The following is a 72,089-nucleotide window of genomic DNA, read 5'->3' on the forward strand; positions in this document are numbered from 1 at the left end:
CATTCGTATTAATCTACCGAATAGCGAAACCCTAGTTATCTATGGCGACAAACCAGGCAGGAACCTTCGAATCATTTTGAGTATTCAAGCCCAGAAGTATTTACGAAAGGAATATCATGCGTTCCTTGCTCATGTGGTTGATATGAGCCAAGATGTAAAAGACATAAAGAACATCCCAGAAGTACGCGACTTTCCCGACATCTTTCCCGAAGATCTTCCAGGATTACCACTACAACGTCATATTGAGTTCATAGTCGACTTAATCACAGGAGCTACCCCTATAGCCAAATCGTCTTATCGTCTAGCACCAGCTGAGATGCAGGAACTATCCAGTCAAATGAACGAACTGATAAGCAAGGGATTCATTAGACCAAGCTTCTCATCCTGGGGACCACCGATCTTGTTCGTGAAGAAGAAGGATGGATCGTTCCGTATGTGCATCGACTACCGCGAGCTAAACAAACTAACCATTAAGAACTGATACCATCTACCATGGATAGACGACTTGTTCGACCAACTCCAAGGAGCGAGCTACTTTTCAAAGATTGACTTAAGATCCGGGTATCACCAGTTATGAGTGTTAGCAGAAGATGTTCCCAAAACAGCCTTCCGAACTCGTTATGGTCACTACGAGTTTGTAGTGATGCCCTTCGGATTAACCAATGCGCCCACAGTGTTCATGGACTTAATGAACTGGGTGTGCCGTCCTTACTTAGATAAATTTGTGATCGTATTCATTGATGACATACTCATCTACTCACTCAGTAAGGAGGAACATAGTCGACACTTACGACAGATCCTAGAAACACTACGAACAGAGAAGCTTTATGCGAAGTTCTCTAAGTGCGAATTTTGGATTCGAAGAGTCGAATTCTTGCGTCACGTGGTTAGCAAAGAGGGAATTCACGTGGACCCTTCCAAAATAAAGTCCATTGAGAACTGGTCAGCACCAAAGACGCCTACAAAAATTCGTTAATTTCTAGGCCTCGCTGGCTACTATCGCAGGTTCATTCATAACTTTTCAAAGATTGTGAAACCACTTACCACCTTGACCCAGAAAGGTGTGACCTTTGACTGGGAAGAGAAACAAGAGAAGGCCTTCCAAACACTGAAGCAAGCCTTATGCAGCACACCGATATTATCCATCCCAGAAGGGATAGAAGATTTTGTGGTTTACTGCGATGCATCCAATCAAGGGCTTGGCTGTGTTCTTATGCAACGAGGAAAGGTTATCACCTATGCCTCAAGACAACTTAAGACACATGACGTCAACTACACTACACACGATCTTGAGTTAGGAGCAGTGGTATTTGCTCTGAAGATCTGGAGACACTACCTATATGGTACGCAAAGCACTATCTTTACAGACCACAAAAGCCTTCTGTAACATCCCAAAAATCATGACCAAAAAATATCTTTAAAACATTACCAAACCATAGCATTAAATCATTTCAAACATATGAAAAAGGGTTATAAGACCGATCAGAGTATTTTCCCAAAACACTAATTCATTTTATCAAAGTAAACATCCCATGCTAAACTTCTTGGTGTGTGTCATGCGATCATCCCGAGCTCTTCCCTCCGTTACCGGAAGTACCTGAAACCAAAACTGAAAACCGTAAGCACGAAGCATAGTGAGTTCCCCAACCTACCACATACCATACATATCTACAGATCCATACATGCCATACATAACCCTGAGCACATAACAACATACTGGGCCCCCGCCCGCTGCATTGGGGCTTGCCCGCCATCGAACCCCATCCGTCATCAGGCCCCGCCTGGCATCGGGTCCCACCTGGCATCGGGTCCCACCTGGCATCGAGCCCTGCTCGGTATACAGATCTGTTTCCCTTAGGCCCCGCCTGTCTCTGGGCCTCGCCAGCCATACACATACATACGATCAAATAACATACTGAAACATACACAAACATTCCCTAACCATACCATGATCTAAGGCCTCGCCTAGCTTGGGCGCCGCCCCTGGTCTGCTGCTGAAGTAGTGGAACCCCGTCCACACTCCTACTAGTACTGAGATACGGGCCCTCACCCACACTCACATCCTTCCTATCACGGGCCTCACCCATTTTTTGCTAATATCAAGATATGGAACCCCATCCATACTCAGCTAATGATGAGATACGGGACCTCGCCCACACTCACCTCCCTACCAGGCACATACGAGTATCACGAAGACAACAAGTATAACCTAACGCACTACATAAGAATCTTCCTCGGGAATACCCCGGCATCGGACCCCCGGCCCAGAAACATACTATTATCTAACGTACTTTGGGCTTACCCCGACATCGGACCCTCGGTCCGGATCCTATCATACCGACACATGCAAGAATTACAAAGACCTCTAGCATCCTAACATTCCTCGGGCCTCGCCCGGCATCAGGTCGTAACCCGGAACATATATCAATAAGTGCCTAGGGCTAACCCCCGGGTCTTCCTTCTATACATAAGCATAAACATGAACATGAACATAATGGGCCGACATTGTGGCCGTAGACCCATGCACACAGTGAGGAGACTCACCTCGCACTGCTGAAAACTCGTTGAACACTTCTGACTGCTAACCAGCAACTTCTGAACCGCTGACCCTTCGGCTTCTCGAACTATCAATACCCAAAATAACATTTAGACCATAATAATCCAAAAGTCAACCCTGGTCAAACTTGGTCAAAGTCAACATCCAGTTGACCTGACTCGCCGAGTTGGTCTACCAACTCATCGAGTCCATACTCCTCCAATCCCAAAACAACCCCGAATCTTCCCGTCGAGCCTAGCAAGAACTCGACGGGTTCTCCTTCAACCATGCCACTGGGACCATCTTCAACTGACTCGTCGAGTTCACCATTGAACTCGTCGAGTTCATCATCCACATATAGATGTGTCTAGTCTGTGACTCGCCGAGTTGTATGAAAAACTCGCCGAGTCCATCTTCATAAACTAAGGAGATTGCCTTAGACTCGCCGAGTTCTTCCTTGAACTCGTCGAGTGCGATGAACTTTATGACCATTATGGACTCAGACTGGCTGAGTCCCTTTCCAATCTCAACTCATACCCTTAACAGAAGGGTTTGGGGCGAGAACTGGCCTGACTCGCCAAGTCTCTCTATGTTCAACACTATTCAGACGATTTCTGAGGGTCTCAAGGCACCCAAAACATAGATCTGGGCCCAACCATCTCCTAACCATGCAAAGGTACCGCCTTTTTCCTCCATTCATGGCCTTTTGAGCTAAAAAGGCCAAAAGAACATTTCATATGCTTGCGTGGGGATTCCTATGGCATAAAGCTTGCACCTTTATGCTATAACAGCCCTTAATAGTGCTAGATCTGAAAACACAAGCTCTTGGGATGTCCATTCCTCTCATGCTAGGGTTCTTGGACTAAAAACCCCCAAAATGAAAAAGAAGAGAGATCTACATGCATAATGATCAAGGTGGAAACTTTCTTACCAGAAAATGGAGAAGAATGCAAGAGGTTTCTGGATCTACTAGTCTCTTCTTGAACCCCCAAGGCGTCACCTTCTTCTTCAAGCTTCACAACACTAAAGAATGTTCACAAAGGCTCACAAACTCATGGGAGGCACTAGGGCTTCGTTCTGGAGTTGAGAGAGCATCAAGGAGTCTGATGAAGGGTTATAATGTTTCTTAAATAGGGTGCAAGGCCCGCATTTAGGGTTTTCCCCAAACCTGGCCAACTCGTCGAGTCAGTCCTCTGACTCGTCGAGTAGGTCACTTAACTCGCGACCCTATCCGCGCTCCTTCTCGTCGAGTCACTCCATCTACTCGACGAGTCCCTTCCTTAATTTGAGGTTTTCTTTCCTTTCTAGACCTCCTGAATTCGGGGTGTTACACCTTCAACATATATTCGAACAGATGGAGCTCAACATGAGACAACGACGGTGGTTCGAGCTACTCAATGACTATGAATGTGAAATTCGTTATCATCCCGGTAAAGCCAACATAGTAGCTGACGCCCTAAGTCGGAAAGAATACTCAGGTCGTAGAGTCAAGGCATTGACTATGTCAATCCATTCACATCTGTTCATGCAGATTAAGAAGGCTCAGCAGGAAGCCTTGAAACCGGGCAATGTGACAGGTGAAACCCTAAGAGGGATGGATAAGAACTTAGTAGTCAAGGGTGACGGAGTCTTATACCTCATGGATCAGATCTGGACACCAAAGTACGGTGGTTTCAGGGACGTTGTCATGAACGAAGCACACAATACTCGATACTCCGTTCATCCAGGTTCCGATAAAATGTATCTAGATCTCAAAAAGTTATATTGGTGGCCTAACATGAAAGCTGATATTGCTACCTTTGTAGGCAAGTGTCTTACTTGCGCCAAAGTTAAAGTAGAATATCAAAAGGTCTCAGGTTTACTACAACAACCGGAGATACCTGAGTGGAAGTGGGAGCGGATTACAATGGACTTCATAACCAAGCTGCCCAAGACAACGGATGGTCTCGATACCATTTGGGTGATCATAGATAGGTTAACCAAGTCCACACACTTCATGCCAGTTAAAGTAACGACAAAATGGAGAAACTGACGAGAACGTACATTAGGGAGATTATACGACTGCATGGAATTCCCATATCTATCATATCAGATAGAGACAGTAGATTCACTTCAAGATTCTGGCAGTCACTACAAAAATTTCTGGGGACTAGGCTGGACATGAGTACAACCTACCACCCACAAACTGACAGACAGAGTGAGAGGAAGATACAAATGTTGGAAGACATGCTGAGAGCTTATGTGATCAACTTTGGTAAAGAATGGGATATCCACTTACCATTGGTCGAGTTTTCATACAACAACAGCTACCATTCTAGTATCAAAGTTGCCCTATTTGAAGCGCTCTATGGCCGTAAGTGCAGATCCCCTCTGTGCTGGGCTGAGGTGGGTGAGACGCAACTAGCTAAAGGAAAAGTTCCTGACAACACTCTCACTGGTTCGGAAATCATCCGGGAAACGACAGAGAAGATTGTTCAGATTCGTGAACGATTGAAAGCCTCTAGAGACCGACAGAAAAGCTACGCTGACAAAAGATGGAAAGTGTTGGAATTTCAGGTTGGTGACCTCGTTCTATTGAAGGTCTCACCCTGGAAGGGTTTGATACGCTTCGGAAAGCGTGGTAAGCTAAATCCAAGGTACATTGGGCCTTTTGAGATTCTCGCTAGAATCGGCCCTGTAGCTTACAAACTCCGATTACCTCAAGAACTTAGTAACGTACACCCTACCCTCCACGTATCGAACCTAAAGAAGTGTCTATCTGATGAGACTCTTGTTATCCCACTCGATGAAATCGAGATCAATGAGAGCCTCAACTTCGTGAAAGAACCCATATAAATCATGGATAGATTAGTCAAACAAACGAAACAAAGTCGTATCCCGATAGTGAAGGTTCGTTGGAATGCGAAGCGAGGACTTGAGTTCACTTAGGAGCGAGAGGATCAAATGAAACATAAGTATCCGCATCTTTTCCCTTAGACCATGTGTATTTCTTAGTTTTAATTTCGGGACGAAATTCCCTTTAACGGGGGATGATGTGACAACCCGTAATTTCTATACTGTAAAAGTCAAACTTGGTCAACTAAAGTCAAACATATCAATCAAGGGTCAAACTTATTTCTTTTATTATCTTAATATAGTTAGATTAAGGAGCTAAAAGTGTATGGAACTTGTTAATATGAGTGATAGGGTTTATGGAGGAAAGTCATTAGGAACCGAGGACCGCAAACAACCCTTCGGGCCGTGAACAAGCCTTCGGGCCGTGAACGAGCCTTCGGGCCGTGAACATGCCTTCGGGCCGTGAACATACCCTCGGACCGTGAACTCTCGGTGTACGGCCGTGAACTCCTCCCCTATATATATATATATATATATATATATATATATATATATATATATATATATATATATATATATATATATATATATATATATATATATATATATATATATATGTCTTGGCTGATTCTTGACTCACTTCTACACTTCTAGCCATGAACTCCAACTTTTCTCCCAAGGATCTTCAACCGAAAACACCTTCCTCTCAACTATCATCCTTTTCCTTTGGATCTTTATAGAGATATTGCTAAGGATCCTCTAGTGTTCTTAAATCATCAAGATCTTTGGGTCGTGAATTCCTTCCAGCCTCCCCTTTTCAACTCTAGCACCCTCTTTTGTAAGTTAAGCTTGCAATTCAATCCATTTCCTTGTTATATGCATGATTATGATCACTAAATGTATACATATATATGTCTTAATATGCTAAATAGGACTCTTTTGTGCTTCGGGACTTCACCCATGAAACTTATCTTCCTATATCAAACATCCAAACGAATCACTCACATAAGGTGAGTTCATACGCCTACAAATTATAGTTTTAAATGCTTTTAAATACTTTTAGGGGGAGAATACAACTAGAACACAATATATTTGCGTTAACCATTTACATGTGAAAACGTCAAACAAAAGGATTCTTGTAACCAAATGCTTGTTAAAACCATTTTAAAACTATTCTTAGATTTCTGTTTTTATCAAAATCATATTCGTATATCTATTTTTGTATAAGTATGCTTTAACGGACTTAGGACTATTGCTAAATACTGTAACTCCTGTTCCTTGTTTGGTTGTGGGCTTAGGGTAGGATCACTAGTCCGACTGTCGGCTAAATCATAGTTATACTTATTGAATACATACATGTATATTAAACCCCATTTTAAGGAACATACTTAACTCAATTGCTTATGTTAAACAATTGAGTCTTTTCTGGATATCAATAACAGTTCAAATAAACATAATAGTAAACTATAATAGGTATAGTTTAGAGGATCAATACATACTAACTCTAGAACAGAGGAACAATACATGAGTCAGTACATACATACTACTACTATTCATTACAAAGTATACTATTCATTTAAGAGAACAAAAAGGAACTTACATACTATAACAAGAACAAGATAACTAAAATGTGAGATACTATTTCATGGCATAGCCATGTACTTGCTATGTTACGTTTTGTAACTAGAGTCTCCTGGAGGGAGAGCGTGAGTTTGTTTATAGATCTATACGGGATTGACAATCCCACACCTTGCTGCTAGCTACAGTGGGACTTGCAGGTCTACACGTGACGAATGTCATATCATTTTTGACGCCTGAAAAACGTCGTGTTTTATACGAGTCAATCAAGTATGGTTATAACATAATCACATTTAACCTAATTAACCAATTTGGTTACAAGGTAGTTAATGCATCAGTAGGTTATTTTACAAAATACTACTGTAAACCTTCATTTTCCATTACATACATACAATGATAAACTCACATAAGAAATGCATACTATTTTTCTAATAAAGATGGTCTTACCAATATGGAAAACTTACACTTTATACTATTTCAAGTACAAACATACTTTTTAAAAGAGAACAAAGTTACTAAATAGTCAGGTCTTGGGTAGAAGACTACATTTCATTTTAGAAGAAAATATAGGATTTTATGGGAAGTATACAAACGTTTTACTAAACAAACACAAACATTTTCATGGGACAAACACAAACATTTGACATTAAATACTTATGAACTCACCAACTTAAATGTTGATACATTCTTTCAATATAACTTGTATTCTGAGGGAACCAGTAGACAGGTATACTGGACCAGGTTCTTGAGAAGACGGAGCATGTTCAAGACTCGTCATTTATTTTGAAATATATATTTTTGGTGTCATACAACTATTCACAGAACACACATATATTAACTATTCTATTAATGCAATGGATGTTGTTGTTTGTTTTACTATTGTGCATTGTTATGATACTGTACATGAAGTCCTCTGCCCCCGAATGTTTCCGCCGTTCTGGTTTGGGGGTATGACAACAACCGCCCCCAACTCCTAATCGTGCGTCGGGTAGTTCGCCTCATGAGGCTTCACCTACCTCGAAGCGTAGGCGATAACATGTCCTCTCTGCATCAATACCGTGCCCAACCTTGAGATGGACGCATCACAATATACCATAAAATCCTCCACGCCCTCTGGCAGGGCGAGGATCGGCGCCTCGCATAGTCTCGGTCTCAATGTCTCAAACGATGCCTGCTGCTCAGGCCCCCAGCGAAAAACAACGACTTTCTTCGTTAGCCGGGTCCGGGGTACGGCTATCTTGGAGAAATCCTAAATGAATCTCCGGTAATAGCCCGCCAATCCCAGGAAACTCCGAATCTCAGATGGAGACTTCAGAACCTCCCATCTCATCACGGCCTCTACTTGATAGGTTTTATACAAACAATCCTATGTGTGCATGCAACCCTAGAGTTGGATCTATGTTTTCACTATTAGTTATACAACTTTATGAACACAATAAAAAGAAACCTGACATGCTACTACTATTTTCGAAATCCACATAGAAGAATAGAATACATACCTTTTGTTGTTATATAGTAATAACAACTAGTTCCTTGAATCTCCTTAGCTTTGAAAGCAAGTACCACAAGTGTAGTACCTCTAATGGAGTCACAAACAGCACTAAGCAACTGGATGAAGAAGAGAAGAAGAGAGGCACCCAAAATTCGTCCAAGAACCCTTAGGAATCAGATCCACACGTTTTTGGGGCTATAGGGGTCCTTTATATACTTGTGTGGGCTGCTAGGGTTTCAGTCAAAACCCTAATGGACAGCTTAAACTCTAAGCAGCCCATGGAACCTTCTGGAATAAGGCAATGGACGAAAATATGATGGGCTCCCATCATAATTTCGTTCACCCCTTGTTCCTTTAGCATTCCCTAGCCCAATAACTCAATTATCCAATAATTGCTGTCCAGTCCCCTATATTTAATTAATCTCTTTTAGCAACTAAATTAATTCTTAACTAATTCTTGACTAATATTAATTAAACAATATGATTTCTCCTTTAATATATTATTCTCATAATATATTAATAAATCATAATTAAACCTTTCTCTTCTTAATTCATCCTATAAATTGCTATGGTGAAGGCAACCCAAAAGGACCATGCTCACAATCGGGTCAAGTACATACCAAAATAGTTATGGACATAGACACTAATCCAACACTACTTTGGCCGAGTCAACCAAAATACCGTTCTGGTTGACAAGGTGCCCAAGAAAATGCACCTTGCGCAACCAGAACTCACACTTGGAGAACTTGGTGTACAAGCTCTTCCTCCTCAAGGTATCCAACACCTGTCGCAAGTGCTCCTGGTGCTGCTCCTGTGTCTTTGAGTAAACCAAGATGTCATCGATGAAAACTATCACAGACCGATCCAACATTGGTCTGCATACGCGGTTCATGAGGTCCATGAACGCGGCAGGAGCATTGGTGAGCCCGAAGGGCATCACCACGAACTCATAGTGGCCATAGCGATTCTGGAACGCAGTCTTCTGTACATCCTCGTCTCTAACCCTCATCTGATGGTAGCCTGAACGTAAATCTATCTTGGAAAACCAAGATGCCCCCTGTAGCTGGTCAAAGAGATCATCAATCCTCGGGAGTGGGTAACGGTTCTTCACCGTTACCTTGTTCAGCTTCCGGTAATCTATACACATCCGATGCGACCCATCCTTCTTCTTCACGAACAGAATCGGGGCTCCCCAGGGTGACCTGATCGGTCTAATGAATCCCTTGTCTAATAGCTTCTGCAGCTGTGTAGACAACTCCTGCATCTCGGGAGGATCCAACCGATACGGTGCCTTGGCTATCGGGGCCGCACCAGGAACCAGACCAATCCTAAACTTCACCTGTCTCTCCGGAGGTATCCCAGGCAACTCCTATGGGAACACATCCGAGTACTCTCGCACCACTGGCACATCACTCACAGTCGCCTTACCCTCCTCCCGCGTATCCATGACATAGGCGACATATCTGGCGCAACCCTGCGGAAGGTAGCGTCTAGCCCTCGCTGCTTAGCATAAAGATGGTCCACGATGTGGCCTCTCGCCCTGAATCACCAGCTCTCCCCCACTTGGGGTCCTGACACGTACCAACTGTTGCACACAGTCACTCACAGCCCCATTAGGACTCAACCAATCCATATCGATGATGACCTTGTTCCTACGCAATGGTATGGGAACCAAGTCTACTGAATAGTGCTCCTGACTGGCTAGCCGCCCAGTCGCTCCTGAACGCCCTGAGGCGATCCTCCATTAGCTCAATAATCCCTTCCTTGATCGACCCGAAAATTACCGGGGTCGACTCAAGGATGCCTCTGGTGATCTCAGAAGCAATGAACTCACGTAGTCCCTCATCAACTGGCTCGACACCTGATCTTGAACCTGATCCTGAGCCTGATCCTGACCCTGAACCTCCTCCTTCTCCATGTCGCGTAATCATCACCATTCTGAAACAAAACATATATTTGTCAGGGTCATACATAACCACGAGGGATCTCACACACTACAAGTTCCCTGGTTCCATCTCGTCCTCCTTGACTAGAGTACGGATCCTCTGCTTTCAGTAGTACGGGCCCATACTACCTTCCACATCTATCCGTACTTTCCTCAAGGATTGCCTTGACTTCACCAAGTCCCCTTCACTACTACTGCTTGCTGCACTAATCTCATCCTAGGCTTACCCTACGGTAACTCTTCGACCTACTCTCCGCCATCAGCTGCATAAGGAACTCCTGCCTTCTTTACCTAACTAGCTTGCGAATACCATTACATATTACTAAGACCAGATAACTCTTCGAATGAGAGGTCCTACCCTACAACGGCTGGACTCAAACAAGAGCTGCGCAATAGGGCTAGACCTAACCTTCTGAAATTATTTCGTCCTTGGAATATGTAAGTTAACATATTCATTTACTAGTTAGCTAAAGATAACTAGAACTCTTAAAAGCACAAAGCAACCAACATTCGAGCATTGAGTAACCATACTAAGCATATCCTATTCCGGCCATCATATTACTGATTAATCAGCTCCAGCATATAATTCAATAGGCACATACAGCAGGCACATAAGGCATCTTCCTAGATCCTTATCCCTAATCTAGCATGCAGTTCTGATACATGGGCAACAAGCATATAAGGCATTATTCCTAGATCCTTAGCCCTAATCTAGCATGCGATTTTCATAATCATATCACATCATATCATAACATGTATGGGTATCTTGGGGAAAACTTACTTGAGCTCGGCCGGTCGCACGCATCACACACCTTGTTTTTTCTCGAAACTTTTTATTTTAAGTTTTAGAAAAACTATTTCTTGTAAAAATATTTCATACCCTCAATTTGAGTTCCGACACCCCCGGAGGTGTGTCCGAATCCCTCAAACCAAGGCTCTGATACCAACTTGTAACATCCCAATTTTCAAGACCAAAAAATTTCATTTTTAAATATAATACTTATAAAACCATGTACTAAAAAACAACATCATCATCATTTCAAGTCATCATATGTCTCAAAATCATAACAGAAAAGTAGTAATAATGTCAGAGTACAAATCCCATGGATCTCAAAATGTGGAAATCATGTGTGTGCGATGCGCTGCTACCGTTCCGACTCCTTCCCCTTTGACGAAGAGGTACCTGCAACCAAAACTGAAAACCGTAAGCACAAAGCTTAGTGAGTTCCCCCATCATACCACATACCACCTAATGCCTATTCCTCAGTATCTTTCAACCGGTATCTGACTGGCATAACTGGGAGCGGGCCCCCTCTTCGGTATCTTTCAACTGGTAACCAGGAACTAACCTCCCCTTCGGTATCTTTCAACCGGTAACCGGGAACTAACCTCCCCTTCGGTATCTTTCAAACGGTAGCCGAGAACTAACCTCCCCTTCGGTATCTTTCAAACGGTAGCCGGGAACTAACCTCCCCTTTGGTATCTTTCAACTGGTAACCGGGAGCTAACCTCCCCTTCGGTATCTTTCAACCGGGAAACTGGGGACTATCTCACCCCTACCACTACCACATAATAACATAACATATAATTTTCACATCATGCTAACACATAACACATATCGGTAATAGCAAACATAGATAATTATCACGAAGAGAATAATCTATCAACCAACTCCTACTAGTGGGCCGGAATTGTGGCCGTAGACCCACTACTACTGAAAGGTAACTCACCTCGATGTCGTGTAGTCTATGAACTATCCTCGGTATGGAAATCAACTCTTCTCAACTCCTCAATCCCTACACAAGGGTCAACTCAAGTCCAAGTCAAAGTCAAGGTCAAAACCCTGGTCAAAGTAAACTTTGGTCAAAGTCAACATCTGGTTGACTAGACTCGCCGAGTTGGTCCATCAACTCTTCGAGTCCCCACGTCCACGAAACGCTACAACCCTGTCCCTACTCGCCGAGTCTAGCAAGAGCTCAACGAGTTCGCCTTCAACAAAATATCGAGACCTTCTTCAACTGACTCGTCGAGTTCATCCTTGAACTCGTCGAGTTCATCTTCATCCGCATGAAGGTGTTTAGTCTATGACTTGCCGAGTTCTCCTTGAACTCGTCGAGTCCGTCTTCATGTGGTTGGGATATTTCCTTGAACTCGCCGAGTTCCTCCTTGCACTCGTCATGTCCTTCGATCTTCAAGTCCATAACAAACTCCAACAGGCTGAGTTTTCCTTCAACTCAACCAAAGACCATTTCCAGAAGATGTTTGGCGGAAACTGTGACCCGAATCGCCGAGTCCCATGAACGACTCGCCGAGTCCGTCTTTGTCCAAAACTATACAGTCGATTTTAGTGGGTCTTAATGCATCCAAATCATATATTTGACCTCCTAGGGTCCATTTTATACGTAAAGCTACGAACTTGATGTCCATGCATGGGGTTTTTGGCTCAAAAGGCTATAAAATGGGGTTTTATAAGATGCATGGGCTTCCCATGACCATAAAGTTGGCACCTTTATGCCATGGGAACCCTCAATGATTCTAGATCCGAAGTGTAACTCCATGATACACACCCAATCCCGGATATGGCCTTACAAGGCTTAGAAAATGGTAGAAATGAGCCCTAACTAGAGATCTAAGAGTTAGATGGTCAAGGTTTCAGCTTTATACCTCAAGTGAGCTGGAAATGGGGCACAACCTCTGGATCTAATAGCTTCCACTCGAACTTCCAAGCTCCTTCTTCCTTCTCAAGCTTCACAATCACCACAAACACAGAAAAATGGCTCAAGAACACTCAAACAAGGTTAGGGTTTCGATTTAGTTTTTCTCTGAGTTGGGTGGGACGATGGAGGCTGGGTTGAGTCAAGATGAGTTGTTTAAATAGGGTGCAAACCCTAACTATTAGGGTTTCATCCAGACAGTCCTACTCGCCGAGTCGGGCTCTTGAATCGTCGAGTAGGTTACTTAAAACCCGCGTCCAAAGTCTTGTCTACTCGACAAGTTGGGCCTCCAACTCGCCGAGTCCAAGGGAAAAAACATAAAATCTTTAAATTTAAAATACGTACCGGGAATCGGGCGTTACGTGATCAATACCAATTAAATAATATGATTTCTCAATTAATATATTATTCTTATAATATATTAATATATCACAAATAACTTCTTTCTCAATTATCCATCCTATCAAATTGCTCCAGTGAATGCAACCCAAATGGACTATGCTACTATCGGGTCAAGTACATACCGATTATAGTTATGGGCTTAGACACCTAATCCAATAGAAGCTTAGTGAGTTCCCCCATCATACCACATAATCACATACTGTCAGGCATATCTTAGTGCCCGGCTTACCCTGTGAGGCATATCTAGGGTGCCCGACCTGCCCATGTCAAGAATATTTGGGTGCTCGACCTACCTTGTCAGGCATATCTGGGGTGCCCAACCTACCCTCCGGTCTATTCCAACCGGTTACGGGGTCTATATCACCCCCGACCACTACCACATAATAATATATTATATACATACTGTCAGGCATATCTGGGTGCCTGGCCTACCCTCTAGTTTATCTCAACCAGCTATGGGGTCTATTCCACCCCTCCTACCACTACCACATAATACATAGCATACAAGCACATAAATCTCTACAGATAGTGGCATACCAGACAATTATCACAAAGACAATCATCTCTACTATAAACAACTACTAGTGGGCCGGCCTTGGTGCCTTAGACCCACTCATACAGGAAGGTAACTCACCTCACAAAGCTGAATGCAGAATACATGGCCCACTATGGCCCGAAATAGCAAAGTCCATGGAAAGGCCCAATCTGAGGGCCAAATGATGGAAACCCTAATTCAATGAGTACGCGGGGTGTACTCCTCTGTACGCTAAGCGTACATGCTGCATGGCTTGTACGCCCAACGTACTACCCTGTTAAGCCATAAACTCGAAAAAGGCTTAATCCCTTGAGACCTTAAGCTCCAAACACAGATCTGAGTCCAATAAAGTGTCTTAACCAATAAAGTCGATTACTTGGTGGCTTGCAAACCCCCAAATGGACCCAAACTTGAAATATGGCAACCTACTTCCATTAAAATGACTAATACTCATGCATGGCCACATTAAGACCTTCAAGATGGTAACTTATCTGTCCTTGGGACTCATATAGTACTAAGGGTAGCAACCCTAAGCCTAGAAATGGATTTGGAACATAAAAATCCATTCTTGGGGACCAAAAAGGTCCAAAACACCATTACCATAGATCTAAGCATACATGAGGCAAGTTGTGAGCTTTTTACCTTAGATGAGTACTAGATGATGATGATATCTCAGATCCTTGAGCTCAAGCTACACAAGTTCTTCTTCACCAACTTCCTTTTTCTCCTTCCAAGCTCCAAACCACCAAAATGGACTTCACAAGATCAAAATCACACAAAGCTAAGAAGGTTAGGCTTTCTAGGGTTTATGAGTTTGAGAGGCCGGTAAGGAGGCTAGTGTTTGGGACATAATGATGTATTTATATGACTTAAACCCTAAAAATTAGGGTTTTAGGTCGGCTCGCGTACGCTGCACGTACCCCTTGGTACGCTATGCGTACGCACATCAACCCCCCGCATCCAATGTTACCACTACACCCCGCGTACGCCAACCTTACGCCCAACTTACATCTTCAGTCGGCCCATTCACTAATGGCCCAACTCAAATAGTCCAACATTAATCTCATAGTCCAATCACTTATTTACAATAAATTAAATAATTTAGCATTACCTTGAATCACGGATGTTACAATTTGAGATACGTATCTTCCGTTAGCGGAATTTTCGTATGAAAATAATTATCACGCCAACAGTGATCGACCTCCTTTTGAGATGCTGTATCGGAGGAAATGCTGGACTTCGATTTGTTGGGGCAAGGTCGGTCAGCGGGTTATGGGGAGTACCGAGGTGGTACTTCAGACCACTGAGCTGATTCACCATGTTCATAGTAGGCTCCAGACGTCTCAGAGTCAGCAGGAGAGTTATGCCGACAGACGGTGGTGAGACTTAGAGTTCCATGTGGGGTATATAGTTCTCCTAAAGGTGTCACCTTGGAAAGATGTCATCTGATGCAGGAAGAGGGGCAAGTTGGGCCCCAAGTATATTGGTCCATTTAGGGTTTTGGCTCGGGTGGGCCAGGTTGCATATCGCTTGGATCTTCTAGAGGAGCGCATTCAGATTCATAGCACGTTTTATGTTTCTTAGTTGTGGAAGTGCTTAGTGGATGATTTTGTTGTGGTACCGTTAGAGGACATTCAGGTGGATGACCGCCTGAATTATATTGAGAGACCAGTTGTGATTCTTGATCGGAAGACGAAAACCTTGAGGAACAAGGTTGTCGAGTTGGTAAAAGTTCAGTGGCAGCATCGAAAGGGTTCAAAGTGGACTTGGAAGCCGGAAGATTAGACGAAGGAGCACTATCTGGAGTTATTTGGGGCAGCTGACTTCGAGGATGAAGTCTGATTCAAGTTGAGGAGAATTGTAACACTTGAAGTGCGTATGTTTCCTTTTAGCCCGTCCTAATTAAAATATTGCATTTTGGTCCTTGGGGTTAGTATGCGGGGAATACGAGGATTACAGAGGGCGTACTAGGGGTTTAATGAAACCTTAATTTTGGGGTGTTTCACCCCATATATTCACCTTAAGTCCCAAGAGCTGGCCTCTTTATCAGCCTCCATTGTCCTAAAACCTTAATATCATCTTTGAGTGTTCTTGAGCCTTGGTCTTGCTTTTTGGTGGTTTGTGCTCCTTGAAGTGATAGAAGAAGGAGTTGGAAGACTCATTCATTGGAGGGAAGCTTAAAGATCCAGATTTAGGTCCATATTTTGTTGACTTTTGAGGTATAAAGTTCATACCTTGTCTACTCATTGCTTTGATCTACTCTTCATCATGTTATGGTCCTTTTTGGTCCCTTTTGGTTGGTCTTGATGAGTTAAGACCATTTTAGAAGCTAAATCTTGTAGACTTGGATGTTTGGAGGGTTCCTTAAGCTTAAAGGTGCAAACTTTATGGTGTTTATGGTCTCATGCATGTATTAAGTCATTTATTAAGCTCTTTTGAGCTCTAGAGCCTCATTAAGCCATGTATACAAGCAAAGTTGGCAGCTTTACGTGATAAACCATCTTAAGGAAGTTAGATCTGAGTTTGGGTTGAAGTCTTAATCGGTTAAGAGCTGGAAAATGGAAGTTGGCCAAATAGGGGAGTACGTTGGGCGTACAAGCCCTAATGCGAGTATGTTGCGCGTACGAGCTGAGTACGCCCCGCGTACTCAGCAGGTTGGGCTTCAGACTCTTGGGCTTTCGGTTTAGGCCATGTATGGACTTGGATGTTTAGGGCGTTGTTGGGCCGTCGGGTTTTTGCGATGATGCTTATTCTAGGTTCGGTTGGTGAAGGCCAACAAAGGGATTTGGGCCCAATTTGGAAAATTGGGCCATGGTTGGGCATTGGGTGATTAATTTAGAATTGGGCCTTTTGGATGGTAGGTTTGGGCCTTAGTCTTGGACCAAGTTCGGGATGATTGCAGAGCACACACCAAATGATTCTGCATTTTGTGATTTACTTTGATGATTGATGATGTATTGACACAAGTGGTTTACCTTGGTTTTATAAAAATAATATGGTTTACTATTTTATTAATCTAAAAATGAAAAAATTTCGGGTCTTATTTTTGGGACGTTACAAAAACCTTCAATTTAACATTGAACTTTCATCCACTAAACCCACACGAAAATCCAATTTTGATCATCAATACTTTAAGTACGAATCATCTTCAACCATTGACTTTTTTGTTTGACCCAAAGTACCATTGACTCCATTGATTCAATCAAAAATCAGTGAAATTTGATACATTCACTTTCGTTTTTGAAATTCGTTTTCGACTTTATTGCATTCGACTTGTGATTCTCAATTCTCAGTCGAAGCATCAATTGAAGTAGTCATGACTCAATAGAAAATCAATACCGTCGAACTCAATTTCTATTGCAATCAAGTGACTTTCGACTATTGACCACAATTCCAAAATCCGTTCCTGATACAAACGAAAACAGTCAAACAAATCTTTCCCAGACGCTCGACTATTAACGTCATGAAAAAATTCGACTCAAGCAAATTTCAAAGAAAAACGAGACTGCAAACTCTTTCAATCCCAACCCGTTTTACGTTTGACCCCAATTAAGTCCAAATCGAAATCAGTTTTGATTTAGACTTTCATTTGACTTTACATCAAGCTCAAACTTACTTCTCTTCTCTCAATTCACGTTCGATTTCCAAATCAAGATAAAAAAGGAAAATTAGTTTGGGCTTGAGATGATGAAAAGTAGATTACAATCGAATGGATTTTTGGGCATACAATGAATGGATCATTAAACAGTAACCAAAAAAAAATTTTGGGCTCAAATTTGGATCAAAAGAATAGATTGAATAAAAGAAAATATTGGATCAACAATGGGGATCGAAACAAATTAGATCAAACGAATCAAAACTATCAAAAAATCAATAGTGAAAGCACGAACTGAAAATATGATTGGATTTGAATTTCGAGAAAACTTGAATCGTTCATCATCAGATATTCAAGAACAAGGTATCGATCTTAACAGGAATTTTTCAGAATCCATTTGAAAATTTGAGAAACCTTCTTGATAATCTTTTTTCCATTTGCAATACTCGAATCGATCATGGTAGATCTTGGTTCCTTGGTTGCAATTAGAAAATCACCAAATTTCACATTGTACCACCCACGATGCACATTGTACACTCCATTCTTCTCATTTTTCAAAGATCTAACTTCATCTTCATAACAAATTTGAGAATCTTCAAGAATTTTGGGTTTGGAATTCGAAATCATTGCAACATTTGATGAATTTTTCTTAGGAACCCAATTTTCTTCATTGATTGCGGCTTCAAAAATACATTTGAAGAATTTTGTTTAGAAACCCAAAATTTCTTGTTTTTTATCTTCTTTTTCTTATTCTTCGTCATCTTTTTGGATCTTGAGGATTTGAATTCAAGAACAACTTCTTTCTTCATAGCTTGAACTTTGCATTTTAGAATCAAATCTTTTGGAGTTTGATACATTTGAACTTCTTGGATTAAAGGCTTTCTATATGGCACCATTCCTTCAAACGAATCATAAGAATTCAAGCAATCATCGGTTTGAACTCCAACTGAACAAAACATATTCATGGAAATTTCATAACATATTCATGGAAATTTTAACCAAACTTTCAATCTTACAAAGAGGTTGAAATATCAATTTTCCAAAATCATCTTTCTTATTCCCATAAGAGATTAAAAAACCCCAGGTAATAAACCCGCCTTTCAAGAATAATCCGTTAAATTGCATCTCATTGACATTGTACTTGACATCTTCAATCATCATGATCCAAGAATCATAATTCAAACACACCATCTTTAATCAATTAACAAAAAGATCACAAGAACTTGAATATTTATACAGAAAGAAAGTGATTATGAATGAAATCTCTAGAGAGAGAAAGTGATTTCGAATGAATTTCTAGAGAGAGAAAGCAAAATTGATCAAAAATATAGAGAGAGAAAGTGATTTCGACATGAATTCTAGAGAGACAAAGAAAAAATCACATGAATTCTAGAGAGAGAAATCGAATTTGAATCAAGATCAAAGAACAATTCGATTTGTAGAGTCAAAAATACTCTAAAAAATGAAGAACTTACAACCATTTGTGATTCACCAATTCATGTTGTCATCATGGATCAAATTCTTGAAAACTTCAAGCACACTTCAAGAACACTCGCTCTGATACCAATTACAGTGACCCGATTATGATGACTTATGCGGAATTGTAAAGATCAAGTGAATCAATCAATCATGAAGAACACTAAGAGTAAATAAATATGTTTAAGCTCCACTAGAATAGCAAGATGTTACAAGTGGGTAATATAAATTCTCTCACTAGACTAAACTCTCCAAAATGTGTTCTTACATAATTCGGAGTCACTCACTTTCTATTTATAGGAAAGACTCAACCCATTACACAACATGAGAGGGTAATGCACTTCCAAGGAAAACATTTTGTCTCGCCGTTTTGTGTGGAGACTATATGCTATTTCTTATCAATTGTAATCAGATCCCTCAAATAATGTAATCTTCTCTTTGTAAGCACAAGGTAATCTAATTTTCTATCTCATTTATTTCATTGAGTTGTTCTTACTTTGGTTTCCTTGCTACTTTGTCTTCTTTAAGTGAGTGGTCTCAGTAAGGCTGTCATAGTTTGACTAAGTGCCTAGGGGTGAGCTTGTAGAGACAAGTATGTAGCATGATGCTCATGCAAGGAGCTTCTACATTTTTTTTGTGGATTATCACATAAAAGTCCATCAACACCATAAAATGTTGAATTCACTTTGAAGCTCTTTTCTTGCATAGCAATGTGTTATTGTACGTGGAACGCTTTCTAAAAATGTTGTGTTGGTTTGTCCTGCATTAGAGTAGTATTTTCCTTTTGTGCAATATTTTTTAATTACTGATGCACATTTATTTTAAATGTGAATCCCGTAAATATGATATATTAAGAATTTATAACACTATTATTATGACTTTCATTTACTTAAGAATGTTTCCTATTTTTAAGGGTTATTTGATTATTCTCACCCTTTTGTACCCCTTCAATCCTTCACCATTCAAATTGTCGATTTTTATAAGAGTTAACTAGGCAAATTCTTGCACGTTATGCAAGGTAAAAAAATGTTCATAAAATATTGAAAAGTTCACGTTGTTTAAAATAGTTATGTTATAGACATTAACTTTGACATTATATTTTTTACACTAAGTGTATATATATATATATATATATATATATATATATATATATATATATATATATATTTGTGTGTGTGTATGTGGGGGGGGGGGGGGGTTGTAATTTCAACTATTTTCAACAATATTACTCAATGACTTATATACATTGTTTGCGCATAAATAAAATTAATTATAAATCTCGATTTAATGTTATTTCTAACAATTGTTATGATCAATTAACGTAAATTTTTTACTTATGTGACACTCTTTAATTTCGATCATGATGTTTATTTAAAATTCACTAATTTTAAAGGTAATGTTATATAATTTATAATTTGATGTTATTATTGTTTATAATTATTGTTCATTAATTTTAAAACTGTTTAGTATTATTAACTTGACGATCTATATTTGCAATATTTAAACATTTTTTACTACTGTGAAAAATAGTATTTGAATAATTTTTTTATATTTTGAAATTAATATAATATTTAAATTAACAAATACGTGTATTATAATAATCATTTTAAAAGTCTGCCAATAAAAGGATAATATTTTGCATTTAAAAACATATTTTAAAATAATAGATTAATTATATTAACTTGGAAATTGAAAGGTAATGGAGATTTCAAATGCATAATAATATAGCAAAAATGTTTCTATTATAGTATAGTATTTTCATATTATATGATATGATATGATATGATATAATATCAATGCCTTGTGGTTTTCCCCAATAAGGGTTTCCACATATGTTTGTGATATTTGTGTTCTTTTATTGTTTCTTTAGATCATCATTAATTATAACATAATATGGTTGCTATCTTTGGCTAATACACATCAAAGAGTCTTGGGCTGGAGCGTGTTTTCCTGCAAATTCAATGCCCAAATGTCAAAACAACATATTTTTTTCCCTTCATTCTGAAAATTTTCATATAAATTTACCTCCGATGTACTTTGTTTCATCTTATCCGAAAGACCATTGGCAACTCGAACCCCTTCAATTGCCCTTTCCCCTTTAGCATTGCTTTGTTTTATATTTCTATACAAACAAATATTCTTTTTAGTTATTTTAACAACAATTCTTTCATTTGATCTCATGAAAACTAGAACATTTGACATGGAAGATAGCTTAAACTAAATGTTAGATTATAACCAAGCATCCTAAATACCTTTCATGCAAGTTTATTTGTGATATCGTTAATCGGTTTTGTCCTTTTGTGTCTAGTAAAAGTAACTGCAATTGAGAATTTTTTTCTTTAATGAAAACACCGATATATAGTAATTGTATTATATATTAAAGAACAAAAAAGACAAAAGTATGTGTTACTACTTACACGCTCAAACCGAAATATTTTATGGCCATTAACAATCATACTTGCTTTTTCAGTATAAACTTCTTCTACAAAACAACCAGGTTCTTTTGATTTCTCATGAGTAAACAAGTCCAGAAGCTTGTTATCGACCTCATTATTGGCAATGGCTAGTAGCTGATATAACATGAAAAATGAAGTTAACATATATAAGAAAGGAACAATTAGAAGATGGAAATGAGGATGTCACCTGTCTAGAAAACTTGTTGATCAACCTTTCTATCGAGAAGATAAGTCCCACCCAAGTGACGAAACTAGTTCGACATTCATATTCATATTTTTCTCTATTTGCAAGATAATTATGGAGGAAATCCAAGAATCTATAACAGAAATTGAAATAAAATAAAATATGTGACAACGACCACGTAAAAAACAGTTTGGTGAAAAAGAAATCATAAGCTTACATAACATATGTATCATTAGGTGTTGTATCATTTAACCCCTGCCATTTCTCACTTGCAGATTGTTTAGCTTCTTGGAGTCTTGAGTATAATTCTTGTTCATTAAAGAGAAATATCAAATAAGACAATATGGAATATATAGATAAAAAAATTGAAATCTTCAGTTTATAGCAAATTATCATTACATGATGAAGTCTGAAGAAAATGTAGTACACGTCATCTCCATAGAACACATGTAAATTATTAGCACCTGCTTTATTGCCAGAAACCTGATGTTTATTATGGTAATTTTGTTTGCTGACATCCTTTGGTGTATTGTCTGCTTTCATTCTATCACCCATGCATGCTGCAACACCACCTTTTTCAAGATCTACAAGGGAAAATAAATCAACCTCGTTTGTCACAAACTCTTGATAATTGTTGTTGCTTGTTTCTGTCGTTTGAACAAAACCAAACAAAGGTTCCACCAAATAGGTCCAGATTTTCATAACAGCTTCAACTTGTTTGGAGGAAAATTTTCCAGAACCGTAAACTTTTATGAGCTTAAAGAGGTCTCCATGAATATGCATATCGGAGTACATGAAGTCTACATGTGGAAGTTGATGAATATTGTCCTCTTTCGACTTGGCTTCACTAATTTTATTGATTTCCGCCAATAAAACTACAATATAAAAAGAGAAAAACATAAATAATGATTCGTTGTAAGTAAGGTTGCATTTGTTACATGGGGCAATATCTAATGCGACTCGGCTAGACAAGCTTTCTAGAGTTTTTTTTCAATGAAGATGAGAGGGGAATTCATGATCCTGCCTTTTCTAATAGGCCAAAATGAATGGAAACCATAGACTCCCCTATGAGGGTGGGTATCAGCTTACCTGTATAACGTAAGATCTTTTCATCCTGCTGCTTGAGATAGAAACCATGATGGTCTAGAGACAATTGATGGTTTTCAACAAAAATTTGTCGCGACATCTTATTTAATTCTGAACGGAACATTATCCATTCCTATTGTTTCTGCTTCATACGGATTAATATTACTGGCAGACTAAAAGACACATTTTTCCTTAATTTGTCCACCATATCAAGCCCATAATCACCATAAATATTTTTGATGCACCTTAAACCTTGACCTGAGAATCCAAGAGGAAAGTGGTGAATAAATGGATAAAAATTAAAAAATGGATGAACTATAATTGCTTTCTGTTATTGAAACATCTTACTTGTAAAGTAATCTTCAAGAGGAAATACACCGTTTAACTTGATAGATTTATCACAAATTCTCTTCATTAATTCTCCTGCTTGTATAATCGTAAGCGTTATGCGTTCTATACCCATATCTAATTCAAACTTGACATACAATTACCAATAATACTATCATTAAACGCAACTATTTATGCGACTCTTCTTTTCTATAACAACTAATAATATGTAAAGAAACCATCACATAGTCTAGTAATGCCTCCAAAGAAGGAAGTATTTTTATGACATCTAATGATCATAGATAAAACTCAAAGATTACACATCATAAAATTCTACCTGTCGTCTTCATGTTGAAATAAGATTTTTTCATATTGGTTTTTGACCAATGGTTTGAAAGAGTGACCCTCCTTTTCATAAATAACAGACACCTAATGATCATTCAGGAATTGATTATCCATCATTTTTCTTTGATTTGCTTTGGTCGTTTAGGACACTATATTACACAAACAATCAATGACAATAAGAACCAAGTATAGTGGAAATCTTATAAAGAATAACAAGTCAACGATGCAAGAAGCTATTACATCTCTTGGGACAAGCTGATAACTTGGATTATAGCTTTCACTATTAGAGAGGTCAAGGTCTTGAGATGGTTTTGCCTTATTCTTGTCTTTTATTGATGTTGTAGATCTCTTAGAGCCCAATTTAAGTTTCCCACCAGTTGTAGACCTTTTCATTTTTCCTTTCTCATGACATTTGGCAGGTGCTTTTCCATGATTTGGATTAGGCTGACCACCACTCTCAACATCATCAGCATGAGAGGCCATAGTTTCCTAGCAATAAATACATGCTTATTCATATAATATATAATGATCCAAATGGTCATTGCTGTGAAATCTTGATGTTAAACTGGAAAGTTGTCACTAATGATTATTTGGTAAGTGTAAGGACACCTAATGTTAGCTTGATGAATAAAGTTTTGAAATTAAAAATAGGCAGAGTATCACCTCTTTAGACCGAAGACGTCTCTTTTTGGTTGATGAGCCCGAGTGTTCATTGCGAGTGTTATGGTTCCCAATGGAGTTTTGATGGCATTGAGGTAAAAAGTTGGTAAACTCAGTAATTAGGTCTTGATGGTCTTGAAAAAGATCAGCAACCTGAACAAGATAGTAATTCCTTGTATATGAAATAATACCATTAATACAAACACAAATACACAAGTCTTCAATGACTTACCTTCTTATGGACCTTATTGGCTGATAATTTCCCCATTCTATACAAATTTAAAATAGATAGAAAAGATATATAAAGATGGTTTTCATCTTGAAGTCCCATCTGCAAGCAAATAACAATTACATTAATAAATTTAACAAATGGGAGACTCGAGTTGATGTTTCGAAAATGGTGTGATGGTATCACCTTAATATGCTGTACAAGTTGCATGACTTGATCATTAGGTTCATCTTCTTGTGTCAAGATGATTTGTGAATCTTTTGGAAGAAATATATTCAGACCCAAAAGTAGTTCTGTATCTCCGTTGAACAGTTTCATCAACTTCATTTTGACACCCGGGACGTCAATGCTAAAAGGAGATAATGAATGTAGTAGATCAACTATAAGTTATCACAAATCAACAACATATGAAATTAGAAGAACTACAAATCCTCACAAACCTGTGTTCCCTGAATTCTTGCAAGATACCATGAAACTCGACATATTTCTCTCTTGCCAGCCTGGATTCTACCACTTTGATGTATCATTTAGCATCCAAAGCTGTCAATTTGGGGCCTTCATCCATTTGGGGTTGCCCAGGGCTTCATTGCACAAAGAATAAATGCATAAATCGAAACTTTGAACATAAGCAACACAAACTAGTACACTATAAAATCAAGAATAATAATAAAAAACTTAAGCACTAAGAAATAGTTCTGCCTTTAAAAATATAAATCGATATAAAGAAGATAAATGCATAGGATTTATGGTGTTATCTCAAACCTGATCATTGATATAGATCAAATGTTCCGAATAATCCAACAAAAATCTCAACAATGAAACAGCGAAACTTAACAAAAAAACTCAAGAATCCTAGACATTGATCGCAAAGCGGTGACTAGGAAAGAAAGCCAACTTTCATTTCTAACAAAATTCACAGCAAAAAAAACACCTGAAAGAAAGATGATAATCGAACATTTCTCCATATAATATATGTAAGAAACTAAATTCTAATCCAAACGCAAGGCTTACAGTTCAGCTACGCAATCCGCCTGCTTAAGTTCACAGCTCTTGCTGACGTCATCGACAGACTTCTCCATACCTGTAAAAAGATCAAACTTTTTACAAAAAAATTAAAACTTATCGACACCTGCAACCCTAATTAACAATCAAGCCAGAAGAAACTAATTCCGAAAACCCCCTAAACCAAGAAATCACAGGAAACGAACGCAGCCTCCCCACCTGTCAAGCGATCACACCAGTTCCTATTTTCTGCAAAACAAAATTTAGCATTTGAGTGTTAGAGATTTAATGTGAAGAAAAGATTGCAAGAAAACAATCAAAAACTATGAATTTCACACTTAAAAAACATTAGAAATTGTGGAGTTTCATCAAGATTCACTAGCCCACCTTCCAAGAACTGAAGTAAAATGTGTTGATGTGTACGATCACCGGTGTAGATACTCTCCTCTGAACTTTAAAATGTCTAGGGGTATTAAGTTGATGTTGTGATGGAAATGTATTATGTGGTTGATGAGTCATTGATTAGGGTCAATCGAAAACGACTTGGCTATTGAAATCATAGCTTCAACAAATCAATTTAATTGAGATTAAGAAGAATCCGCTCTTTGAAGAAAATTTGTCGATGTGACAAGATCACGAATCAAAATGTAGATCATTTATGTAACGCTTTTTGCAGAAAGTTTCGGTCTTTAATCTATATCATTAGAGATGACGGTGAGGAAGAAAGGATAAAGGCAACAAAAAAATTGGAGTGAAAAAATACAAAGATATGGAAGGAAGGATAAACACAGACAAAAAAAAAGGCATAAGCTTAAAGAGGAGTGATGGGTCGAACTCTCAACATTGATGGTAAAGAAAACATGCAGAACTATCACATTAAGATGCCGTTAGAACAAATTCATTCGACATATTTTATAAACAAAAAATTTAATGTACTACTCGTTACTTTAGGGTTTGTATCCATACATATCTACGTAGAATCTATTCATAAATGTTCACAAACATGTCATAAATCAAGTGTATCATGCACCTTGAATTCAAGTTAAAAACGAACGAAATTTGTGTCTAAATCAGAACGCGCCCGAAAATTATCTTATATTGGATTTTGTGATACCCATCATAGGTCTGAATAACAATTATGGAAAGTTAACTTTACGAGGGTGTCAAGATATCTATGCATATCTTTGGTTATCAAACCAACCCTATTTTCAACGAGATTTAGCAATATGATATTTCTCTTTCAAAATCTGTTAAAAATAGAAAAAAAATAGAAAAAAAAACGAGAAGTTATAGAAAGGAAAATCTCTCTCTCTCTCTCTCTATCTCTCTATCTCTCTCTCTCTCTATCTCTCTATCTCTCTCTCTCTTTCTCCAAAAAAATTCCAGTCACCACAAAGAATGATAAACTGCCTGATAAAGATGAAGATGGCGGGATGTGGTATGGTGTGGTGGTTTGCCAACAAAAATCATAAAATTACCAAATACGGTTAAATGATAATTTTCAGATATTTAATGATAGGCTTCTAATGTTTTTAGTGAAAATGACTTGATTAAAAACATGTCAAAGGTGTAAGGCTTGTAAAAACAAAAAATCTTTTGAAAACTCGTCTATAATTTTCGTATAAGATTCATTTAATTTACTCTACATGTAAATTTTTTTATTAACCACTTACACTGTGTATAATCTTTATCCTGCAAATACTTCGTCTACATAGCATCATTTACAAAAGTTTAGACAATATACATTTAAGAGGATGAAAAATTACACATAAAAATAATGTACTTTTGTTATTTTTGTTTTAGGAAATGTGGTTTTAAAACCAAAGTTTAAATGTTTATGTTGTAAGTTTATCACATGATATTTGTGATGCCAAAGTTCCTACTACGGAAGAATATAGATGATGAAACTATAGAAGCAAAAAAAGAACAATCAATTCTGGAGGAGACTTTCTTGATAAAGAAACTTTTACTAACATTCAATATTTATAGAGAAATCTCATCAAATATTTTTAGGTTTCGAGTACACATATATACATAGATAACGGACAATAACTACCAAATGACAGTTAATATTTAGTAAATGACTACCAAAAACTGCAACATAAAGGTAAATCTTTTTTTGACGGCAACAAAATTTTGTAAATAAACCAAAGCTAGCAAGAAACTAGCAACAAGAAACAAAAGTTACGGCAAGAGTGGATTGTTCATCCAAGCAATCCAACTAATTCTAACCTTAGTGTTACGAAAAGAAAGCCACCTAAAAGAATGCTCAATAATGCTATAAAAAAATTGTTTCTTGTACTTATTCGACCTAAAGACAACCACATTCATGTATGTCCAAAGAACCCAAATCACTTGTGACAACCCGAAATTTTCATTTGTATAAACTCTACAGTCAAGCACTGCAAATATTAGTCAAATTCATTTCAGTACATTTTTGGCCGGTTTAAAGCCTGTTTGGGTGTTTTTATTTAAAATTCGTCAAAATGACAAATAAAAGGAAGTATCTTCTAGGGGAAATGTGTAACAAATAAACACTTCAACACCATAACAAGGTGTTTACGGCCAAACTTGGGGAGTTTGGGCCGTAAACCTCTCTTGACCTTGAACTCATGCTTAAGGCATGAGTTTACTCCCCACTTCCTCACTTTACAATTCCAAGCTCAAGAACACCCAACTTTTCTCTCAAGTATCATAACACATTCCTTCCAATCTTCCAAAAATGTAAGTGTTTATTCTCTTGTTTTGTTGTTATAACACTTCATCTACTGGTTATACATGATTTCATCCATGAAATCTTGTCTTTTTCATAAATCTTCAAGTGTTCTTCAAAACACCAAGAACACCAAGAACACACATTAGTGTTTTTGGGCCTTAAACACTCTTACAAACTTCCTATAAGTAAGTACACTCCTCCTAACTAGTTACTTACTTAGAATACTTGTTAAACCTTTGACAAACATCAAAAACCCCCAAGAACACATGGGTTTACGGTCAAGGCATCTCCTTGAACCGTAAACACCATCAAGTGGTGTATAAGTGCCACCAACACCTTCTAGGACTTGGATATTGGACTAGAACCTTGCATGAATGAGCTAAAGACCCCTAACCACGAAAGGGTAGGAGTTACCATGAGTTTACGGCCGTAAACTCATGGGTTTACGACCGTAAAGTCCAAGGGAGTGGTCCAAAAACCGTAAACTCCAATGAAGGGCCATTTTGAAACCTAGTCCCTTCCTAAGCCTTGGATACAAACCTAGATCACTTCCTTGAGGGGTATAAGACCTGAAAACACACAATGGTACAAATTACCATGAGTTTACGGCCGTAAACTCATGGGGGAAAAGACCAAAAACCGTAAACTCATGTATTATTACCAAATGGGAAGTAAACTCCAATGTGAGGCCATACTCTCTTTAGATGCAACCCTTTAGTACCCCTAGCACTTGAATCAAAGTGTTATCCTTGTATTAGGGTGTCTTTACTTGATAAATGTGTTGTTAAATGACTAATTGGATACATATATGTATCATTACATGTTAAATAGGATCCGTGTGTGTGTTCAAGTCCTCACTTGACACTTAGCATCTTATCCGACACTTCCATCCAAATCACTCACTATAGGTGAGTTCATACCCCTTAATCAACCTTTGAAATGATTTTAAATGCTTTTATGGAGGGGAATACAAGTTGAAATATTCTAGTTAATGCTTTAATCACATGTGATTAATGACTAGAACAAACATAAAGATTTACTACTACTTTCAAGTTACTATCAAAATTATGGTTTTCAAGCGTTTTAAAACCTTCTATTAAATTTTTAAATACTAAAACTGTTTCCAAAACTCTTTTAAACTTGCATTGTTTTGAAACTCATATCTACACTAATATATTTATATAAGTAAGACTTGAAGGACTTAGGACTGATAGCTCACCTTATTTCTTGTTCCTTGTTTGGTTGTGGACTTAGGGTATCCTGTTATTTGTCCGAATGTCGTTGAAATCTTAGTTATATATCATGTATATATGTGTTGGATATAAAAGCTTTCACTTCAGTTTATTACCTTTGTGTAGCAAAGGCACACCTACCACATTACTATTTAACTATAATAGGTATAGTTAAGGTTTTACTACTACTATTACAACGTCACATTCAAGAGCCAGTACAGTTAGAGTCAATACACGCTATACACTATACAAGAGAACATACTATACACTATACAAGAGAACATAGTATCCACTATACAAGAGAACATACAATACACTATATAAGAGAACATACTATACACTAGTAAAGAGAAAACATTACTACACTATGACATACTACATAAACATTTGAATACTATAAACAGAATGTGACATACTACTTCTCGATACGACACTTTATTGTGCTATCACCTTGTAACCAGAGTCACCTGGACGGAGAGCGGGCATTATGTGTATAGATCTATACGGGACATACACTCCCACATCCCGACTGCTAGCTACAGTCCCAGCCGAAAGGCCAAGGGGTGACAAAATGTTACCTCACTATATATGACCTGGAGTGTCATCCGTTATTCAGCTGTCGATCAGCATGGTTACATACGAGTTCACATTCAAACCTTTAATTAACCAATTAAGAATTAAAGGCAAAAATAGACTTTTCGAGGCGTATTGTTCATTTAATACCACCTGGAGTCTACATGTTACTACTTTAGACTCCCCGAGGTGTACTGTACATTTAGTACTACCTGGAGTCTGTATTTCATTACACTGTGATTTTGTCACATACACGTTTAAATAAACTATATTTTTATAATGATAGTTTCACTGAGGAAAAACTCTTACACTACATAAGGAACAAATACACAAACAATCGGGTCTTGGTAGAAGACTACATTTTTACTGGAAAATATAGGATTTTCTAGGGAGTATACTATTTACAAACATTTGAAATCAGTTACTACATTAAGTTGTTACAAACATTTTTATACAAGCAATGACACTAAATACTTATGAACTCACCAGCTTTATGCTGATAAACTCTTTCAAAATAACTTGTATTCTCAGGTCATCAGTAGACAGGTACAGATGAAGCTTTTGAGAAGGTGGAGCAAATACAAGACTCATCTTTATTTTGATTATACATTTTGGCGTCTTACAAACTATTCAGAACACGCTTGTATTACAATTATTATATTAATGCAATGGATGTTGTTGCTTGTCTTTACTATTATGCATTGTTATGATACTGTACATGACGTCCTCCACCCCAGAACGTTTCCGCCGTTCCGGTTTTGGGGTGTGACAGATTGGTATCAAAGCACTGTTTATAGTGAATCGAGTATATCAACCCATAAAAGATATACAAACTATAAACACAGCGGGATTAAAACACTCTGACCAAGAAATTATACTTTTAAATAATAAAATATTTAACCAAGTATATATACATCTATTCATACCAAGGTCAGTATCATACTAGAACAGAACAAAAGTATTATGATTGTTGAACATCACAATTAGGCTTAGAGACATATAGTCAAACCTAAGGGGATATAGCCTGATCAACTATATTTTCTGAGGAGTGACTAGCATGTGGCTAAGGATGATTGTAGTGTTGCAACAAGTCTAAAAACTTACCAACACTACTACAACGGGAACATTAGAACATAATACTATAGGAGTATTCTGTGTTACGATAAATTACGTACGTGAGAACTAAAAAGGTCGTTACTAGTAGAGCAATAGTTGCTAAGTGGATACTCTAAGGTTACATATGACTAAGGCACTATAGACTTAGAATCCGTGATCTTTGCTTTATTTCATGTTCCTTGTTTGGTTGTGGATTTAGAGTTAGGGTCACTTATTCGAAGGTCTATCCTGCTTTGGTTGCATGTAATTAGCATGCACTATGCAAGTACTAAATTAACTAATAACGATCATCTTATAATTATCTTAGATTAGTACGTCTATTAACTATTCTTTCCCCATTCTCGCGTAGATAGCATGACTGACTTAAGGGTTCGCCCAAGGGGGTGCCCGTCGCCAGTAGGAGATTATATTCTCATCCTTTCTTTTCTTAAAGGAATAGCCTTACTCTTCAGTGTCTCCGTTCCACCTGTCTATAAACATTCCTAACTTTGAAAGTACTCCAACTAGACTTCTAAACTGCCAACATTTTTCTATATGGTTTTATGTAAGACCTACTGTTAGGTCATTTTTCCCCGAACTCATTTTACATCATTAATACCAGTAATATTGGCAGTTATCTAATCTATGGGAAAGTCTTTACCTTTGTGATTCCCTACTCTATTGTTATGACTCTATCTGGTAGTTGGACTATGGCGATTTAGTCCATGAAACACTCTCATCATACTTACAATTGATTCTTACTATTATCATCATCTCTATCAACTTTCAGTAAAAGATGCCGCCTCGTCCTCGTCCGACCAGGGGCAGACCTGCAAATCAAACTCCACCACCACCACCCCCTTCGCAGTTCTATGTGGTGATGTTTCAGGCAGCTGTGACCGCAGCTGTGACCGCCGCCATGGCCCAAGTAAACTCTGGTGGCGTTAGTGGAACGGGGACTGGCACCAACTCTAGCCATGGTGAAATCCATCTGCGTGCAAGAGAGTGTACCTATAAAGATTTCATCAGCTGCAAACTAGCCTACTTCAACGGAACCGGAGGGATCATTGCATTGTCCCAATGGATCGAGAGAACAGAAGCAATCTTCGAGATGTGCTCATGCCCCGAAGGAAGCAAGATTAAGTTCACTACTTGCACCTTCACTGAAAGGGCCCTGACGTGGTGGAATGGCCATGTCAAATCACTCTCACTGGTAACAGCCAACGCCATGGGCTGGGATACACTAAAGGACCTTATCACAAAGGAGTACTGCCCGAGGGGCGAAATTCAGAAGCTCGAGGAGGAACTGTGGAACCTCAAAATGAAGGGTTCCGACATAGTGGCTTATACAGCCAGGTTCTGCGACCTGGTGGCTCTATGTCCTAACATGGTCCCCACCGAAAACAAAAAGATTGAAAGATACATCTGGGGTCTGGTACCCCCATATCGAGGGAACGTTCTAGCATCACACCATACGACCTTTGATAGTGCCAAGGAATTGGCCCAAAGGCTCATCGATCATGAGGTTCCTTCTTTCCCAACAACGACCACAACTACTGCCCCAACACCAACCAACGAGACCGACAACAAAAGGAAGCGTTGGGAGCGGAAGAAGGGCAGATCAAATCAACCCTCTTCCAAGAACCAACAGATTGTGGCTGTCCATGCTGCCACTACTCCTGCTGCCCCAATACCAGCCAAACCATATGCAGGGAGCCTACCCAAGTGCACCAAGTGCTCCTTCCATCATAACGACCCCTGCCGTGAAATGCACTCCACTAACTGCGACCGTAAGGGCCATACCGCCCGGTTTTGCAGAACACAACCCAAACCCATCACCCAGGTTCCCGGTACAGGAGTGAGTCAAGCCTGCAACGGGTGCGGCGAGACAGGGCATTTCAAAAGAGTGGAAGTATGTGGACCTGAAAGAATAAAAGAACACACATCAACAAACTCATGTACAATAAGATTTAATCTTTTTATCTGACTATGACCAACAAATTTCTATCTATTTACCGAAAACATTAAGAGAGAGAGAGAGAGAGACCTTACTTATTAGGCTACTTCTTTATTATCAGACTTATACCCGTGATTGGTACGAACATATCATGTTCAATAACATTTGAAGGAATCAGGCTTAGTTTCTTGCTCTGATGACTCCGTATCTAGACTCACTAGACCATCCGCGTAAATGGTGGTGGTAGGGGTGACGACCATGGTTCTCATAGTGATAACGACAACTTTCTTCAAGAAGCATGTCAGAAGTGTTTAGGGCATTACGTGTAAGAGGGAGTACGGGAGAAGGGTTTTTAAAGCACAATGCAATAAAACCGATGGATATCTTGAGATAGTGTGTGAGAGATTTACGAGATGGTGGGGAAGAGGGAGTACCAAAAGTTACATACCACAAATTGAAGAGAACGAAACCAGAGGATGAGCAAGATCCCAAAAACCGATTTTGAGATGTTCTGCGCCAAAACGAAGATCCAAGAAACTGATTTCTGCTTCGATGGATTAAGAATCGATGACTACTTCATCTTTCATTTATAAAGAATTTAAGGGTTTTATGGAGATTCAGTTGTATAGACGGCCGTGAATGCGGAGGAGATGGAAGTCGGAAGAAAATCAACCGATCGTGGGTTTAGAAACTTAAGTGAGGGGTGATGTTGGTGGAGTCACTGATGATGTTTGAGGGAGGCGGCGTAAATAATCATTCTGAGGGCTTAAGAGAAAAGAGGGAAACAAAAATGAGGGAGAAAAAGGAAGGATGGCATTTCTAATTGTTAGGATTTCCATCTCCCGCTCGTTGCTAATAAAGAAGGCGCGCGTTTACCTTAAAAATTATAACACGACACCTAATTCTAGGTCACAGAAAAATGCGTGACCTAAATCCTTTAAATTTTAACAGAGATGGTGTTTTTTTACGATACCCACTTTTGCGTATCAAAAATCAGTGTGTGTCATAAATTGTGTGTCCTTAAAGGCTTGTTTTCTAGTTGTGTATCATATATGACCATAGACAGTCCCTAAGGACACTCCATAGATGACAACCAGCAAGCACAGCTAACATACACTTCTACAAATTATTATAGTAAAGCAACATACTCAATACCAAGAGACAGATCTAACAGATCACTACAACATAGCAACATACTCAATAACATAACACAGATCTAACAGATTACTACAGCATAGTAGCATACTAGATACCAGAACACAAATCTAAAAAATCACTTCAACAATGCAGCATACTAAATATCAACAATCCAAGGGATGCATGGTCATATATACTTAGAGGTGAGATAGTCATCTGGACAGGTAACTTCAACAATCCACGGGTACAGTAAAACGAAACTCACCTCGATATGCGCATAGGTAACCTCAACAACAATTAAGAACTCTACCAGCTTCAACTCACTTCCAATCACCTACAGGATGATACTCGAGTCAATACCTGAACAAAGGTTATAGTCACTTGAAACAGTGACTACCTCACAAGAAATGACGATTAGGGTTAAGTAAGAACACTTAACACATTAAGGATTTTGTCACCTAAGGTTAAGACTGATAATGTTTGACTTAGTCATTCTCGGGTGTAATAATAATCCAATCAATAGTCCAAATATACGCCCGATCATTGTCCAAAATAGAGCTCCCAGATTCAGGGTTTCCATATAAAAGATAATTACGGTTAGTGTTCCACACTAAACCCCTTAAGGACTTAATTCATTAAGACCAATGCTGCATTAAGTTACTTGTAGGGCAGTATCAAGTATTATTTAATGCTCAATTAACAGTTTTAACACGAGTCCCGACTAAACTCCAAAAGTAGGGTTTTCTTGACATTAGGGTTTTCTAAACCCTAATTAGGGTTTCAAAACCCAAACTCCTGCTACTCGGACTAAAGTTAAATGCTTAGGTAGTTTAATGTTTAATAAGTCGGGCACCACCCACTGCCACCTCGGGCAGTGGTGGTTGGCAGCGGTCCGAGGCGGCAGCCACCCACACACGGCGGCGGTAGCAGTTTTCAAGTGATAAATCCAACAATCCAATCACACATAAAAGATCCTACACACACACACTAGCACCAAAAAGAATAAGAAAATACCCAATACAACCACCAAAAGGGGTGGCAGACAGCGGCAGGAGGTGACAGCCATCACCTCACAGTGGTGGTGGTGGTGGTGGGTTTTCTTTGATTTTACCTACCAAGAATGTTCATACAACATCTCATCTTTAAAACCTGAACACACATGATATTACTCACACAACCACCCACATACGGTGGCTGGTGGTGGCAGTGGGCGGAAGCCACAATGGTTGGCTGCCTCGGTGGTGCTTTTCGATTTTCGGCCAACCAAAATGCACACACACCAACTTCACGACTTCCAGCAGCAACAGACACACACACACACACACACACACACACACACACACATATATATATATATATATATATATATATATATATATATATATATATATATATATATATATATATATGTGTGTGTGTGTGTGTGTGTGTGTGTGTGTGAAACATGAGCTCGAACACCGGACTACACACCTAAACTCAGCCACCCTCGTGGTGGCGGGTGGTAACCGGAGAACACAGCAAAGGGGAAGCCGCTCAGAGCGGCGGCGGCGACGGAATGTGGTGAGGCAACAGAAGAGTGAAGACGGTGAGAGGGGAAAAGGGAATAATTTTGGCGGAGAGACAGTGGTTGTGTCCGCCACCGAGAACAGCAACCACATCCACAAGATTTCGGTCTTTGACTTCCCACTACAACGACATTAGCCAGCGGTTTTCTTCTTCGTCGGAAGCGAGAGCAAGGGGGTTATTGCTTCGGTGGTTCATGACGGTGATAATTGAGGTGGCCGCGACTGATGATGTGGAGAGATAAGGGTGGCGGTTGGATCAGGTTATGCTTAGGGTTGCATGTCCTTTAAAAACGGGAGGGGAAGGGAATCGGGTTCAAGTACCGTGTTTAAATAAAACTTGGATACATTTTTACTAGTTTGGTCCCTGCCTCGACAAATTAATTCAGATAAGGTCCAATATTTACACTACAGCCCCATCTCTACGATATCCTTTACATTTCAAGTCCATATGTTACGATTTAACCCTCAATATCCAGAGAATATAACTTTTAACACCCCAAGGTGTACATCCCGCTAATTTAATACGACTTAGGGCTAAAATAAAAATATAAAAATACATCTGGGGGTTTTAGGGTTTATTATTTATTTATTTTATTTATTTACTTATTTAAATTATTTTATTTTAAATGGAATGCTACATAAATTATATGGGATATGGAGTATTGGAGTTACATATTAGATTTGTCCCGTGACAACATATACAACTTAATGAATAATTCTACGATTTCATAGATTTACGGAAAAGAAATTAGGGTTTGGTGGGAGTTCAACTAAAATGCTGACTTTTTCTAATATTTATATATCATAAACTAGTTCCAGGTTGATGTATCTTTGCCCTTTTGATATTTGATCTTAAATTTTGGTTATGATTATTGATGTTTTATTATGATTTATTTCATTAACATGAGAGAATCAAGGGGATGCTTCATGATGTTGGTGAAAGGAAACAGAATCAGGAGATGCAACCCTGTTTATAATGGCAATTCCTTCATCCATCTCTCTCTCTCTCTCTATCCCTCTCTCTCTCTCGATCTCTCTCCATAAATTTGTTTTTTGTTCATGACAACGACGAGTATTCGTTTCTGTAGGGGACACATAGTTAGGCTCAATTTTGTTTGTGTTCAAGGCAAATTTGTAATTTCAAAATTGTTTCTTGAAATGCATAGATGTGCTTTCCTTGACTTGGTGCTTGATTTGGCTTTTTTAAGCAGCATCCATGATTTCTTCACAAAGGATTCAAATCAAATGTTTTGAGTAATTTGTCGTTAATATCATCTTTTTGTTATTAATTTTGATGCTTTTGATTGTTTGTCAAAATTTGAATTGATTTTTCTTTGGTTTGATGTGAACGTTGTGTGTTGCATGTACCTAAAGTCTCAACTTGCTGATTATTGCATCTTTTCAAGGTTATTGTCATATTATTTTATCATATAGTTGAATTTGAAAATCCATAAATAGATTGTGTTTTTGTTTTTTTTTTTATTTTTGCTTTTTTGCTGCATTTCTAATGATGCGATTTGGTATGAATTGTTTTAGCTCATTTTTCTGTTTTAAGAAAACGATACTCATGTCTCCAAGTGGTAAATTATCTACTATATTTTCAGTTTTACAGAGAAACTAAAATGGTTGTGACATTTTCTTATTGTCTATTTTATTTTCACACACATTGTACACAATATCTAAATGTGTGATCAATGTTGATGGATGCAAACGTTTTGGATCTCCCAATGGTGAAATTTTCTTTGAGTTGCTACCGGTTTGACTGTGGCTTGAATTCAGATCAGTAACATATACGTGCCGTGAATTGGATAGTTTTGCCCTTGGCATTATTAAGTTTTTTTGAGATTTTTGTAATTGTCAAATGAAAGTTGATTCAATTACTCACTAATTACACATTTTTATGTGTTATAAGCTGATGTGTTCTATTTGTAACACCATGTTTATTTTATAGATAAATAGATAAAATTTATGAAAGAGTAGTAGCTCTAAAATTCATAATGTTAAGTGAGATGTTGGTTCTGGGAGCCAAATGTTATAAATTGGAGTATCCGGGATTTATTTTGTAAAGATTTTTAGAAGTCGGGGGTTAAAATGTAAGTTTCGGTTTAGTTTCGTAAATATTTATGAAGGCAGGGATTAATTGGTGAATTATTGGGACTCAATTGAAGAGATTTTGGAAGCTTAGGGGCTGATTGGTAAATTTCGGACCTTATTTGTAAGGATTTCAGAAGATGGGGTTTAAAGGGTAAAATATTGACTTAATTTGAAAAGAGATTGGGAAGAAGGGACCAAAGGTGTACATTGGGCGAAAGTTTTATATGATCAGGTATTAAACCCGTCACTTGGCTTCACCATGCTAACCCTAACCCTAGAGCAAACCATCAGCCGCCACCTTCACTGCTCCCCTTCTCCAGCCGCCGCCGCCGCGCCACCTGCCTCTTCGCCATCGGAACTCCATCGCCACTGCCGGGCGACGCGCGTAACCGAAGAAGAACCACCAAGGACGGTCAAATGAAGCGGTATCGACTGGAAATCGGGGATGTTGTGGCCGCCATCCTCCTTCTTTCACGACGTCTCTTCGTCAGGTGTTGCGTCTCAGCCCCATTGGCGTCACCGCTGCTCGTCTCCATCGAAGACATGGGTGCCGCCGGGCTCTAGGCTTCAATTGCTACTGTCAATCACCAACAGCCATTGCTATGGCCGCTAGTGCCGCCGCTGCCTTTCGATGAACACCACCAGGTGGGTGGCTACCTTCGGATCTCTAAAGAGGCGTGTGTGTGGTCGCTATCTCGTTGCCGCCGCTATCTACTGTCGCTACGCCGCCGTGGCTGCCGTTTCTGCCTTATTCCGCCGCCACTAGCCACCGTGAGAGGTGGTTGTGGGTGTATTTATGGGTGTGTGTTCATGTGTTATTGCTGTTTCCGGTTGTTATGATAATGTATGTGTGTTTGGGGATGTTGTGTCGCCAGAAAGCAAGAGCACCACCATGTCAGCCAACCATGGTGGTTGCTGCCGGTTATAGATTTTCTGCCACCGTGTACCACCGTCGGCCACCACTAGGGTGGTGGCTGCCGCCGTCAGCCGCCATTGACCGCCACTACCCGAGATGGTAGTGGGCGTTGCCCCACTAGCAAAACCCTAATGGGCTTAAGGACTTGGTTTTGGGCCTATTGGGCTACGAATGGGTTGGAAAACCCTAATTAAGGTTTAGAAAACCCTAATATTGGATATTTGGATTTGGGACTTATCGGGACCGCATCAGAATTATTTAATGAACTTAAAATATTAAGTAATAATCATTGCAAATTAACCTAAGGCCATGTGGGACTTAATGGATTAAGTCCTTAATGGGTTAAATAGGAAATCTTAACCCTAATCATCATTTTATGTGAAAACCATAATTTTCACTTGGGCCTTCCTATTGGGCCTTGATAATTGGATTATTAATGGGCCATCCAAGAATAATCATATGGACTAGAATATGTTGATGGGCTCAGGTAAGGCCCATATGAGGGTTTGGGCCCAATTTGGAAAATTGGGCCATGGATGGGCCATAGTTTGGGCCTTAATGATTATATGATATTGTTTTGGGCCCAATTTTGAAAATTGGGCCATATGTTGGGCTTTGATTCCTAGTTTGACTTTTGGGCCTTGGGCTTGAATCAAGCCAAGATGGGGTAATGTAGCCTGTTACTTCAAGAACTTATGTTTATGTGTTGGGACCCAAACATTAATTGGGTATTGTTTGATGTTGGCAGTTCAGGAATCTATCAACCAGCAGCTGGGATTGCATCCGCGGGACTTCAGCAGTGTCAAGTGAGTCTCCTCACCATACCAATGGTTCTAAGGCACCAAGGCCGGCCCATTTTACGATATGTAGTATCCTAGCTGAGATTGTATTATGTGATTGTTAGTTGGTATGATCTAGGAAGTATGTTAGTGGTATATGTGGTATGTTTGTATGGAAGACCATGGGAGAGCCCATGGCACCTGGATGTAAGACCATGTGGAGAGCCCATGGCTTTCCCATTATGTAGTAGTGTTTATTGTGGATTCGCTACTGATATGTTTGGTATGCATATATAGATAGTATGCTAGTGGTATATGTGGTATGTTTGTATGGAAGACCATCGTAGAGCCCATGGCACCTGGATGTAAGAACATGTGGAGAGCCCATGGCTTTCCTATTAAAGACCATGGGAGAGCCCAGTAAGACCCTGGGGACGAGCCCACGTCATTCGTATATGTTGATATGTATGGATATGTGATTGATATGGTTTATGTAGCTTTTATAGCTAATATGGATTATGTTATTATGTGGACTGTGTGGGGTATGTTATGGGGAACTCACTAAGCTTCGTGCTTACAGTTTTGTTTATTGGTTTCAGGTATCATCGATTTGGAAAAGAAGGGCTCGGATTGATCGCAGTGCACACACCTATGTTTTCCGTATTGAATGATTTTGGGATGAACTCTGATAAATGTTTTAATTAGCGATGTTTGGATGTTTGGAATAAATGATATCTATGTTTTGACTATATTAAAAATGAAATTTTAACCCTTGATTTTTGGGTCGTTACAAGTTGGTATTAGAGCCTTGGTTTGAAGGATTCGGACATATCTTCGGGTGTGTCTGAACTCAAATTGAGGATCTGTAAAGTTTTTAAAGGAAAAATGTTTCCAAGGAAAAGTTTCCTAAGAAAAGAAAGGGTGTGGTGCATGTAATCAGTCGAGCTCAAGTAAGTATCCCAGAATACCCACATATGTTATCTGTTATGATTTGATTATGAATCTGTGAATCGCATGCTAGTTAGGACTAGAAGAGATGCCTTTATATGTTATATGAGCTGGTAAACTTGCATGCTAGTACTGAGTAGTCAGCGATAGATTTGGCCTGATATGTGATGCTTGTAGCCTTGGAGATACTGGATGCCACACTGGAATGAGAATGATTATTGGTATTAGTAACTGCTATGTGTATGCTTTTAAAATTGTATACGGTTAGGATCTTATAGCCTTAGAATAATCGATTTTGCCTTATTTCCTGTTCCTTGTTTGGTTGTGGTCCCAGGGTAGAGTCTATTATTCGAAAGTCTATTAGATCCTGTTCTGTGTATAATTTGCATGCATAAGGCAGCCGACAGTGAGGATGGATGGATGTGGACTGCGTGAGTCGCGACATGTGGGCGGAATGTTCTATGATAGTTCTTTGGATCGGAATGCTACTGTACGAATGTTGCTTTATTTGTGCTTTGTGGAACTCTTGAGTAATGGGAGTCAGCTACTAAGTGGATATGATGATATCCAGGAGGTAGATGGCTGGCATCATGGGGAGTTCTTCAGCAGCTAATGGCAGGGCGAGGTTGGGAACCTAGGAAAGCCTAGGATATGCTCTAGTGAGTTAGTGGGACGGTTCGGTGAGGTTGGGAACCTAGGGGGAGCCTAGGAGTTGCTCTGGTGAGTATCGTGCTGCTGTTTAGCGGATATTGGGTGCATCAGTTTGAGGAAGTGACTTGCAGGATTCAGGAGGATTGCTAAGGAAAGTATGGATAGGTGTGGAAGGTAGTATTGGGCCCGTACTACTGAAAGCACATGATCCATACTCGAATCGATGAGAGTCTTAGAGAATCTGAGACGCTTCGAGAAGGATTTTGTGACCCGGTTAGGGACAAAGGATGTTCCAGCTGTTGCAGCTCAGCCATTGGCAAGTGAGCTAGTGAGCGTGACAGGGTGTCAAACCCTGAAGGATATGATTTCCAAGGGCTTGTAGATGCGAGATCAATTTGGAGCACCCTGGGAAGAGAGGGTCGTGCCAGGTGCGTATAGTGGAGGGACCCGAGAAGAGACCCATGACTTCTGATCATTGGGTAAAAGGCCAGCAGGGCCGGAAACAGTGCAACACGTACGAGAAAGTGCACGACGGAGTTTGTCACTCCAAGGGTTTAGGTTACTATAGGTGTGGTAGGGTTGATCATGACAGTTGAAGGTGATAATTATTCCTCCAGATGTTGCGGGTATGTCATCTTCTACTGCTATTAGGAGGATGTTGGGAATACGTATCGCTTTGGAAATGTGAGTGAGTTTGGATAAGTCAGGTCTCGGGTCGGTTTTCTGCCAGTGTTTGGGTTATCAAGGATCATATATACCATCCTGCAAGCCAAAAATTCCTTGATGAACCCACAGAGGGACGCATCTTGCGGAGTGGGTTCCGCGTGTACCGTTATCATCCCGGATCTTTGTCGAGATCTGTGCAGGAGTATTATTTTGAGGATACTCGGTCAGGGTTAGAGCGATAGTTCTCCAGTGAAGTCAGCGTTCAGTGGTTCTATCATGGTTCAGGTATGGTCGACAATTGTCTAGGGATGAACTTTGAGTTCAAGCACTACCGTTGCTAAGAAAGGATTGGTAGCATGAAGATGGTAGTGTCAGTAGCGGGTGTTAGATCTATAAGTGTTCGGACATGGGATGTTCAAGAGAATGTACTTCCGCATGGGTTGTGTTCGGTCAAAGTTTAGTAGTGCTGGAAGATTTGAAGTAGGAATGAGAATTCGTTAGCTAGGGTGATGATTAAGGTCTCCAATTGTTAGCAATGGAGGTGGATTGAGGAAACCAAGCTGGACTAGATTTCAAGAGTACTATTCAAGATTCTGCGGATGGGCGAACTTAGGGTTTATCTGGTAATTGATCGCCAACATTGGTAAGCATGGGTTGTTGGCAGTGGGCTATTAGAAAGTAAGAAGGATTGGGAACCCTTCAACTCTCACGTGCCATGAAGACTTAGCTGAAGCTAAGTGGGGGAGAACTGGTCAAGTATTCAGGAGCAGCAATAGGTATGAAACTAGGATGAGTTTCGCATCCCCGTCGGAGATGAAGATGGTTGAGTGGCCGTCTGTGTTGGGTATTCGGTGAGTCGGGAGTTTAGAAAACGTTCCAACATTTGGTTCATGCTTTTCCTTGGCATCAGATAGCAGGTTTTGGGAACTAGGTTAGAGATTCAGTTAGGACTCGAGTTCGGTTGGGTGTTAGGTCGAGTGCGTGTTCGACCCGGTTTGGAAAGTGTTGTAAGACTACGGGGGTAGCTGTAGCATTCACTAGTGGTCAGTTAGCCTGGGAAGTGTTGTAAGACTGCGGGGGTAGCCGTAGCATTCACTAGCAGTCAGATAAGTGATAGAGTGTCGTGAGACTGCGGGTGTAGCCGTAGCATTCACTAGGTTGATAGATGGAATGAGCGTTTTGTTGAAACGCGCAAGGAACAGTGGTACCCACCGGTCCGGGTGCAGCAGTGAGGATATGGAGATCCACGCATTGGATTTCGGAATTACCCAGATGGATTAGATCTGGTTGAGCCAGTGATAAGAATGTAGGAGCGCCACTACAGTTATGGGATCAGGGAAGCAATGGACTGCTTAAGGACGTGTGAGATAAGGCTACCATTGGTCAGGTAGCAATCACTTTTAGTCTTGGAATGGATGATGACAGGATTCGACGCATGGACCTGACCAGTTAGATCAGAAGGTTATTAGAGCCTCAGTGGCATGATAACTAGTGGCAACTAGTTCAAGAGAAGGATTTGATTCGGTAGTCGTGTGAGGCGACTAAGTGGGAGTCCTTTTAGCTCGACGACTGGGCTGGAACCTGATAATTCAGATGACTGACAGATGAATTGAGACCAGGAAGGTCTCGGTGGATTTTGGTAAGTAGCCGTGTGACAGCATACTGCTTCAGGCAGTTCAATGATCGGATAATTCAGCAATTGGCAGTATTAGTATTTGTGTTTTGGGTTGCAAGTATGGACGGAATAACGAATTGCTTGGGTTATGCTAAGTCAATTGCAACGGAATTATCTGAGCCTTAGCCGAGTATAAGTGACCTGCAGAGGTAATTGGGCTTGTGATCCAGATTTATAGTGGGAACCTCGAGTTATCGGAAGTTGAGTAGTCAGTTAAAGGACGAAGTGGACTGAATTCAACGATATGATTCAGTATGAGTGGTGTGTCAGGGAATCAGACTATCTCAAGACAGCGGACTTCATATCGAGTAGATGTTACCTTGCTGCGAGGAATTCGTTCATCCGCGGATTTTAGGGCTTTGTGAAGATTGGTCACGGCTACCCCGGGAAGGTTAGGGTGTGCCCAGGATGGTGACCATGTCACTAGAATGGTTGGGCGTGTAACAAATGGTAAGGAATGATTTCGAGGGCGAAATCTAATTTAAGTGGGGGAGAGTTGTAACACCCTGTTTATTGTATAGATAAATAGATAAAATTTATGGAAGAGTAGTAGCCCTAAAATTCATAAGGTTCAGTGAGATGTTGGTTCTAGGAGCCAAATGTTATAAAATGGAGTATCCGGGATTTATTTTGTAAAGATTTTTAGAACTCGGGGGTTAAAATGTAAGTTTCGGGTTAGTTTCATAAATATTTTTGAAGGAAGGGATTAATTGGTGAATTATTGGGACTCAATTAAAGAGATTTTGGAAGCTTATGGGCTGATTGGTAAATTCCGGACCTTATTTGTAAGGATTTCAGAAGATGGGGTTTAAAGGGTAAAATATTGAATTAATTTGAAAAGATATTAGGAAGGAGGTGTTGGATTAGTGTCTAAGCCCATAACTATAATTGGTATGTACTTGACCCGATTTGGCATGGTCCATTTGGGTTGCACTTCACCGGAACAATTTACATGGATAGTCTTTTGAGAATAATATGTTAATATATTATAAGTTCTAATATATTAATATGGAATCATATTATTTAATTAGTATTGATCAATAATTAATTTAGTGATCAAAAGGAACTAATTAAATATGGACTCTTATATATATAGTATGGGCCAAGTTCATTTAGGTTGGGCTAAGCTTGCATGGATAGTCCATGGAGTTTTTAACCCATGGATCCTATGGAAATGAAAGGGCATGGGTATTAGGGTTTACATGGATGAAACCCTAATCTTCCATACTATATAAAGAGGTCTTTGGCACAAGAAATTGCACTAGTGTGTGAGGACACAAGAGTGGGCAATTTCTAGTGTGCTTACTATTCTCTCAAGTTTTTCCAAGGTGGTTTTGGTGATTTATGATTCCACTTGACGCTTCCACACTAGTGGGGCTAAGCTCTTAAAGATCAAGACTTCAAGCTTGATCAAAAGGCATGTCTTATAACTTGTTTATATTACCCAAGTATCAAAGATTGTATGCTAGTTAGGGTAATACCTTGGAAAGTTCAAGTTTGCATGTATAATAGAGAAAACATATATCCAAGGTATTTAGGGTTGCATGTACACCACAGGAGTGTTAGAATGCTCAAAACCCTTAAGGAGGGACCAAAGGTGTACATTGGGCGAAAGTTTAATGGTTAGGCTAATTACATGAAAATTGTTTGATTTGAATTATCTTGTTCTTATGAGTTGATTTAGATTAATAGAAAAGTTATGTGATAATATGTTTTCAATCCAAATTAATCTAAAAGTTGTTCATAATATGTGTTTTTGTAACTTGTCCTCAAGTTATATGAAAAGTCACATTTATGATTATTAAAACTCATAAGATTTCCATAAGTTATGAAAAATGGAGAGTCTCATTTTTTAAATGTTTTAAATTCTTCCATAACTTGTCCTCAAGTTATGGAACTTGAAGAGTTTTTCATTAAAACTACTTTAAACACATAAGTTATGGAATTGAAATGTTTTTGAATAGTTCAAAACTTGCCATCAAATTTTGGAATTTGTAAAGTTTCACACACACTTTAATTGCAAACCCTATAGTTTTAAAAGTTAAAATTCAACCCTGATACTTTATAGTGTTATAAGTTAATTATATATATATATATATATATATATATATATATATATATATATATATATAAGATCAAGTCAGTCTTACCGTTAGTAGGCCTCATACACGAAGTTGGTCTATAAGGGGGTATAAGGTTACTGCCTATAAAACGGCAGTTTAATGGGTGTCCACTCTCACCCACCGCTTCCTTAACTGGTGGAGGGTCGTTAGCCGAAAGGGTAGGACAAGGACTATAATTCTCCCTTCATTAAAAGTATTAATGATAAATACTAAGTAACTAAACCTTTTATAAATTCCCAATCTTAGTTACTTACGAAAATGTGAATTTGGTGCTAACCTATGAAATTACACTTTGCACTTTGCTTAAGTCGTTAGTGGAGCGCGTGTGGTTAACCAGCACACTAACCTGGATTTAACAAGGTAGGCAAAGGGTAACTTAATGTTTATCATAGTATCGGTGGAGCGCGTGTGGTTAACCGGCACATCGATTGAGTGGTAAATATTAAGGGTACCAAGTATATTTGCATGGTTATTCACACCTTGTTTTGTGATCCTCGGCATCCCAATCACAAAATTTGAGAGGGCACAATCGAGATTGAAACATGCCATTGAAACGTTCAATGAATCTCAAAAGATCTAGGAGTTTCAAATCCAATTAAAACCTAGTAAATTATTTCGTTTTTCATGGTGGAAATTGGTGAATCGTCATTCGCCTACCTTCAAATATTCTATAGCTTGGATTACGGCATCCCTCTTCCAAGTTCTAAAATATTGTGTTGGGTCCTAGCCTTAATATTTCATATTAGGTGTTATATTAAGGACTTTAAATCAACTATCTTGAATATCTCCCAAAAGGTGTCTGGTTCAGACAATTATGATCTTCCCAAATCTCTTGGAACAAGCTTTCCTAATGAAGATGATGTTCCGTGGTTGGATAATGGAAATCATACTTCTCTTCCTCCACCTCCTCCAATTATTCTCCCTAACCCACAAGTTCTTGAATAGTTCAAAGTCACTCAAGCCCTATTGGCAAGCAAGGTCTATGTGTGCTCACATATTGACAAGTTGGGAGAGTTGGGTGTCAAAGTCTTGAGAAAGTTGGTTGTTCAATCACTTTCTAAGTCAGTGAGTTCCTTTGGGACAACTATGTAACAGACTATGACATGACCCTAATGATCTTATCTATTTGCTTGGTGCTGCTGAATCAGCAATGATTTGGAGCTCTGGTAAAGCAAATTTGATTAGTAGATCAACTTCCCAAACTACCATGGACATTGACAATTGGTAACATTGGATATCTAGAAAACCTTTTTCTTCCCAATGGAAAGGGACGGCCATAGTCAACTCGGTTGACCAAATGGTAAAGAGAAAGGCTAAGTCTGAGATAGTCCTTTGTGCCATTCCCAAAGGGTCCATATGTTTCTGTTGCCAAAGGAAGGGGCATTGGTTGCGAAGTTGCCTTAGCTACCTGAAATATCTGAGAGAAGGTCTAGTCAAAAAGTTTGACTCTGCTTCAGGTAAGTCCACTATCTAACTCAATTAAGTTCATATTTGAAGATTCTTAATACATTTTGATGTATGGCAGGATCAAGCAAAGGGAAGGGAACTTAAAGAAAGAGTATGCTGAATCTGATCGCGATGATGGATTTCAATCGCATAGTTCGAATATCGAATTCTTGAGCTACTACTTAGAGAGTTATGATAGATTGCTAGGAAATATGTAATAGCATAGTTTCCATTTAAAGTTGCATTGTAAGGAAAAAGATTTTTCCGCATCTTATAAATAAATAAATTTTTTTGTTTTATTTTATTTTATCTCCTTGCAATGGCATTTATGGAAAAATGATGTTTATATGTTTCTAGCAATAATGGAAATATGAAATTGATTCTTTCATTTGTGGGAGTTTCTAAATTTACCAAATAAGGAAAGATTCTCATCACCCAAGTTTTCAATTGGACCGAAACTTGGAATCATGCAAGTTGTATAGTATGATGAATGAGAACTTTAAGCTTTGGAAAATTAAGACTATTTCCTCGTTCACATGTATATGTGAGTCAACTAAAGGACTAAGGGATTGAGTACACATTCTTGTGCACTAGTCAAGTCCACCACAAAAGATCAATAAGACTATTCGTCATGATTTACTAAAGTTTAGTAAATATGGTTATACTTACAAGTTTAAGTATAATTCTTAAACATTGGAAAATTTTCGATGTATGGCAGAACGAATGAGAAGAATCAAATTAGGCAGAAAGATAAAAGTTTCTCAAATCTGAAAAGGTGGGAGATTACTTTAGTATCATGTTTTAAGATCATCTTAATGATTGTGAGACCATATTACAATTCATCCTCTAAGGACATCTTAGTGCATTCTTATGGCTAAGAAGAGGAGTCATGAATTGTTGAAATGGTTAAATCAAGAAGATGAGTCATACTTCGTTTCAAAACAATTCTTAGAGTCATACTCCAAGATTGTAACTTGAGTGACATATCTTAAAGAAAGGTTTATAACACTTGTCAAATGTAAGAGTAAAATGTGTCCTAATCTTGTACATTTGAAATTGGTAAGTTGTGATGTTTTGGATAAAACAAAGACCAACTAAGGCCAATTGTGTGAAGTGTTTGTCTTGATAAAGAATCCGCACTATCTCTTGAATATTTGGCAAGAGAGTCTTATATGTCAAAAGGACAATGGGAGTATAAAAGATCTTGAAAGAGTCTAATCAAGAATAAAAACCTGTAGGTTATCACTAGCACACGACGTGAGGTTTATGACCTATCGTGTTGACATATTCCTATTTCTGTGCCCATTCCTGTTAAAGTTGACTTTGCATATGAGTTCTGAGAGTTCTCAATTGGTTGCATAACAACTTGGAAGCAATGGCAGGCCCTTGTGCTGCTAGGTGGCAGGAAGTTAAGACTGCACAAGATCAATCCATATGAGTTTGGATTTGTCACTAACCTTGTCTTGTGATTATGGTTTTGACAAATTCACATGGATAGGAACACATACACCATAAAATCTAAGTGTCATAAGGTTTCTCTCCGATTCATGAAAATAATGGTGAGGAAACGCTTTCACTAAGTGGTTTTAAGTAGATAGCAATTGTGATATTTGCATTCTCAAGGTCGTTAGTGGAGCGAGTGTGGTTAACCGGCACACTAACATGGACTTGTGAAGAATGGCAAAGGTCTAAACAATTGAGACTATGATTACGACATCCCTTTTCATAGTTCTGAAATTGTTTAGACACACATGTGTGCTATCTAAGGAAAGGTGTATGATTTTGATAAAGTCTTATCAAAGCATCTCGTGTCAGAATTCTGAACTTTGGTAAGAAAGTCAATAAAGTATTGAGTTCTAGAAGTCCAGCTGATTTCTGAGTACTTGTCAAAGCTAGTGGGAGCATAAGTGTTATGCTAATAATCATCATATTAGTGGGAGCATAATAATTATGATAAGTATTGCAAGTTAGCAATGTTATTTATAGAAAAACAAAAGTTCAATTGGGAAAAGTGGTTTTTGCTATAATTAAGGGAGAGGAAATAATGCTTCATTTCAATTCTAAAAGCTTAGATTGAGGTTTTAATCATCTTTAGTCAAGGATATATATATATATATATATATATATATATATATATATATATATATATATATATATATATGAATTTTATGCTCGAATGGCTCAACATAAGGAAATTCTATATATGGGTCCATTATTTGCGTTCTAAAATTCGATTATGATTACGGCATCCATTTTCATAATCTGAATTATAAGAACTTGGAAAATAGAAATAGAAATATTATAGCAGAAAGACTGGTCTAGTATCATGTCTTTATGTGAGACATCATGAATCGTGTCTCATATGCTTCAGATATAGGATCGATTGCATGTGCTATAATATTCATCCTTTCTAATTTTTCCAAATGCTTGGGGCATTAAGAGGGGAAAAGTCTAGAATTGGATATGACTAAAATGATTAAGCAATTGTCAAGGACAATCTAAGGTTTACCAAAGATTGGTTGCTCAGGGACAGTTGGAAGTATGGTGTAAATTTTTGGAGAGGACCATTTTGACATATTCTGAAAATAGGCAACTCTTGTTCAGAAGTGATAGTCAAAATGAGAATATGGAAATATTCCCATAGGTGGAAGTTATTCATTAAATCTATGTAAGATTAGGAAACTTAATGCAAGAAGGATGTTCAAAGCAATGTACTTTGAATTTGAGACTTTGTTTCCATGGAATGATCTCCATTGGAATACTCTGTAATGTCTGTTGACAAGTCTTTAGGTAAATGGCAGGAATTTGGAATTCTTGCATATAAGTTTAGAATCTAATGCATATAAGTTTAGAATCTAACATATTTAGGTAAATGGCAGGAATTTGGAATTCTTGCATTTGCGGTAAGGATTTGGGATTGTGAAATGAGAATCATTGGAATTATGTTCAATCAATCTATTTCACAGAGTAAAGTTCATAGACAAACTTAGTGTGCATACTTGGTGTATGGCATAACTAATGTGTAGACAAACATAGTGTGCATACTTGGTGTATGGCATGACTAGTGTTTAGAAAACATAGTGTACATGCTTGGAGCATGGGACAACTATTGTTTTTAATTCAAGTATAAAGTTGATAGTATGAAACAGTATGCAATGAATGATGGGTAATCAATATGGTGATAAATAAAAGGTGTTCTATTTATATTCATAAGTTCTGAGACCATATTGGATTCGATTATTCTTGCGTTTCACTTTGCATGTTTTGACTTCCAGAATAACTAGGTCGTTCTTCCTGAATAACTAAGTTATTCAAACCATCCACAGTCGGTCATATGTTGGAAGTAGATATGAATCAAGACTGTCATGAAGCTGGTTTGTAGATGTCCAAGGTAGTGGACATAGAAAGAGTTGTCGCAACATTCATGAGTGCTCATAAGTTCTGAGTATTGGATTAAACCCACGCTCATTTGACTCACTTCATGGATTTTATCACGAGTGATCATGAGACGATAATATCTTATATTCTTCAAACCTAGAGATATGAGTTGTTTCCTATGAGTTGGTTATACATTGATTGTACGAAAACGCATTGGCCAAGCCATGACTGATTTGATTTGTTCAATTAGTCGGTCGTCATAAATCGGAAATCGGGAAAAAACAAATGGACAGAGAGAATGATTATAATCCATGTCTCAGTCCATATAATATCTAGAATGGAGGAATATATGATCCCTTATCTAATGGACAAGTCATTGACTAAGGTCAGAGTTCGACAACGGCTTTAAGAGCTACGATTGCTAGTCAGGTTTTGAAGTCATACACAATAATAGTTTTAGACTTATCCAAGTGGGAGACTATTGGATTAGTGTCTAAGCCCATAACTATAATTGGTATGTACTTGACCCGATTTGGCATGGTCCATTTGGGTTGCACTTCACCGGAACAATTTACATGGATAGTCTTTTGAGAATAGTATGTTAATAATTATAAGTTCTAATATATTAATATGGAATTATATTATTTAACTAGTATTGATCAAGAATTAATTTAGAATTAATTTAGTGATCAAAATGAACTAATTAAATATGGACTCTTATATATATAGTATGAGCCAAGTTCATTTAGGTTGGGCTAAGCTTGCATGGATAGTCCATGGAGTTTTTAACCCATGGATCCTATGGAAATGAAAGGGCATGGGTATTAGAGTTTACATGGATGAAACCCTAATCCTCTATAATATATAAAGAGGTCTTTGGCACAAGAAATTGCACTAGTGGGTGAGGATACAAGAGCGGGCAATTTCTAGTGTGATTACTATTCTCTCAAGTTTTTCCAAGGTGGTTTTGGTGATTTGTGATTCCACTTGAGGCTTCCACACTATTGGGGCTAAGCTCTTAAAGATTAAGACTTTAAGCTTCATCAAAAGGTATGTCTTATAACTTGTTTATATTACCCAAGTATCAAAGATTGTATGCTAGTTAGGGTAATACCTTGGAAAGTTCAAGTTTGCATGTATAATAGAGAAAACATAGATCCAAGGTATTTAGGGTTGCATGTACACCATAGGAGTGTTAGAATGCTCAAAACCCTTCGGGAGGGACCAAAGGTGTACATTGGGCGAAAGTTTTATATGATCAGGTATAAAACCCGTCACTTGGCTTCACCATGCTAACCCTAACCCTAGAGCAAACCATCAGCCGCCACCTTCACTGCTCCCCTTCTCCAGCCGTCACCGCCGCGCCACCTGCCTCTTCGCCATCGGAACTCCATCGCCACTACCGAGCGACGCGTGTAACCGAGGAAGAACCACCAAGGACGGTCAAATGAAGTGGTATCGACTAGAAATCGGAGATGATGTGGCCATCCTCCTTCTTTCCGAAGTCTCTTCGTCAGGCGTTGCGTCTCAGCCCCATTGGCATCGCCGCTGCTCGTCTCCGTCGAAGACATGGGTGCCGCCGGGCTCTAGCCTTCAGTTTCTACTGTCAATCGCCGACAACCATTGCTATGGCCGCTAGTGCCGCCGCTTCCGTTCGATGAACGCCACCAGGTGGGTGGCTGCCTTCGGATCTCTAGAGAGGTGTGTCTGTGGTCGCTATCTTGTTGTCGCCGCTATCTACTATCGCTACGCCGTCGTGGCTGCCGTTTCTACCTTATTCTGCCGCCACTAGCCACCGTGAGAGGTGGTTGTGGGTGTATTTATGGGTGTGTGTTCATGTGTTATTGCTGTTTCCGGTTGTTATGAGATTGTATGTGTGTTTGGGGATGTTGTGTCGCCGGAAAGCAAGAGCACCACCATGGCAGCCAACCATGGTGGTTGCTGCCGGTTATAGCTTTTTTGCTGCCGTGTACCACCACTAGGGTGGTGGCTGCCGCCGCCAGCCGCCATTGACTGCCACTACCCGAGGTGGTAGTGGGTGTTGCCCCATTAGCAAAACCCTAATGGGCTTAAGGACTTGGTTTTGGGCCTATTGGGCTACGAATGGGTTGGAAACCCTAATTAGGGTTTAGAAAACCCTAATATTGGATATTTGGATTTGGGACTTATCGGGACCGCATCGGAATTATTTAATGAACTTAAAATATTAAGTAATAATCATTGCAAATTAACCTAAGGCCATGTGGGACTTAATGGATTAAGTCCTTAATGGGTTAAATAGGAAAACTTAACCCTAATCATCATTTTATGTGAAAACCCTAATTTTCACTTGGGCCTTCCTATTGGGCCTTGGTAATTGGATTATTAATGGGCCATCCAAGAATAATCATATGGACTAGAATATGTTGATGGGCTCATGGTAAGGCCCATATGAGGGTTTGGGCCCAATTTGGAAACTTAGGCCATGGATAGGCCATAGTTTGGGCCTTAATGATTATATGATATTGGTTTGGGCCCAATTTGGAAAATCGGGCCATATGTTGGGCTTTGATTCCTAGTTTGACTTTTGGGCCTTGGGCTTGAATCAAGCCAAGATGGGGTAATGTAGCATGTTACTTCAAGAACTTATGGTTATGTGTTGGGACCCAAACATTAATTGGGTATTGTTTGATGTTGGCAGTTCGGGAATCTGTCAACCAGCAGCTGGGGTTGCATCTGCGGGACTTCAGCAGTGTCAGGTGAGTCTCCTCACGATACCAATGGGTCTAAGGCACCAAGGCTGGCCCACTTTACGATATGTAGTATCCTAGCTGAGATTGTATTATGTGATTGTTAGTTGGTATGAGCTAGGAAGTATGCTAGTGGTATATGTGGTATGTTTGTATGGAATACCATGGGAGAGCCCATGGCACCTGGATGTAAGACCATGTGGAGAGCCCATGGCTTTCCCATTATGTAGTAGTGTTTATTGTGGATTCGCTACTGATATGTTTGGTATGCATGTATAGATAGTATGCTAGTGGTACATGTGGTATGTTTGTATGGAAGACCATGGGAGAGCCCATGGCACCTGGATGTAAGAACATGTGGAGAGCCCATGGCTTTCCTATTAAAGACCATGGGAGAGCCCATGGCACTTAGGTGTAAGACCGTGTGGGGAGCCCATGGCATCCTGGAGTAAGACCCTAGGGACGATCCGACGGCATCCGTATATGTTGATATGTATAGATATGTGATTGATATGGTTTATGTAGCTTTTATAGCTAACATGGATTATGTGATTATGTAGACTGTGTGGGGTATGTTCTGGGGAACTCAATAAGCTTCGTGCTTACAGTTTTGTTTATTGGTTTCAGGTATCATCGATTTGGAAAAGAAGGGCTCGGATTGATCGCAGTGCACACACCTATGTTTTCCGCATTGAATGATTTTGGGATGAACTCTAATAAATGTTTTAATTAGCGATGTTTTTGATGTTTGGAATAAATGATATCTATTTTTTTACTATATTAAAAATGAAATTTTTAACCTTGATTTTTGGGTCGTTACACTATTGTACTTAATGGAGTCTGATTTGAAATGTTTCTAATCACATTTTGAAGATGTGGTCTTATAAATAAAAAATATTACAGTTTTATGACGAGATTGTCTATTGATTATTTCAATTCTCATTTACCCTAACCTAGACTAAATTTAAAACAACTTTTCTACATGTTTTTGTAATATATATATATATATATATATATATATATATATATATATATATATATATATATATATATATATATATATATATATATATGAGAGGCCATAGTTTCCTAGCAATAAATACATGCTTATTTATATATTGTATAATGATCCAAATGGTCATTGGTGTGAAATCTTGATGTTAAATAGGAAAGTTGTCATTTATAATTATTTGGTAAGTGTAAGGGTCACCTAATGTTAGCTTTATTCAAGTTTTGAAATTAAAAATAGGTAGAGTATCACCTCTTTAGACTGAAGACTTCTCCTTTTTGTTGATGAGCTTGAGTGTTCATTGCGAGTGTTATGGTTCCAATGGAGTTTGCATGGCATTGAGATAAAAAGTTGGTAAACTCAGTAATTAGGTCGTGATGGTCTTGAAAAAGATCAGCAACCTGAACAAGATAGTAATTCCTTGTATATGAAATAATACCATTAATACAAATACAAATACACAAGTCTTCAGTGACTTACATTCTTATGGACCTCATTGGCTGATAATTTTCCCATTCTATACAAATTTAAAATAAATAGAAAATATATATAAAGATGATTTTCATCTTGAAGTCGCATCTGCAAGCAAATAGCAGTTAGAATAATCAACTTAAGTAATGGGAGAGTTAAGTTGATGTTTCTAACAATGGTGTGATGGTATCACCTTAATATGTTCTACAAGTTGCATGACTTGACAATTAGGTTGGTCTTCTTGTGTCAAGATGATTTGTGAATCTTTTGGAAGAAATATATTCAGACCCAAAAGTAGTTATGTATCTCCGTTGAACAGTTTCATCAACTTCATTTTGACACCCGGGACGTCAGTGCTAAAAGGAGATATTAATGAATGCAGTAGATCAACTATAAGTTATCACAAATCAACAACACATCAAATTAAAAGAACCATAAATTCTTACAAACCTGTTTTCCCTGAATTCTTGCAGGATACCATGAAACTCGACATATTTCTCTCTTGTCAGCCTGGATTCTACCACTTTGATGTATCGTTTAGCATCCAAAGCTGTCCGGGGCTTCATTGCACAAAGATCAAATGTATAAATCGAAACTTTGAACATAAGCAACACAAACCAGTAGACTGTAAAATCAAGAATAATAATAAAAAACTTAAGCACTAAGAAATAGTTCTGCCTTTAAAAATATAAAAATGAATAGGATTTATGGTGTTATCTCAAACTTGATCATTGATATAGATCTAATGTTCCTAATCCCATATTCAAATAAACTTAACAAAAATCTCAAGAATCCTAGACATTGATCACAAAACGGTGACTAGGAAAGAAAACCAACTTTCATTTCTAACAAAATTCACACTTCAAATTCACAGCAAAAAACACATGAAAGAAAGTTCACAGCTCTTGCTGACGTCATCGACAGACTTCTCCATACCTGTAATTAAAAATATCAAACTCATTACTTTTTAACCAAAAATTAAAACTTTTCGACACCTGCAACCCTAATTAACAATCAAGCCAGAAGAAACTAATTCTGAAAACCCCCCAAACCAAGAAAACACAGGAAACGAACGCAGCCCCACCACCTGTCACGCGATCACACCAGTTCCTATTTTCTGCAAAACAAAATTTAGCATTTGAGTGTTTGAGATTTAATATGAAGAAAAGAGATTGCAAGAAAACAATCAAAAACTATGAATTTCACACTTTAAAAACATTAGAAGTCGTGGAGTTTCATCAAGATTCACTTGCCCACCTTCCCAGAACTGAAGTGAAATGTGTTGATGTGTACGATCACCGGTGTAGATACTCTCCTCTGAACTTCAATCTGAACTCTATATTTATGGATCTGGTGATGAAATCTAGGAGGTTGAGGGTGAGACTGTGTTTGTTGTGTGCACGTTTTATTAGAAGAAAAAGAGAGAGAGTGGTCGGTCATAGTGACGTCAAAAAGCAGTGACCAGGAACCGGTTATGCCGGTAATGAGTCTTACGTGGTGTATTTGACTACCTGGTTAAACATGCAATGTCCAGGGGTAAAATTGTCTCTACAAATATTTACCTCAAGTCTCATCAATATCTATTATAGTGTAGTAAGTAGTAAATGAAAACATTTAACATGAACAAATATTTTATTACTTACTAATTAAGAAAATAAGTTTTTATGTAATACTTAGTCAAGATAAGTTATAAAACTCAAACATAAAAAAAAATCAAGTTTTTTATTTTCTTTTGAACATTATGATTTGTATTTTGTTTTAGGACCAAGCAATAAAATCGTTGGCCCATAAGTAAGAGGCCAATAACATTAACTTTAAGTAATGGGTCTAAAGAGTCGAAAAGTGCATTAAGTAAAGATTTGACAATTACATTTAAACTAGGATTTGCTCACGTGTAATGCAACAAAATCTATATATAAGCTAATGTGTATAGTACAAATTTTTCTATGAGTATTAAGTTGATGTTGTGATGAAAATGTATTAGTTGGTTGATGAGTGATTGATTAGGTCGGTCAAAAATGACTTGGCTATTGAAATCAGCTTCAACAAATCAACTTAATTAAGATTAAGAAGAATCTGCTCTTTGAAGAAAAATTGTTGATATACAAATCAACTTAATTAAGATTAAGAAGAATCTGCTCTTTGAAGAAAAATTGTTGATATGGCAAGATCACGAATCGAAATGTAGATCATTTCTGTAACACTTTTGCAGAAAGCTTCGGCCTTTAATCTATATCAATAGAGATGACAGTGGGGAAGAAAGGATAAAAGAAACAAAAAAAAAAATTGGAGTGAAAAAAATACGACGACATGGAAGGAAGGATAAACACAGACAAAAAAAAGGCATCAACTTAAAAAGGAGTGATGGGGTCGAATTCTTAACCTTTATGATAAAGAAAACATGCATAACTGTCACACTAAAATGCTTTTAGAACAAATTCATTCGACATATTTTATAAACAAAAAATTTAATGTACTACTCGTTACTATAGGGTTTGTATCCATACATATATATGTAGCATAAATTCATAAATCTTCATAAACATGTCATAAATCAAGAGTATCATGCAACTTGAATTCAAGTTAAAAACGAAACGAAATTTGTGTCCAAATAAGAACGTGCGCGAGATATCTATTATGGAGAGTTAACTTGACACGGGCGTCAAGATATCTATGCATTCCATTGGTTATCAAATCAAGCCTATTTCAGCGAGATCTAGCAATATGATATTTCTCTTTCAAAATCCATTACAAATAGATAAAAATGAGAAAAAAAACAAAAAGCTATAAAAAGGAAAATATCTCTCTCTCTCTCTTCTCTCTCTCTCTCCCTTTAAAAAAAAATTATTCACCGCAAATAATGATAAAGAGCCTGATGGAGATGAAGATAGCATGATGTGGTATGGTGTGGTGTGTTAGCCAACAAAAAATAATAAAATTACCAAATAGGGTTAAATGGTAATTTTCATATATTTAATGATAGGCTTCTAATGTTGTTAGTGATAATAACTTGATTCAAACCATTTCAATGGTGTAAGGATTGTAAAAGCAAAATATATTTTGAAAACTTATCTCTAATTTTCGTATAAGATTCATTTAATTTACTCTACATGTAAATTTTTTTATTGACCACTTACTATCCGTAGAATCTTTATCCCGCAAATACTCCATCTACATAGCATCATTTACAAAAGTTTAGACAATATAACATTTATGAAGATGAAAAATTACACATAAAAATAATGTATCTTTTGTTATTTTTGTTTTAGGAAACGTGGTTTTAAAACCAAAGTTTATATGTTTATGTTGTAACTTTCTCACATGATATTTGTGATGTCAAAGTCCCTACTGATGAAGAAGAAAATTTGGACGATGAACTTTAGAAGCAAAACAAGAACAATCAATTCTGGAGGAGACTTTCTTGATAAAGAAACATTTACTAACATTCAATATTTATAGAGAAATCTCATTAAATAGTTTTAGATTTCCGATACACATATATACATAGAAAATTGGCAATAACTACCAAATGACAGTTAATGTTCAGTTAATAACTGTCAAAAACTGACACATAGAGCTAAATCTAGATTACTTCATTACATTTAACACACCTTAATTAAGGTGTTTGTTTTTTCAAAGCAAAAACACCTGAAATCTATGGACCACATCTGCAACTCTCAGCAACAGAAGAATTGGACCAAACGGTTGCAACCTGTAATAAGAAGTCTGTTTTTTTTTAACGTTTACTGACTGCTACAATAAACTGAAATTAATCATATATTAGTTAAAAAATAATTCTAAATCAAATTAATCATATGCAAATCAAATATAAAGATCATTGTGATTATATAATTTTTAAAAAAGTTTATATAAAATAATTAAACATAATATTTGTTAAATAACAATAAATAAAATTATTAATTTAGCAAACAATATGTCCATTTTGTTAAATTTTCGAAGACGGTGATTATTTTTCCTGTTAACTTCAATAAATTTGGTAATTTTATTGATTAACTTTATAATTTATTAATATTTGGTTATAAACAATGTAACATAAACAAAAAATATTTGTATGAAATTTAACAAATGGTTTTGAAATTACGTAAAATATACTCGAATTGATTATAGGGAAAATATCACAAAAGTTACTTTTACACCAAAATTCTAATTTGACACTGTGTTTTTTTTCTTTCAAATTTAACACTGTGTTTTCTAATTTGTTACAATTCTGAAAATTTGACCGGTCAAACCGGTTGCCTGCTGACGTGACATGATAACGTGTTAGTGTTTATGATGTGGCATACTGACATAGCATGTCGACGTGTTAAAATTGTACTTTTTTCACAAAAGACACTAAGTTTTTACTTTTTTTTCATTTTTGACACTAAGTTTTTTTTTCAATTTTGACACTCCATTCTTTTGTTCCAAATCAAACATCATTTTTTTCCAATTTTGTTCAATATTGATCATTTTTCATTTAAAACCGTATAAATATATATTTTTTTCATTTAAAACTACATTTTTATATAAATATAAGGTTTTTTACATCCAAACCATAATGTTATGTATAAATATCTATTATTTATATTATAACCGTATTTTACATTAAATACGCAACGTTAAAATAAGTTTGAAGATGTGAAGTGCACAATCAGGTAAGCTAATTTGATATCTGAAACACGAGGGTCCGATGTTCACTTTAATTACCAATAGACCGTTCATTGTATATGTTTTTGATTTTTGGTTCTTGCAGATATACTTCTTCTCCATTTAATATTACAATAAGACATGAAAAATACGGTTATAATATAATTAATACATATTTATACGTAATATTATGATTTGAATGTAAAAACCTTGTATTTAAACAAATTATGGTTTTAAAATGAAAAAAAAATGTATTTATACGATTTTAAATGTAATATATATATATATATATATATATATATATATATATATATATATATATATATATATATATATATATATATATATATATATATATATATATATATATATATATATATATGTACGGTTTCAAACAGAACAAAAAAAATAATGTCTAATTTCGAACAAATAAATAAAGTTCATCATCAAAACTGAACAAAATTGAAAAAAAATGATGATTAATTTGGAACAAAAAACAAATGAGTGTCGAAATTGAAAAAAAAAATAAATTAAAACTTAGTGTGAAAAAAAATTAGTTTCTTTTATAACATTTTTTTAATTATGATACGTCAGCATTTCATGTCAACATGTCGCGTCATCAAAATTAACACGTCATTATGTTACATCAACTGACAACCAGTTTGACTGGTCAAGTAGTCAGAATTTTAACAAATTGAAAAACAGTGTCAAATTTGAAACAAAAAAACACAATCTCAAATTAGAATGGTCATGTAAACTTAGTTGAATAATATAACTTAAAGTAAGTTGGAAAGATCTAACAAATACTTTCTTTCTTGTGTGCATGTTTTATGTAACGACCCAATTTTTCAAAACAAATTTTCATTTTTAATTATCTGAAATACATGTTCACCATCCACAAAACCAGTTACAATTGTTTTCAAAAACATATCAATTACAACTTTGTTTAAAACATCAGAGTGTCCCGTAACATAATAATGAGAGATAGAGTGCACGCCGCGCCATCAAGCCTTGCCCTTGCCCTTGGGCTCGGATGTACCTGAAACAATTCCACAAACTGTAAGCAAATGCTTAGTGAGTTCCTCATAGCATACTACACCTACAATCCAAGTATCATATATCATACCAGCCCTAAGGCTACATACATCACATAACATTAGCTAAGAAGCTATCTCTACCACATAACATATCATATTAGCTGTAAAGGTATCCCTACCACCTATCCCTGCATAATGATGCCATGGGCTCCCCCACATGGTCTTACCCCTAAGTGTCATGGGCTCCGCCCATGGTCTTTCCTTGTCGGACGGCCATGGGCTCCCCCACATGGTCTTACATCCAAGTGTAATGGGCTCCCCCATGGTCTTTCATACAAACAACACATAATCACTAGCATACAACTTAGCACAAGCTAACTATCATACCATATAACTCTACTATAGTTAGTGTGTCACATATCATAAAATGGGCCGGCCTTGGTGCCTTAGACCCATGAGTATGGTGAGAAGACTCACATCTGTCTGCTGAATACAAAAGTTGTTCTCCTAACAGTCTGTAGCCTCCCGTGCTGAATAATAATAATAAACAATGTTAGGACTTTGATTAATCGAAGGAAACCCAAACTCCAAACCCTTCCATGAGGCCCAATAATCCATCCCTTGTTAATGGGCCCAAACTCCAAGTCCAAAATCCTTAATGGGCCTCTTGGCCCAGTAAGGCCCAATCAATATGGCCATGGTCCATAACAGATTATATGACTCATAATTCCCAGAATACCACCGTGCCCAATAACCAAATGAGGCCCAATAGCTCAAACGCCCAAAACAGATTCGGCCCAACTATGATGAGTACGCTTGGCGTACCATCCTGGTACGCGCAGCGTACTGGGGTCTTGGGACTACGCGCGGCGTACACTGGGTTACGCCCAGCGTACAACCTGTTTAAGCACTTTCTCCATTAAGTACTTAATACTCGTTTCCTTTACGTCCAAAAGCCAGATCTAAGTTTGTTAAGACGTCCTAAGGCATAAAGTTGGCAACTTTATGCCTTTGCATGCCTCATATACACCCAACACCTCCATTAAGACCTTTCCAAGGTCTTTAACCCATGCATGAGCCCAAAACTCCCATCAAGACTCAATTTTTATGGTTCTAAAGGACCTAGGGACCTCAGATCTGTCATTCCCATCTTCTGGAGTTGCTTAACTCACAAATAGAGGTCCAAAATCAACCAAAAGGGACAAGGTAGAAAACCCTAGCTAAATCTAGAGATTTAAGATGAAAAATCCAAGCTTTTTACCTCCAGAAGCTTTGCAAGATGACTAAGATGCAGGTTCTTGAAGCACCAACTCGTTCCAAACTTGTTTGACCACCTCTTCTTCTTGGAATGAACACTAAAAGGCCACAAATGCACTCTTTAAAGCTCAAAAATGGTCTCACAAGTTTCTCTGGTGTGTAAGGACGTTCTAAGGCTGTGGAGGCTCTCTAGGGTTAAGTCCAAGGGACTTAAGGTCGCTTAAATAGGCCTCATGTCCGAAAATTAGGGTTTTGGACCCCTGGCATGTATGCCCGGCGTACTGCTGGTACGCCCAGCGTACGTCCAGCTCCTCCGCGACCAACCATGCATAGTACGCTAAGCGTACACTTAAGTACGCCCAGCGTACTTAAAGGACCAATTATGCTAAAAAGTAAATTCTTGAGGGTTTCAAGTAATACCAGATTTAGGGTGTTACATTTTATTTTTATTTTTTTTTTAAAAAAAAAGGTCATAGTGACGTCAATAACCAGTTATGGCGGTTAAGGCTGTAAACGAACTGAACGTTCAACGAACTGTTCATGAACCGTTCGGCGGGAAGTTCGTTTATGTTCGTTTATTTGAAAATTGAACGAACACAAACATAAATTCTCGTCCATTTAGTTAAATGAACGAACATGAACAATGGTCTCGTTCGTTCAATTATGTTCGTGAACGTTCGTATATGTTGTTTGTTTACGTTCATTTATGTTCATTCATATAAGTTCATTTTATGTAAATATATGTTTAATCGTGTTTTATTACATTACTATATTATATGTTCATTTATGTTCATATATGTTTTTTTTATTTCTTCATTTATGTTCGTTCGTTTAAGTTCGTTTAACTTGTTCACGAACATAAACGAACGAACATGAACAATACAATTTGTTAAACGAACGAACATGAACAAGAAAACTCGTTCGTTTAGCCGTTTGTGTTCGTTCATTTATTCGGCTAACTTAAACGAACGAACATGAACAAGCCCCCGTTCGTGTTTGTTCGGTTCGTTTACAGCCCTAATGCCGATAATGATTCTTACGTGGTGTATTTGACTACCGGATTTAAACATGCAATTTCCATGGGTAAATTGTCTGCACGAATTTACCTCAAGTATCATCAATATCTATTATAGTGTAGTAATTAGTAAACGAGTTAAATGAACAAATATTATATTACTTAATTAAGAAAATAAGTTTTTGTGTAATACTTGGTCTCTAGATAAGTTAAAGACAGAATTATATAAATGGTTTTTATGGTTGACAAAATAGACTAATTTTAGTTCGTTATGACGAGTTGTTTGCATGGATGGTCCATGTGGTTTTAAAATGTTGCAAAAACTGTCATTTTTGTTAACAGTGTTAACTTTTTCAGTTAAATCTTTTACGAAATGACACATTTCTTCAGGTCATAGGCACCGTTTATGTAATTTGTTCATGTCACATGCACCATTTATGTAATTTTACTATTATATATTATCTTTTTATTTAATTATATATGTTATGAATTACATTTTGTTAACATTTTGCTAGAATATAATGTTAAATTTTTTTTAACAAAACTGCAAAAATGATCCCTAAGGTATGCATTTTTTCCAGATTTTAGGTCAACCTTAATTTTTTTTTTACTTCGTGGTTCTTTTAGCCATGTTTCTATATGGTTTTTGTCCCTCCAAAAATTGAAATTACTGTAATTCCCTTTTGTAATTCTTTTCTATTTTTTTCATTTTTTATTTATTTTAATAATTAAAAAATAATTAAAGGCTCTCTCTCTCTCTATCTCTATCTCTCTCTCTCTCTCTCTCTCTCTCTCTCTCTCTCTCTCTCTCTCTCTCTCTCTCTCTCTCTCTCGCGCGCGCGCGCGTGCGATTTTATTCTAAATAATTTCAATGAGTGTTGCCATCTCCCATTGCTGCATATGGAGGCGTTCAATCATCATTCACATCCACATAAAATGATGATGCAGCCAAAAGATTGCCTGGAAACAATTATGGTTCAGTGATCCTCCGATTTCAACGATTTTAAATACTCACCACACATCACATTGTGTCGTTGATCCATTCTCTAATTGATTCCACCGCCCCAACCCCACTACCATACATGTGACTACCACCTACTTCCGCCATCACCAACATCCTAGATGTTGATCTTCATCCTTCCACATTAAACCACCCATAGTCGAAGGTCTGATCAATCGACGGAAACTCGAATGAATGGAAACAGTGACGGGGGCGGTTTCTTGACACGCGAGTAAACAAAAACTTCGATTACACATCCACATGTTTTACTCGCATGTACCTCTCCTTCCTTTTGTTAAGAATGTGTGGATTGTGCCCTCTCATATATCTTTTGACGTTTTTGTTCAAACAAATTTCTTAAAAATTTTGACGTTTTATTCGAATACATTTATTAATATATTTTTTATGTTTTGTTCGAATAAGTTTTTTGACGTTTTCTTTGAATACATTATTAATATGTTTTTTTTACGTTTTGTATTTTTATTGGGAAATTGTGTAACATCCTGGATTTTTCCAGGTATTATGAGTATTTCCCTTAATAAATTTATGGGTTGTTTGGTTGGACTTTGACTTTGGGACCTTAAGAATGGGCTGAGGAACCTCGTATGTGGGGCGTACATTGCTATGTACGCTCAGCGTACTCAGGAAAATGAAACGAGGGAGCCATGCACGTACGCGCAGCGTACCAGGAGTACGCCCAGCGTACGTGTGCAGATCCTTATACCCTAAAATTAGAGTTTGCTCCCAATATAAAGAACATAACCCCTGTTGGTTCAGCCTCCCTTCACTCTCACCCAGCCACCACGAAAACCCCAGCTCCCTTTGTGTGCCTTTGTGTTCTAGAAGCCATTTGAGAGTGTTTGTGTGTTGTTTTAGTGAGAAAAGAAGAAAGGAGCTTGAAGAAGAAGCAAGGATCCACCAAGAGCTTGTAGATCCAGAGGATTGACACCATTTCTGACTCTTTTGAGGTATCAAGCTCCATACTTGACCATTGTATGTTTAGATTTGTTTATTTAGGGGTTTTTATGTCCTTTTTGACCCAATTGTTAGGAGTGTTTGAGTATTGTTGGTTCCAGAGCATAAGAGTTTTCCTTTTGGACTCTTAGAAGCACCTAGGGTCATAAAAATCGGATCTTGGTGGTTAAGCCAAAACCATGCACGGATGACCCCAACCATCCATGCAAGCACCTAAAATTTGTAACTTTATGGCTTGGGAGGCCTTAAAGGACCTGGATCTACATTTTGGACGTAAAGACTTAATGGATTAAGTCAGAAGTGAAGTCCCAAGGAAACTGGGTAGTACGCTAAGCGTAAACCCTGGTACGTTGCGCGTACTGGGGTGGTTCACAGTCCGTTACCGTTCACGGTCCGTTACCGTTTAAGGTCAACCTCCATTTGCGGCCAAGAGTACGTTGGGCGTACTTGCCAGGTACGCCGCGCGTACGTGTGTAGAATGGGAACCATGGGCTTTTGGGCCTTAAGGATCTGGGCCTGGGCTGGGGGCCCTGTGGCCCACTGAGAAGTGCAAGTTTGGACTTAGAAATCTGGAACTAGAGCATTGGGCCTATTGGGCCAAGATTGGACCCTTGGAGTTGTTACCTTTAGACTTAGAGCTTTTGGGCCCAATTAGGGGGATGGGGCCCAATTCAGGAATTGGGCAATTAGTGGGCCTTATGGAGTCTTTAATAGGCCAATGGAGGGCTGGGCTTAATAGATTAGAATTGGGACTCCTGAATGTCCCAATTGGACCAAGGGGTAAAATGGTCATTTTACCCTAAGTTGTGTTATAGACTCTGATCGGGTGTTAATGTGTTTATGTTAGCCGGGAGTCATCAGAGCAGCTGTTAGAGGCTACTTTCCACGAGATTCAGCATGCAGATTTCGAGGTGAGTTACCTTCCAGTAGAGGTGGGTCTACGGCCACAATGCCTGCCCACCCGCAGGGATTGTCGTTAGATGATTGTCTGTGTGATAATTATCTAGGTTGCTATTATTAGATGTGATTTATGTGCCAGTATGATACGTTGTATGTGATAGCGGTAGTAGGAGGGAATAGTCCCCCGCCTCGGTCGTTAGGACCGAAGGGTAGGTCAGTACCCCAGGAATGCTTGACAGTATGATTATGACAGCATGATTATGATAGTATGATTATGAGTTGATAGTAGTAGGGGTGAAATAGTCCTCGTTGCCGGTTGAGATAGACCGGAGGGTAGGTTAGCACCCCAGAACTACTTGACATGGGTTGGTCAGCACCCGAGAACTGCTTGACACGGGTTGGTCAGCACCCCAGAACTGCTTGACATGGGTGGGTCGGGCTCCCTAGAATTGCCCGACAGTATGTATGTTGTTCGGTATGTGGTATGATGGGGGAACTCACTAAGCTTCGTGCTTACAGTTTTAAGTTTTGGTTTCAGGTACCTCTTCGTCTAAGGGGAAGGAGTCGGCAGGGTAGCAGCGCATCGCACACACATGATTCCGCATTTTAGAATTCTGGGATTGTACTATGACATTATTACTATTTGACACTATGGGTTTTGAGACATGTAACTATGGTTTATGAACTAATGTGATATCAGCAATGTTTTCCTCAACCAAATTTTATAAGCATTATAATTAAAACAAAAATTTTTGGTCTCGATTTTTGGGATGTTACAAGTTGGTATCAGAGCCTTGGTTTGAGGGATTCGGGCACACCTTTGGGGGTGTCTGGACTCAAATCGAGGGCTTGAAGGATTTTTACAAGAAGATAGTTTTCTAAAAAATTAAAATAAGGAGTTTTGAGAAAGAACAAGGTGTGTGATGCGTGCGACAGGCCGAGCTCAAGTAAGTTTTCCCCAAGATACCTATACATGATATGTTATGTTATATGATATGATTATGAGAACTGCATGCTAGATTAGGGCTAAGGATCTAGGAAGGATGCCTTATATGCCTATTGTATGAGCTTATGGAGCTATATGCTAGGGCTGGTCAGTCAGCAGTATGATAGCCTGATTAGGGTATGCTTGGTTTTGGTTACTCAATACACGAATGCTGATTGCTTTGTGCTTATAGGGGTTCTAGCTAGCCTTAACTAACTAGTAAGTGGATATGTAAAAGTATTCACAAACTAGCTAAGGAAGGATGGTAGGGACTCCTTGTGCAGCTGATGGCGGAGAGTAGGCCGGAAAGGGCCTTAGGTCAAGCCTAGGATGAGATTAGCTTGGAGAGAGGAATTGGTAGAAGGAATTTGGTGAAGTCAAGGCAATTCTTGAGGAAAGTATGAATAGATGTGGAAGGCATTATGGGCCCGTACTACTGGAAGCAGAGGATCCGTACTCGAATCAAGGAGGGCTAAGATGGAACCAGGGAACTTGGAGAGTGTGTGAGACCTCTCGAGAGTATGTATGACCCTGAAGTTTATGTGTCTTATTTCAGAATGGTGGTTACACGTCATGGAGCAGGAGGTTCAGGGTCTGGATCGGGATCAGGATCAGGCTCGGGTGCGGGTGCGGGATCCGAGGAGGTTGATGACGGGCTACGCGAGTTCATCGCGTCTGAGATCACGAGGGGTATCCTGGAGTCGACCCCGATTATTTTCGGATCAATCCAGGAGGGGATTATGGAGCTGATGGAGGATCGCCTTCGGGCATTCAGGAGCGACTTGGCGTTTAGCCAGTCAGGGACGCGCACACTGTCCTTCAAGGACTTCAGGGGGAGTGGTGCGCCAGATTTTCATGGGGCGAAGGACCCCATTGCTGCCAGGAGATGGATCGTAGACATTGAGTATGTGCAGTTGACGAGCTTCTGCCCAGAGGGGTCGAAGGTCCGCTTTGCTGCAGGATGTCTGAGAGACAGAGCGAGGGATTGGTGGGATTCAGTCGGTGACTCACTGGGAGCCCCAGTCATCGAGGCTATGACTTGGTCGGATTTCATGACCAGGTTCAGGACTGAGTTTGCGCCAGCTGTGGAGCTTCAGCAGCTAGCCAGGGAGTTTCTTGATATGAGGCAGACTACTGAGACAGTGGCGGAGATCACCACCAAGTTTCGAGAGAGGGCCTTGTTGGTACCTCAGTATGCAGGGGATGAGGAGATGCGGAAGACCCGCTATCATGACATGTTGAGGACTGATATCCGGGATCATGTCAGCTATTCAGCCTGCCCGAACCTGGAGTGTATGATTGACAGGGCGAGGGAGAGGGAGATCGATTTAGAGCACCTCAGGAAGAGGAAGGCTGAGACAGAGCAGGTTACTGGGGTTTCGGGGAAGAACCCCAAGGGATCCGACACTAGGTCGAAGGGCCAGTCGGGCCAAAGCCGCTATAAGAAGTGCGGCAGGCCGCATGAGGGAGCTAGTAGAGCGGGTGTCACACCCCCGAACCAGACGGCGGAAACGTCTGAGGGCTCGTCTGACTTAAATTGAAATATCCTCACAATGAATATACATGAAACATAACATAAACATCACCATGCATTAATACATTACAACTGACCTTGTTCACATCAAATACATTGTTTACATTAAAACATCATAGAACATAAATTGTTTAACGATTGACATTGCACAAAAGAAATTTCAGAAACACGCTTGATGATTCTTCATTCTAACGGTTACCTGAGAATACAAGTTATTTTGAAAACGGTCAACATATATAATGTTGGTGAGTTCATAAGCATGTTTGATATAAAAATAGTTTGTATTGTTTGTAAAACCCAGAAAATCCGATATTTTCTGTAACAAAAACTGTTTACGAAAAATATGTGATGATCCCTTAAGTGTATATGTATGTGATTTCAAAACATGTAAAAGTGAATGCCTTTCATAATTGTTCCTTGTATTGTAGTTGTTGTATGTAGAAGTGAATAATGTCGTTCCCCGGAAAACCCGATGTTTTCCAATTTAAATAGTATGATAGTTTTGTATTATTGTATAAATCACTTTGCCTCGTCACAGTGTATGAATATGATTTCCCATGAGTACTTAGATGGTAATGGATCTCAATGTGAGTCGTTATAACCATGCATAATAGTGACTAATTCGCCTGTCTTGGCATTTTTCCAAACGCCAGTTTTGATCAAGATTTTGTCACCCTAGACTGGCCGAGTCTAACTGTAGCGAACAGCTCAGGTGTGGGGGAGTCACCCCCGTATAGATCTATACACAAACTCTCGCTCTCCCTCCAGGAGACTTTGATTATAACTACAGGCTACGGCCGACACTTATTGGTGCCACCCGTTATTTCTCACTAAATCCCAATGAAATTGAATAACCTTGTTTTACAACCCGAATGATGTTTACGTGAATATGAAGTAAGCCTAACAGACATGAAAGAGGACAACGGTGGCCCACTAATCATGTATGTTATTATAAGCTGTCGACTATGCTACGGACATGTTATAGCCCATTAAGCATATGATGAATGTTTAGGGTCATATTTGCAATGCAAATGGGCCACTAAGGCCCAATAGCATGTTAAAGCTGATAAAGGTCCATTGGGCATGTAATTGGGTCACCAAGGCCCAATAAACATGTTTTGATTATATTGGGCCCAACAATCGTATAATTTGGTCACGAAGGCCCAATAAGCACGAGTAGGAAATATTGGGCCCAACCATTGAATCGTTTTTCTGTTTGTCGATATAAGTTGTAGTATGGAATTTGGTTTACACTTAGTGTTTACTTTCGATGTTAAAATACTCAATGTTGGTTTATAACGATATTCTTAGTTTTTATAAAAATACCATTTTTAAACCTTCATGTTGTAAAAATTTATATCTTTGATCCAAATGTTTAGAAATTTATATATTTGGCCCAAAATGTTTATTTGACCATTTCAGTCCCTTTTTCATACAAAATTTACATTTTCAGCCCTTAATGGTGTAAAATGACACTTTTAGTCCTTTTTGATGAAAAATGACATTTTAGTCCATTAGATTATTTAACTTGGCATTTTCTGCCCAAATAAAATATTAAATTATAATTTCAGCCCAAAATACAACTTTTGACATTTTCAGCCCTTATTTGCTAAAAATTTACATTTTTGGCCCATTTGCCGTAAGTTTTACAATTTTGGCCCAAAATCTAAAAACTTTGCATTATTAGTCCAGTTTAGCAAAATGGGTCATTTTCAGCCCCTGAAATAGTTTATTTATGTTTTTGACTCATACTTTTATGAATTTATAATTTCAGTCCCTAAAACTCTTCATTTTCGCAAGTTTGGGCCCAAAAATCCATGAGGCCCAAATATAAGCCCATTAAGTAAAATTTTATATTTTTGGTCCTTTGAAAAGTATTATTTTCATAAAAATCAGCTTTTATATAAATAAATACTTTATAACCCTCATAAAACCGAAAATTATCAACTTTCAACCCAATCTTTGTTATTTTTGCAAAAATGACACTTGTAAAGATCTTTGGCTTTGTTTTTCACTTATTAAACTTAAGGAATCTTAGATCTATGATGTATGTTGTTTATTATGTTTTTGTTTATGAATCTTTCACATTTTAGCTATAGATCTCGAAATATAATAAGTATTAACACATTATCACAACATAAACCAAAGAAATCACATATAACATGCAAACACGCATAGATCAACACATAACACTTGTATTCTCCCCCCAAAAACAAGAAAAAACCGAAAACAAGGGGGTATGAACTCACCTTGAAGATTTAGATTCGGTTTTGAAGAAGATAAGAAGAAGATGGTGTGGTTTTCGGTTCTAACTAGCTCCTTGAGTATATCTTGAGCCTTAAGATGTTCTAAGTACCACAGTTATGAAAACAAGAGTGTAACAGGAATAAAGATGTTTTAAAATGAAGTTATACACTTGAGTTTCCAAGATCATACCACAATGAGTGAGTTTTTGATGGAGTAATTTTCTTGGAAACACCTTGAAGCTTCGAAATTTTTAGAGAAGGAAGGAAGAGTTTTTGAGGTGGTATTGAGAGAGTTTGGAAGTGGAATTGTGTATGTGTATGTTGATATTCTCGGCCATAGTTAAAGAAGTTGGAAGAGAGGGGATCAAAGGTTAATGCATGATGGTTAAGGATGACTTACATTGTTACATGTGAGTTCTTTTGCCTAGATTACCACTAAGCAAAAGTGAGGTGTCAAGGTCGTATATTATATTGATTAAACCCCTTTTTTTTAAAACATGGGCCGAGAATTTGGATTTAGGAAAGAATGAGTTTATTAATTTGGGCCTTTTCTTGATTTTTGCTCGAAAATATGAAGCCCATTAAATAGGTTTTCGGCCCATTGGGCTTTTAGGAGGGTTTATGGCCCAATTAGAATAAAAGAATGAGTTTTATGGCCCATTAAGGTTAATTAAATTAATTATAGCCCAATAAGGCTCATTAGGGTAAACCACCTCATTTTAGGCCCATGATGGCCCAAAAGGTTAGATTTTTATAAATGTGTATTCAATTAGAGCCCAATTAAGAGTTCTAAGCCCAAAACAATCAAATTGAAAGCTTATTGGCCCATTAGGCCCAATAAGGAAATCCTAATCCAAAATGGACTTAGGCCAGGATTCTTAGGGCTTCCAAACCCTAAATTGACTTTTTGTATTGTTTTGCATGAAGTTTAGGCTTTACAATTGGATTTTTGATGGAAGTTAGTTGTCATTGAAGCCACTGGACCGATTCGGGCAAGAATCTCGAATGGCCCAATGTATCGTGGGTTTAGTTTCCCCCGTTTCCCAAAACGAATCACCCCTTTCCAGGGAGATACCTTCAATAACACCCGATCCCTAACCTGAAATTCTAAGGGCTTTCGCCGTGTGTCGGCATAGCTCTTCTGTCGGTCTCGCGATGCTTGAAGTCGTGCTCTGATTTGAACTATCTTTTCTGTTGTTTCATCTATGATTTCTGGCCCTGTTAAAGCATTGTTTGGTGTCTGCCCTCTTGCTAGCTGAGTGTCACCTACCTCAGCCCAGCACAACGGTGATCTACATTTACGACCACATAATGCTTCAAAAGGAGCAATTTTGATGCTTGTGTGATAACTGTTATTGTACGAAAATTCAATTAAAGGTAAGTGGGTATCCCACGACCTTCCAAAGTCTATCACACATGCTCGAAGCATATCTTCAAGTGTTTGAATGGTTCGCTCACTTTGACCATCCGTCTGTGGGTGGTAAGCAGTGTTCATGTCGAGTTGTGTTCCCATAGCCTTTTGAAGTGATTGCCAAAAGCGTGAAGTGAATCTACTATCTCGATACGAGATGATAGATATTGGCACTCCATGAAGTCTCACTACCTCCTTGATGTATATCCTGGTTAATCTTTCCATTTTATAGGACTCTTTTATTGGTAGGAAATGGGCAGATTTGGTTAACCTATCGTCGATCACCCAGATAGTGCCCAATCTGACTCTTCTAATAATAAGCCTCGTCTTGTTGACTTCGAGAGTTTTATCCAATTCACGCAATGCTTCCTTCGCGATATTCTCCAGCTTCGATGCCTCCCAAGTCGGTCGTAAGTGTTGACAGTGTTTGTTCTTGTTTCACGAGTAGACGCGTATGTTATCAATGAACATAATAAAAGTTTGACTAGGGATGGTTGGGAAAACTCGGTTCGTGGGGTCCATGAA

The 72,089-nt window shown here is 38.4% G+C and overlaps 1 protein-coding gene across 21 annotated transcripts; it reads right to left on the bottom strand.

Moving 5' to 3' along the window:
• Positions 1 to 20,635: 20,635 nt before the first annotated feature.
• Positions 20,636 to 55,945, bottom strand: LOC145132150 (paired amphipathic helix protein Sin3-like 6). Of its 21 annotated transcripts, none has more exons than XM_079066840.1 (24): positions 55,815 to 55,945; positions 55,610 to 55,674; positions 55,008 to 55,493; positions 54,751 to 54,913; positions 54,567 to 54,665; positions 54,339 to 54,487; positions 34,373 to 34,441; positions 25,407 to 25,646; positions 25,158 to 25,326; positions 24,836 to 24,976; positions 24,582 to 24,744; positions 24,399 to 24,497; positions 24,170 to 24,319; positions 23,747 to 23,995; positions 23,499 to 23,655; positions 23,183 to 23,309; positions 22,838 to 23,092; positions 22,148 to 22,623; positions 21,966 to 22,056; positions 21,752 to 21,881; positions 21,526 to 21,678; positions 21,361 to 21,425; positions 21,134 to 21,230; positions 20,638 to 21,058 (listed from the first exon to the last, which is right to left on the bottom strand). In XM_079066840.1, exons 11-15 carry the CDS (start codon positions 24,720 to 24,722, stop codon positions 23,620 to 23,622), a joined length of 675 nt encoding a protein of 224 aa, XP_078922966.1. In that variant the 5' UTR covers positions 24,723 to 24,744; positions 24,836 to 24,976; positions 25,158 to 25,326; positions 25,407 to 25,646; positions 34,373 to 34,441; positions 54,339 to 54,487; positions 54,567 to 54,665; positions 54,751 to 54,913; positions 55,008 to 55,493; positions 55,610 to 55,674; positions 55,815 to 55,945; the 3' UTR covers positions 20,638 to 21,058; positions 21,134 to 21,230; positions 21,361 to 21,425; positions 21,526 to 21,678; positions 21,752 to 21,881; positions 21,966 to 22,056; positions 22,148 to 22,623; positions 22,838 to 23,092; positions 23,183 to 23,309; positions 23,499 to 23,619. The 21 variants fall into 21 exon arrangements, with proteins under 21 accessions (XP_078922965.1, XP_078922966.1, XP_078922964.1 ...); XM_079066838.1 differs by having other exon boundaries at positions 55,008 to 55,117; positions 55,553 to 55,674; XM_079066836.1 differs by having other exon boundaries at positions 55,553 to 55,674.
• Positions 55,946 to 72,089: the final 16,144 nt, after the last annotated feature.

Source organism: Lactuca virosa, chromosome 8, assembly GCF_052849685.1.
Source record: "Lactuca virosa cultivar CGN04683 chromosome 8, Lactuca_virosa_CGN04683_v6, whole genome shotgun sequence".
In the NCBI taxonomy this organism is placed as follows: Eukaryota; Viridiplantae; Streptophyta; class Magnoliopsida; order Asterales; family Asteraceae; genus Lactuca; species Lactuca virosa.

What these genes read in the sequence shown, in the direction of transcription:
- LOC145132150 (XM_079066839.1), bottom strand. Translation starts at nt 24,722, where the DNA reads ATGAAGTTGATGAAACTGTTCAACGGAGATACAGAACTACTTTTGGGT. An exon ending in CCAATAAGGTCCATAAGAAG is followed by an intron (nt 24,320 to 24,398) that starts GTAAGTCATTGA and finishes TATCTTGTTCAG; the next exon opens with GTTGCTGATCTTTTTCAAGA. An exon ending in GACGTCTTCGGTCTAAAGAG is followed by an intron (nt 23,996 to 24,169) that starts GTGATACTCTGC and finishes ATTTATTGCTAG; the next exon opens with GAAACTATGGCCTCTCATGC.